A 71,123-nucleotide genomic window follows, 5' to 3' on the forward strand; every position below is an offset into this window, starting at 1 on the left:
GTCTCCGCCACGCTTTCAGACCTCTTCTTGGCACGGTGCGTAGCCAGCTTGGCCCTTGTTTCTTCCAGAGCAGCATGCAGTAATGCTGTTTCGTCGTCGTCACCAACAAACTCTTGAGCAACATTGTAGAAGTGTGCATATAATCCCCTGAATGCAACATGACTCTCATCCGACTGACTGACATCGTGACTACTCTTGACATACGTATGCTTGCGCTTTATGTTCTTGCTCCATCAAGGGAGAACATAACAGGTAGGTACTTTATACACTTTATACGAATGAAAAACTGCAAGACAGTAACAGTACAACACACTTGAACTCTCAAAAAGATTGCACTCACAACGAACCTCCTGTGTGGAACGGTCAAAGTGGACATCGTATGGAACACAGAGAATAGTATCATTGACTAATTTCTTCTCTTCCACCTTCACGCATATCGATGGGCCCTCTTCAGCAACTACAGAGACTCTGCAATCAGCCTTCTTCACGAACTCAGTTTGAACATCCCTAAACATGCTAGTAGTGTACTCCTGCTGAAATTGTCTCTCCATAGGCAAGCTCGTTGCACAAGGGATAACCCCCCTCGAGTCTGCAGCATCATCCTCCAATTCCCTCTACTCCTTGATTCCAAGCACATTGTCATATTCGTGAACAAATTGGACCAAGCTAGTCCTACTGTGTAAGAATCCACCATAGAATGCGTGCATGCTCTCACTCCTTTGCGTACTCCTCATGGTAGCCTAAAATTTACCTTTGAAGTATATGGGGACCCACATGCGTTGGTCATCATAGAGGTCTACAGAAAAAAAATCCAATTTTAGCAAAGAAACCTTACACTGAACTTATTACTACAAATCAGAAAAAGCTAGATACCAAATAATTGTCAATTAAAGCGCGTAAAGTAATTGTACACTAACATACCTGACAGCCATATGTTGTTATGTAAGTTGTACTCATCTATAAATTCAGATCAGTTATCCTCAAATGACTCTTCAGTCTGAGAGTTCCACACAATGTCATTAAGGTCATCATACAACTCTCTGTACCGATGGTAACCTCCAAGCTTGTGCAGTACCTTCTTCATAATGTGCCAGATGCACCACCAGTGGTGTGTATCAGGTAATGCATTTCTGATCGCACGAAAAATAGATCTGCATTGATCGGTGATGATCTGCTATGGAGCATTCCCATGCACTTCACCCATTGGCTGAAAACCCACTCATAACTTGCGATTTTCTCATTCCCCAGCAAAGCACAACTGAGGAGGGTCGACTTACCATGGTGGTTCACACCGACAAACGACACAAACGGTAATCTATGCCTACAAGAAAAATCAACCAGACATAAGAAATCCCAATCACGACCGAAGAAAATAAAAAAAATAAAGAAAAAAACACCAACTTAACTACTTCATACTTGTTTGTGCTGTAGGTGCTATCAACTGACACGACGTCTCCGTAGTATTCATACGACGCCCTACACCTTGCATCCACCCGTACTGCACTCCTAAATTTACACTCCTCATCCAACTTCACCACGTAGAAGAAGTTTGGATTGATGTCCTTCATTCTCATGAAGTAGTTCATCATCTCCCTGACATCCGCATTCACGTTGCTAGTTCGGAGCCTTGCTGTAATATAGTTTCTTAAATCCTTTTCTGAGAATCCTAGGTTAGACGGGCTCCCAGCCTTATTTGCCAAAGCTAGGAATGTCTTGTTTGGTCGAATTCCAGCCTCATCATTTTCCTCGATCACGCACTTCGCATACATGGTCAGCTCCCTATACTCATGGTAGCGCACCGCCTTTCTCGCTGAACATGGGTGCGAGTGCCTCAACTCAACCTTGAACAAAACCACTCTTGGATGTCCTTATCAAACTTCACATATATCCTTGCCTTGCACCTAGCAGCTGAAATCATGTTCTTCCGCGTTGGTGCTTTGACACGAGACCCGCGGAACCCGTCGCGATTATAGTGGATAGCTTGGTTAACTCTTCTTTGTGATCTTGTCACATGTTGTCATCCTTATCTTAGTTGCAAATCCTACTTTCTTTGCGTAAGTAACATAGAATTCATGAGCCATCTGTAACTGCGCAAACCGTATTCCAACTCTTGGTATTTCGTCTTCTTGAAGGCAACCATGATCCGGTAACTACATTCAGATAAATTACAAAAAAATCATTACCATTAATGATCAAATCAAACATGCGGATCATGACTACACAAAATTAAACTACAGTCCAAAACCTCGTAACCAAGATCCATCTCTTCACTTTCAACCTCAGTAACATCCAACAGTTGCATGGCCTACAATTCCAAAATAAACATAGAAACCCAAAGAAAAAAAATAAATCCTTATTAATCATGTAAATAAAACCTCAATAACCAGCACCAAAAACACAACAAAAACTAGAAATCAAGTTAATCATCCTAACAATTCTAGCTTAAAAATAAATGCATGAAAATGACAATGATGGGTAATTGACTTAATTATTTCATTTTACCTATTATATAAGGATTGTAACTACTATGGATTCTCTTTCACAATGTCACTGTACCTCACATAGTTGAACATGCATTAGATACAATTACTATACACATAATTCAATCCTCGATTTCAACGCCTGCATCACCCTAAAGTTGGTTTTTTTATTCATTCAATAACCATCATGTATAATTATATACATAAATTCTTATCTACACATGTAGGAAGCATATAAGCATACCATTCATTATAAAACAATCATATAAGCATACCATTAATTAATTTATGCAAATTCTCCATACATATAAGCATATAAGCATGAAAAATAAGCATATAATATGCAGGAAGCATATAAGCATACCATATAATATGCAGGAAGCATATAAGCATAACATACCATTATAAAACAATTATATAAGCATGCCATGATTAATTAATTTATGCAAATTCTACATACATATAAGCATACCATTCAATATAAAACAATCACAGATTTGGTAGAATCACAAATTCTCCATCACATATGGGTAAGCATTAAACATAAAAATAAACACGCCATTTGCATTGAGATTTAAAATCTAAATCAGTTGAAAAATAACCATATATTATCAATGTTTTGAACGTAAGTTGCTCACCTTATTCGATTGCTCACCGTTGACGACGAAATGGTCGGCTACATTTTCATATGGATTTGATGAATTCTCATTATCAACGGTAGATGGAACACAACCCAGCAGATAAACCATATCGCACTCCATTAAGGAACTCTGGTTGGGTGATTTGCGTGAAAGAGGAAGCACACTTGAAACACCTTCATCTTGCGACGTCCACATCGGGAAGAAGGCACACACCGGCTGTGCACTGTCCTCGCTGGACGTCTGGGTTACTGCATTGCCGTGAATATCGACCAAACAAGAGGAACATCATGCTGGGCGGTAGACTGTGCAAACGACGAGGCCGGTCGGAACAGACTCGGACGGCAGGCGGTGATCGTGGCAGTGCTGCACCGGCAAGATTCTTGGAGAAATGGAGAGAATGGAGGTCACGCCGTATTAAGAGAGGGAGGTTGTTGTTTTGATTCTATAACTGATGGTAATCCTAATTTGTTTCAAATTTCAAATTAGAAACAATTCAAAATTAATTAATTGTCCATAATATATTTTTAATTTCTATTTAACCCCATTGTATGCATTGTACAATACATCTATTGGCTCTTCATACTTTTCCTAATTATAATGTTGGCTTAATCTTTGCAGTAACTAAAGTGAGTAGTGTTTTTGTAAGTATCGTTGGGATTTATTGCAAAAACTGTGATGGGTTATTTCAAAAACGGGTAACATGGAGTTAGAGAACTAATGTGTTTGGGCTTAGCCAAAATACCTTTAGTTTCATTGAAAGGCTATTTGTAGTACATAACTTAAGAGTGGATTGCACGAAAAGAAAAAAAAAGACTAGATTGGGTTGTGACCAAAATAAAGTAAATGAATTTACGCTTATCATGTTAGAAAATTTTTTATTTACTTGAGAAGCCTTAAATGAAGATGTCATTAGAAAAAAGTCTATAAAAATGTGTAATTTAATAATTAAAGTTGTGACAACAATTTTTAGCGAGATGAAAGATAGTAATAATATAATTTTTGGATTAAAAAAGTCACCGTTTCCTAAAAATTAATTGTCAATAGAAATCACCTTTATTTACTCGTAACATAGAGAGTACGGTACTCTCAGTTATTTTATTATTTAGTTTCATTATCATTATATTTATTATTTTTATTTTTTCTAAATTTTTAATAATTTTAATTAACATGAATAAGTGAATAAAAATACAAATAAAAATAAGAAACATGAATATGATAAAAAAAAAGTAGAAATAAAAAGGTTATAAAAATAAATTAAAATAAGAATATGAAGACTATGAAAATAAATAATCATAAAATTAAATAATTTGTGAAAATTATTAATATACATAGTGTGAAAATAACTGAAATAATAATTAAGGATATGTTTTTTTTTTCATGAAAAGATTTGGGTGTGAGTCTTATATATTATAAATATGGGTAAAAATATTTGCTCGTTCTTAATTAGGTTGGTATTAAATGTTTTTGTTTAATAATTTAAGTTTGAAAATGGTCTTTTAGAGTAATGTGTCATAGAAGAGAGTCCCATGTGAGCGTTACGCATGTGAGATGAATAATGTAAATCAAATATTTAAGAGTATAATATTTTATTGTGTTTATGAAAAACAAAAATAAAATAAATGAATAATGATATTCATAGTTATCTTGTTGCGAGGCTGGTTTTTTGCTTTATTCGATTAAGACATCAAAAACCAATTTTTTTTCCAATTTTTTGTGCTAATTTTTTCCTCTCTTATTTTATTTCCTTTTATTTTTCCATCTTCGATCTAAACAAAGTTTTAATTCAATTTGTCAACATTTGTCATAGTTATAAAATATTTTGGTGTGTTGTAGATATTGTAACTGTAACGGAAAAAATTATTAAAGTTGTTAATATCATTATTTTTATTCATGATGGTTATTAATAAAACAATTATTTACTAGTAATGTTGTTTTATTTATCATTTATGTTTGTTACTGTTATTATTATTATTATTATGTTTGGAATGAGTTTTGAAGTGGGTTATAAAATGCCCTCCTTATGTGTTTTACAAATTAGTGTTAGCTGAGAAGGAAGATATTAATGGTGTCAGTTGTTTCTTGTTCCATTGTTCTGTGAAAACAATTTCTCTTGTATGCTTAAGTGGTGATGAGTACCGATGGTGGTCGTTTTTCATTCTACGCCGTGCGAAGGGGTCGTGTTCCTGGCATGTATCGCTCATGGCAAGTGTGAGCAACAAGTCAATGGTTACCGAAACAGCGAACACCGTGGGTTCCATAATTTGGTTGAGGTTGTGGCTTGGTTGCGCAGCGCGGCAACTCCTCCCGCCCGTCAGCCAACACCACCTATTCAAACGGGGAGAATAAGACCTTCGAGGTTGTTAGAGGGGGCCTTCTGTTCAATCTCTTCATCCCAGCAAGTATCTTCCGAAGTAGTTCCATCGAATAGCCAGGAATGTGGTGGTGGCAGCAACCCTGATGAACAGGGAGGTGAGATGCAAAAACTTTACTTTTAAAGCTTTTATCAAAGTTTTCATTTAGCAAGCTTTTAATGCAGAGTGAGTGTGATGTTGTTGACGTGCAGTGGTGGAGCTAGTAAGTGAGAGGGCGTTCATGCATGTAGAACGCATGGAGCTAATGTTGCTGAGAGCGTGTTCGTTCTTTCAAATTGGTCCCCAATTTTGTTCCTCGAGAAATCAACTCGAAGGATGATAATGTGCTTTTTGGTTTCATGGTGGTTCTCCCCCACAATGGCAGAGGACTAGATCTTCCATTGTGCTACGAAGAACGCTTTACTCATCAAGAAGTTTCATTTAAAATGTTGGATAAGATTCTTTCTGCCACCGGTTATACTATTCGTGATTACAACCATCGCATTGTTGTACGTGTCACGATGCAGTTGAATCAGGACAAGAAGGAAGAAATTGACCAATTGAATGAGAAAATTCGTAAACTGGAGCTTGAAAATGAGTAACTTAGGAGACAAGTTGAAATGTTTGGGGAAATGTTAGACGAATAGGTTGCCCATAATGCTGTTCCTGTATGTGGTTCTTTTTTAAAGTTTCCTTTTGTTTTGATAAGATGATGCAGTTGCAGGTATCAGGTTGTAAGGGATGATCTTGCTGGTGTTTTGGTTGGGCTTTTGGTAACAAAGATACTTAATCTGGATCCTAATGAAATACAGTTTGCCGTTGGGTTCCCTCTAGGTTTAATGAAGTAATTGTTAACTTTTATTTATCTGGGATTAACTGGTTGAAGTGGGTATTCTGTGTTAGAAAGAAATATGTTAGTTTGTTAACCTTAACTCGATGAATATTCATGGGTGTATTGAAGACGATCCTCGGGTCCAAGAGGGGGTTTGAAAATTTATATCTTCGAAAACTAGTTTTCCAGAAAAAAGAGATACAAGGAATGCAAGTAGGGAGCTAATATTATCCAATAAATTCATAGAATAATAAGCTAATGCAATTAAGAGCTTATGTTTATAAATTGTATGTTGACATCTCTTTCTTCAAATTTGTTGTAGTAACATGTTGAGATAAATTACTAATGCTATGATTAATAACTAAAAGCAAGAATTAATTGGTGCAACAAAATTATTACTGGCAATTTTTCTAATTATCGTTTAAAGATATAATTGTTATGAAAATAATTTTTTATTTGAAAATCATTTATGAAATTTTTTATAATAAAATTTAAAGGATCAACAAACCTAAATAAACTAATGAGTCATCAATCCTTTTTTTCCTTTTAAATTGCTTTGCATGGAGTAAAATATTTTTATCTAATTTTTAAATTATTAATTATGTAAAAGAATATTGTATTTAAAATTTTCGTACATGAATATTCACTGTTAAATTTAATCTTTTTTTTTACATGGATTTGTATTAGATCATTCTATTTTTATAGATTTGAGTACATGAATATTTACATGTAAATTTAATTTAATATTTTCTTTTTAAACTTCTTTGTATTGGATAATATAATTTTTTTGAAGTTTTTAAATTATTAATATTGTAGACGAGTATTGTATTTGAAATTTCAGTTAAATGTATTTTTTAATAACTTTTTTCGATGAATTTATTTAAGTTATACCACAAAAAATTAAATAGTTAAGACTCATATTTAAAATACAATACTCTTCTACAATGATAATGGAATTTATTCAAACATATTTATTCTTAAGAGAAGATGTGATAGGAGTTATTCGTTATTAGTTCATACAGTCTTTACAAAAGAAAGCTTTTGAAAATTAACTTTGGGTGACGCTGGCGTGTATCATATATGCAGCTCTTAAGCAAAGGTGAGTAGTCCTTTCATCTGTCATGTCGCCGTTACCCTAAGGTCTACAACTGTGCACATGGGGAAACGCATAGCAGGTGAGGGTAAAAGGGTCATTTCAGTTTTCTTGCTTCTTCTATAAGCCTCATTGGTGGTTTCATGAATAATTAAATATATTTCTTTTGTTTAGACATGTGATACAAACTTTTTTTAAATGGAATAATAATATAATTGTGTTTGTTCAGCTGGGCCTAGCTCACTAATGGGCCATGATATTATATGAGCCCATTTCAAGGTTTCATATAACACATGTGAAACTATTCATAACCATAGTCCGTGCAAATTTGAGCAATAGAGACATGTGCTACTGTGCAAGAGATACTTGGAAAAATGAAGGATCAAGTTGATGCACAGAAGGAGAAAAATAACAATGTCTCTCTCGCTTGGTGAGTAAAGCAATCCCAGTGACACCTTTGTGATTCTTGTTGTGTGTTGTGTGTTATCTTTCTCCTGACAAGTCAAAACATGGTTGTGTTTCGAGCAGTGAAGTCGCTAAAGGGACGGATGGTGGTGACGGAACCATCGACGATGACCATAACGTTAGGTTCATCCGGATGTTTCAGGAGGTTAGTTTTTTGCAGAACATGTTGTGGCCATTTTGTATGAAGTGTATAGTTGTTACTAAGTTTAGCTTACGTAGAAGTATGTGGTTGTATGGATATTGTAGATAATAAACCAAAATGAAATTACCAGGGAGGTCATGAAAACCCTGAATGGCCACATTAGGACTATCCCCGGGATGCTGGTGGATCATGGGAAGATTCTCCAGTCTCTGATGCTTGCTGTTGGTCCACTTGCCGACCTGAAGAAGGAAGCCGTGCAAGGCAATGACGGATGGTCGAATGTAGGAAGACGCGAGCTGTAACACCCCAATTACCCTAAGCCTTACCTCTAGCCGTAAAGCAAAGGTTAATCAAGGGTTATGACAATTCTAAGACTTATATATGTTTATATATATATATATATATATATATATATATATATATATATATATATATATATATATATATATATAAGGAAATAATATATTCTAGAAACCCGATGAAGGATTAAAGCTCAAAGTCGCATAATGCGGAATTACATACGTGAAGCACTCGCACACGGTAACTAAATGCATAAGATACAAGGTATAGGTATAAGAGAATAAAACATATATAAATATAAGAATATAATAATCATATAGAACTAGCTGCAACTTGCGGAGTTTAAGCCAACTAGTTACAAATAGAAAGATACAGAGTTTTAGAATTTAAAACAGCTTATACAACCTATCTCTCAAATAAGCCTCTAAGGCCATAAAGATAAATATACAAAAGGTGAGAGATTACTATGACGAAAGTAAAACAGAAATAAGCAAGGAACGAACCATACTCCGCTCTGTCACCATATCCGCAATCTCACCGGAGTAGATTACAACCTACATCTGAAAAATAACAACAAAGTATGGAATGAGAACCGGAGGTTCTCAGTATGGTAACAGTGCCCAATGATGTAAGATGTAAGGCCCCGGGACGCCGAAGGCAATCCTAGAACTTCACATCGCATACCGGTATTCAAGCTTAGAACAAAATAAATAAATACATAAAGAACTTAAACCATAAACCGGGTTATCTAAACTTATGAGAATCCTAACTAGTACTAATCACACCACTGTGTCCCACGGCCTTCGCTAACCTAACCTCCGTGCGATCCCATCGCCACTGCCTACCTAACCTCCTCAGCCCCAGACAATCACAATTAATGCAAGCAAGTAATACATAGGTAATAATCATATATAGCAAGTAATTCAAGAAGCAAGTAGGCATATTATACAAGTAAGCAAACCCAAGTAGTCAAAGCAAGCAAGCATATAAGAGATGCATATGATGAATGCCTATCCTATTGGCTCGTGATATCACTTGTCAGTCTATGGATGCCAACCCGACACATCCTTTCGGATGTCGCCTTTCTGCCACTTCCGAGGATATAGCGCCTAGCCCGCTCGAGGATATAGTGCCTGGCTCCCTATCGTTCCGAGGATATAGTGCCTGGCACACTCTTGTGGCAGAGAAGGAAAACAACAACACATATAACTCATCACAAATCATTCCAAGGATATAGTGCCTGGCTCACTATCCACATCCATAATTCCATCAACCTCAAATCATCATCCTTTCTCATCTCAAATCACTTCCAATTATCAACTCTCAACATTCCAAGGATATAGTGCCTGGCACACTCTCTTTCAATCATTATCATTCCAAGGATAGTGCTTGGCACACTCTCAACATTCATCAAGATCCTCATCCCATCTTGAGTTCTCAACTCTTCACAACCATCATCAATTCATGATTTCTATTCCAAGCTCATTAGTCCATCAGTTTCTCAACTCGTTGTCAGTAATTATCAGGTTCACTATTCTTCCTTCTCTCTCAACCAAACTCATCCTCAATATACCAGAAACCTAAACCTCCGTTTGCTACTTTTCAAAGAAAAACCCAAATCAACTCTCTAGGACCTTTCCCATATTCTCATACTTAAAATTAAGCCCAAAAGCCTTAAAATGGTGTTATAGAAGCTTACAACCTTGTTGGGAAGGTGGAAGAATTGAAAACAAAGTTTAAAATTATGAAATACGGCGTGTGCGTCCGCACAGGGGTGTGTGTGCGCACACCCAGGAAGATTTTGAAAGTGTGTGTACGCACAGGTACAAAAATTCATAAAGTCTGTTCACTCGCACAAGCTGTGCGAGCGCCCCTAACAGACGTCTGATAAACCACTATTTTATGATTCATCTTGTGCTCAATTGAGTGTTTTTACCAATTCTTCACCCACTTATTCATATAATTTGCTTGGTTTTACAATTCCTTCCTTATTATGTGATACATATGAAAACATGTTTCCTAAGCCTTAAAAATGTTAATTTTAATTATCTTTTATTACCATTCGATGCTGTGATCTGTGTGTTAAGTATTTTCAGGCTTTATATGGTAGGAATGGCTTAGAGGACAGAAAGGAAACATGCAAAAATGGAAGGAACGCACAAAATGGAGTTTTAAAGAAAATGGCAGCGACGCGCACGCATGGACGACGCGGACGCGTACGCATGACAAGGAAAATCTCCATATGACGCGCACGCATGACCTACGCATACGCGTGACTGACGCCACGTGCAGAAAGTTGCAGAAGTTGCCCCTAGCGATTTTTGGGCTCCTTTTCAGCCCAAATCCAAGCCCAGAAACACAGAATAGAGGCTGGAGAATGAGGGAATCAAATCATTCATTAATCATTTAGACAATTGGGAGTTTTAGATGTAGTTTTTCTAGAGAGAGAGGCTCTCTCCTCTCTCTTAGATTTTAGGATTAGGATTTCTTCATTTTCTCAATTCCAGGTTCAATGTTCCTTAAATTTAATTTCTCTTCTATTTTTAATTATTCTATTACTTTAGTTTGTTTATTTTCCCCAAATTGGTTTATGGATTCCTATGTTTAATTTGATTTTCTATTTAATACAATTCGAGATATTTCAGATTTATGGTTTCTTTCTTCTATTTATGATATAAATAATTTGGATTTTTCCCCTTTTGGCTTTGGTTAAGTAATTGGTGACACTTGAGTTGTCAAACTCAGCTGTTGATTGAAGATTAGAAATTACTGATTGATTTGGATCCCTCTAAAGCTAGTCTTTCCATAGGAGTTTACTAGGACTTGAGGAATCAAATTGATTAGTCCACTTGACTTTCCTTTATTTAGTAAGGGTTAACTAAGTGGGAGCAATAACAACTCTCATCACACCAGATAAGGATCACTAGGATGGGATTTTCAGTTCTCATACCTTGCCAAGAGTTTTTCTAGTTATTAATTTACTTCCCTGCCAATTTATTTCCTTGTTCCCTATTTCAAAAACCCCAAAAAGATACAATTTCATAACCAATAATAAATCATACTTCCCTGCAATTCCTTGAGAGACAACCCGAGGTTTGAATACTTCGGTTATAAATTTTATTAGGGGTTTGTTACTTGTGACAACCAAAACTTTTGTACGAAAGGATTCTCTGTTAGTTTAGAAGCTATACTTACAACGAGAACCTATTTGTGAAATTCTTTACCGATAGAAAATCCGACCGTCAACGTCCCTTCCCGACTTGTGCGTGCGCACAGGGCTGTGCGTCCGCACAGGTCATAATTCTTCATTGATGTGCGCGTGCACAACCTATGCTAGCGCTGCTACCAGAGCCCTTTCCCCTGCCTGTGCGTATGCACAGGTTTGTGTGTCCGCACAGAATAAAATTCTCGCAAGGTTGTGCGTGCGCACATATCAGAAATCCTGAAATTCTGCAACTTTGCAGAATTTCAGATTTTTAACACCAAATTTGAATGATCATAACTTCCTCTACAAAATTCCAAATTTTACAAACTTCATATCAATTTAAAGGGTTTTCAAAGATCTTTAATTCTAGAAAGTTTCATCAGATTTTGAAAATCGAGGCAAAAGTTATGATCAGACAAAGTTCATCAAAAACCAACTTTTACCCAAAATCTCAAAAACTCAACTTTTAACCAAACCTCAATCCAATACCAATTCAATCACATATCAACCATACCAAAACAGCCCAAAATTCATACAAACACTACCTCAACCATTTTCTCACTCACACAACCTCCTAAACCATTCAACAATTCTAAATCCAACCTAATTCATATTTTCCAAGTTTCCATTAACCTTATTAACATCAACATGACTTCTCACCACTTTCATCATTATTCAACTATACCACATCCAACATTTAATATCTCAAATTATCAACCCCTTCAACAGTCATCAATCCAAACATCAAATATAAAACACTATAATCAATCTTCCACCAACACCTTCACCAATCATCATCCTTTCACTATCAGTCTTCATCAACAACCTCATTCATGCTTTGTACCAATAATTAACAATATACATTCATTAAAATTTCAATATACCTCATACCTCAATGTCATTATTTAACAACATTTACAAAATCAATTCATCAAGCATCATCAACCAACCAACATCAACAAACACTAAAACTCAATCTAACATCACACATATATACCAAAATCAAAACCTAAGATACACAAAACAACTAAACGCAAGGGTTTAGCAGAACCTTACCTTATCCAATGTGAGTAGGGGTAAAATCCAACAATTACTCGCTACTAGAGATCACCTAAACAAGCAAAACCACAAAATCTACTCAAAACTCATAACCAAAATTGCGCAGAAATTAGGGCAGAGAACTGGGGAGAGAGACACAATTTCTTACCAAGTTTGCTTGGATAAAAACGTAGAACTCGGCAAGAGCTTTGCGTGGCCGCAAACGACTCGTCAATCGGAGGTCTGTAGCTCAAGTTATGGCCCCCGAAGGTGGAGGTGAATAGTACCACCACCTCCCCTCTCTCAATCCGCGTGGCTCTCTTCGTGGAGGGTGAGAAATGAGTTCAAAGCTCATTAAATGAGCTTATATATGTTGGACCTTTGGTTCGGTCCAACCCGTTAACGTTTTAGGTCCGCTTGGCCCATTTTGAGCCAAAACCTTTAAGATTAGTGCCCGGTTTTCAATTCAAAAATTGTTTTTCTTCTTTTAAAACAATAAACCAATTTTCCAAAATCTTATTTTTCTAAAAATACAGTACCGGATAGACTTAAACCAGTTCGACCGGTTCGGCTGCCGATTCGCGGCTTTTCTCGGTTTTTCTCAGAAAATATATTTTCTGACTCAGAAAAATTCACTGAAACCAAATTTCACCTTTATATTTTCAAATTAAAATTTCTAAATTTTGAATCCATCCCAGGCACTTAAAATTATTTTTAAAACAGTTTTACGTGAAAACGCAGGTTCTTACACGAGCAAAGGCGTCGGATCCACAAGAGGTGACTGTGGTCAGTAAGAAAGCTGTGGGAGCAAAGCGTGGTGCCATAAAGCTCTCACCTCCGCTGAAGCCAACAACTAGAGGGGACACGGCTCGCCAAAGGAAGACACAAAAGAACGGAAATGGTGACGCCACTGCGTCCGCTAAGCTGAAAGTAAGTGAAGTTATTTTGTTTTGGCAATTTACTTCTAAAAGTATGAACTTAGTTGTTTCATCGTTTACTATTGGTGCAGCGCAAGTTAACATTCGAACACCAGGATTCTGTGTCAACAGAAGATAGTGACGTCTGGCAAACTGAGCATGGGTCGCCGTTCACATATCACACACACCCTGCCTTCCATGTTGCATCTGAGATGCCGCAGGTAATGAGTTTACTGTTTGGGTGTTTAGTAATATTTCTTTCCTTTGTGAAGTTCCCTTGTGTTAGTCCAAATGGAGTTAACTTACATGGAGTTTGTGTAGCTTTGCTTAGGTAGTGTCTCGAATTGGTTTTTGGCCACCAAAGGGAATGCATTTTTAGCGGTCATAGTTTACTATGGACGCTTACATTTTCTTGAAGAATCTGGATGGGTGGTACGTATATATTCGGCTTGGCTTGGTGAATGTGAGTTGTCGCAACAATACACTTGAGCGGTCTTCAGTTATTGGAGCGTGATCATGATTGTTTAATGTTTCTTTTGGTAGGGAGATTCTAGTTGCGGATGAGCACTTACAGGGTGATCGGTGTGCACTGTAGAGCCTGTGATCGGGACACCAAGTTGTTGACGACGTAAATCGTGGTTAACATACGTTCTTGTTATATGTTGGTGTGTGGGAAGCCTTTGTATTACTATTGGATAACCATGTTTCCTTCAACAGGTTATCAACATGGTGGCCTCCATGCTCAGCTTCAACAACATGTATCCTAAGTGGTTCTTGCCATCCACCTTTGCGGTAAAACTATGTTTCCGTGTCAAAAAAAGTGCACTATTCATGAGAAGCTTTAAGTGAATATGTCATTAAAAAAACGCTTAAAAAAAGTGTAAGTTAATAGAGTTGTGACAACATTTTCTTGTCAAGATGAAAGATAGTGATAACATAATTCACGTTTGATAACTGAAATAATAGTTTAATTATTTATGGAATAAGAATAAAAAACCAATAATTTAAGATTCGAAGAAACTATGTTGCGTAGTGATTTTTTATTTCTTATCCATGGTTAATTATATGGTGCTTGTAAATTGGTGTCCAATTATTGTGTAGTTTTTTCTAAGCAAAATTTAATTATTAAAAGTTAATTTATGTTTATAATTTCTAAATTGAATATTAATTTTTCCTTTTTTCTTATGAAAGTAGACACCGTTGCCTAAAAATTATTTGTTAATAGCAATCACCTTTATTCACTCGTAAAATAGTGAGTACAGTACTCTTAGTAAAACCTGAGGCAGTTGATTTTATGTTTGTGTCTCATGTAAAACTGTGTTTCCATGTCCAGCAAATTACGCTAAGTCCTGTCAACCATAGTATTGACACTTTTGAATTTATCCGCACTAATTTCATGGGCTATGTGGATAACTTGCATCCGGTAACAATATATTTTTGCACTTTAATTGACAATGGTCCTCTGCCTTTAGTTTAGTGTTGTCTTAGACAAGTAGATAAACTCGACTTCTCATGTGCTTTGAACAATGTTGGTGTCTCGTAACTTATTTGCTTGATTTGTACAGATATATGTTCCGATGTACAGGGAGCAACACTAGTACCTGATGATTGTGGATCTGGTGTTCCACAGGCTCATTTACCTGGATTTCGCGAAGAATTCATCGAAATATGAGGTCAGGATTGCTCAGATGAAATATGTGGTAAGTACACACCGCATGACCTTTACCAACTCCTCATGCATTTCATGCATTAATAAATGACTTCCACCTTAGTTGTAGGTCATATTTTGCTCTGCTTTTTTGTGATCCTCATTTACTTAGTTTCAATCTTCAATTTAGTAAGCCAATGTATAGGGAGCAAATACTATGATTTGGAGTTATAGTTTTATAATAATATATAGAACTAAGAACTTAATATGTAGTAATGGGCAGGTGCTAAACCAAAGTTACTTACAAGGACAAATATATTAAGTATACAATTTCAAAATTATGGACAATGTATTTTAGAAAAGAAAGAGAAGCCTCTTGTACTAGCAACGTTGAATTGATTTATAGTTTCACTTTTCATCCAAAAATTCAAAGGTAACAATCATAAAGCCAAAAACCATAAAAAAGAAAGTCCAACTAAATTGTCTACTGCTATGAATCTCTACTCCAGTCTTTAAGCTCCTGGGAAATTAGAACAGCTAAATAAAAGCCAGGTTCATCTACAAATTCAGCCAAATCAAAAGAATGAGCATCTGCAACAATTTGTAAACTTGTCCTATCAGGTAGGTCTGAAACTACAACTTCCGGATACTGCTTTCATTGCTGTTCTAACACTAGTCTCCCTTGCGGATGACTAATAATCACCTGTCCACCTACAGGTCAGATCCAAAATTACAGAAAGAATAAGAAGTATCCAGAGCTCTGACCTAAGTTTCAGAAAAGGGAACAACAATTGAACTAAAATATATGTGCAATAAGAAAATCTATCACGTTTGCTACTATGTTTGGTGCACTGTTCTAATACACTTGAAATTTTTAGCTTCTATACCAAAGTAGTACCTAAGGAGTATTAGAAATTTGACATTTTTAATCTATCTTCTTATTCAAACTTCAGTTCAGGCAAATTAAGAGCTAGGCTTTGGTAATAGGTGTAGAAATCTTGGAATGCAAATAGCATTCTCTCTAGAGAAATTTCATTTAATGGGGAAAAACATTATTCAAAGCTTGATGAAAGATAAGATGTGTGAAGAAGTGTAAATGTTACAATTAAAATTGCAAAACATTTTAATTTCTACCTCATAATACATCATTAATAACCAAACTATATCCACACTATCATCCTTCTTTTAACCAATTTTGGCACTATCAAACTTTTCGTCATCCAGATAAATGAATTCTTTTGAATGATTTTTAAGAAATGTGTGTAAAACATGGTGCATAAAAATCAAGTCCATTTTCAAACACACAATTTGTAGAGAAATGCAAAGTAACAAGGAAAAGAACAAACTTCAACCACAAGAGAAAAACTTACCAGGTGAACATTTCTTAGCCAAAGACCCCAAAATCTCATCAAGTTTAAAGGGCAAAGCAGGAAGAAAATAGAGAAAAACAACATCAAGAGGAGTCTATTTCTCTGGAACATACACAATCTCTCCTTGCCAACACTTAACCTTATCATATTTCTCTTTAATAAGAGCCAATATCAGAAGTGAATCATGCACCACAAAAAGAAACTTACACAAACCCACCAATGTATCCACAAACTCTTCAGACCCAGTTGAGACTAAGACCTTTGAACCCTCTTCAACATTCCCAACGGATACAATACGTCAATGCTTCTCTTGAATTCTACATTAGAATTTGACTCAACAAAATCAAGTATAGACCAGTCCTTTTCAACAACTTCTTCAATGTAAACAACAGATGCAGAACCCTCAGGGATTGAAACGTGGGCATCTGTGTCTGACTCAGTGGCTTGCAGCAAAGTTGAAATAGGCTTAATGGGTTTTGATTTTCGGGAATTTGATGAAAATTTGAAAGCACTGCCACAGAGATAAACATGTTGGTGCTTCAATTAAAGGTTTTGGTGGAATTTTCATAGTGGTGGGGTTATGGGGTGGAAGGAACCTACAAAAAAAGAATTCATGGGAAGAAAGAACTGATTTTTACAGGTGGGTTTGCTCTTAAAACCGGATCCTGATGCTCAAATCAATGTCTTGGAAGTAGAGAATAGAGGTTAGAGCTTGGGTTTGAATATTGAGGACTTGCCGAAAGAGGTTTTACTCAAAGAAGACATCAAGACAGGATATAATTCGTGGGAGCTGCTGCAATTTTCATTTATTTAAGAAAAATATCAAATCATTAACAATTTTTTTATATTTATCTTGCATTTAAATTGATTTGATTAATTTTTTATTTTACTTAAAGTATTGTCTCTAGCCTTTTTAATCAAATTACAAAAAATTATAAATCATTCTCAAGAAAAATTTTACATTCGATATTTTGGTTCTAATAAAATTGTAGAAAATTAAGTTGTCTTATGATAATTTTTTATTTAAACTATTTTGTAATAAAATTTATTTAAAATTTATTTACTCTATATACATATTAATTTTTTTTAACTGAAAATAGTAAAAAAATTAATCTGTCTCTGATTTAAAATTTATTGAAGACCAATTTAAATTACTCATTTAATAAAAATTTATAATTTGGTCTTGGATAATTTAAAATTTTTATAACCAAACTTTTTAGAATTATGAAAAAAATTTGGACCATATATTTTTTAAGATAATCACATATTTAAATAAAATGAGATTTAAAAATATCCAAATGTAACAAATGAGAATTGATACATTTGGGTTGGATAACAATTCTATGTAAGTTATAGGGGTGTACATGGCCCGGCATGACCTGAAGATCCTGCCCGAATCCGAATATTTTAAGGGCTAGTTTGGTGTTATTTTATCGGGTCTAGGGTCGGGTATGAGTCTCAAAAATAGACCTGGTCATCGTTTAAGACCGGGTCTGAGTCAAGATGAATCTGGTTTCATCTAACCCATGTGCATTCTAAAGAAATCAAAAAATGTATATATGTTTTAAATTAATTCCAATATTATGTTATATTAATTATAGGCTTATTGTTATATTTTTAATCACACTTGTTGAATTAGAAAATAGATCAAAGAAGCATCAAATTAGAATTTATAAACAAATTCAAATTCAAATATGGATATCCACTATTTTGGAAAAACTACTAAAAGTACCCATGAAGTTTATGAACGTTGACAAAAGTACTTATAAACTAAGAAAATTAACGCTGTACCCATGAAAGATGGATTCTGTATGACAAAAGTATCCAAATCCTAAATTTTTGTTGATTTTTTAATAAAATTCCTAAATTACCCTACACTCAACCTTAACTCACTTTTTCAACCTTTCATAACCCAATCTGCACCAACCCTTACCATGGAGTCCGAAACTACTCCTACAACAAACCAGACCGAAATCAATGGTAGTGGTGGTGGTGGTAGAGGATCGGACCTCAATCGTCACTCATAAGTTTACAATCCACACCCAAACCAAATCAATTAAACACCAAAAAATACTCAACATATAAAAATTTTCAAATCCATTCATCCAATTTCAATTCACTTTAGCAAAACTAGAAGTAGAAATAGCCATCAACCATAAAAAACCAACAAATCCATTCATCAAATTTGAAATTTATTTCAGCAAAAATCAGAAGTAGAAGTAGCCATCAACTGGATCTTCTATAAATCAATCTCAACCTTCATAAAAAATAGAAGCAGATTTAAAAAAATAGAACAGTATCATTTTAGTAGTAACTAAATCAATTTATGAAAAGAAGAAAAATGAAATAAAAATGTTTAAAAAAAAAAGAAATACCTTTTCTTCGCCGGCTGTAACATCGTCAATGGCAGAACCTCCATCCATAGCGCCACCTCCCTTTCTTCTCTGATTTCTCTTTACCGAACCCTCTTCCTGCATGCAAGAGCACCACGACCCCTCTCTCTTCTCAGGCGTGCAACAATGGTATTCTCCTCTGCTGGGTTAGGTGCGCCACGATGATGTTCTCCTCGACTACAACAGGTGCACCACGGCGATATTCTCCTCAGGTTGGGTAACAGGCGCGCGATGAAGGTGTTGTAGTCAGCTTACGAGTGAGAGGGAGAAGCAGTGAAAGGGAAGGAGATTGGCGATAATGGAGTAGGTGGGTGGCAGACGGCAATGAGGAGGTAGGAGGAGAGTTCTGTGACTCTGTGAGGGTTTTTGAGAGAGGGATAAGTGAGGAGAGAGGAAGAAGTGAGGAGAGGGAATGGCGGTAGAATGGGATTAACGTGGGGTAGTTTGGGAATTTTATTAAAAAATTAACAAAAAATTAGGGTTTGGATACTTTTGTCGTACGAAACTCATCTTTCATGGGTACAGCGTTAATTTTCTTAGTTTATGGGTACTTTTGTCAGCGTTCGTAAACTTCATAGGTACTTTTGGTAGTTTTTCCAACTATTTTTCATATCCCTATTATATGTCATATATATAGAAATATAAATAAAGTTTGTCCTTTTTTATTAATATTTCAAGTAAAAATCAAGTATTTAAAACTTAAACTGATATTTATTGTTTTTTAAATATATTCATTTTAGAGTTCACATTTTACAAATAACAAATAAAAAAAATTGAATAGCTAACAAACATATATTTAACTAACATGTAATTTATATTTCTTCATCATTTTTGTACTGATTTTTTAAACATCTAAATGAGTTAAGCTTCAAAGTAGTTATAAATTTTTATTCAAATTTTAATTTAGTGTTTGAATTTTCAATTACCTTTATTTGATTCCTAAATTTTTATTTTAGTCCTTTTAACATTTTTCGTCATATTACAAGTAATTGAACCATATTTTAACACATGTTATTGATTAATATGTCACATTGACATGTCATTAGTAGAAAATATTAAAAGAATTACCGTGAATCATCGAATGAAATTTGATCTGAATTGAAGTAATTAAAAATTTACGAACTCATTTAAAATTTGTGTACAAATTTAAAAATCATTTTGAGACTTAAGTCAATTCCATCTTGTTAAAATTAACTGTTATTAAATTTGGTGAAAATTTCAAAAAACTATTAATTATATTTTTTAATGCTTTTTATGTAATATTTTCCAACAAATTAATAGTGGCGTGTCGCGCAAGCTGGTGTGTGAATGCTATTTCGCGTGTCTCTCGGCAGTTAAGACCTTGCGGTTTTTCAAACGTTTATACCTTTCTTACCTCCTTGTCTTAGTTACTCTCTCTGTCGCATCATTCGTCACAACCAACAACTGTTACTCTCTCATCATGGCCAAGCACCAATTGAATCGCTCCGATCGCCGCAGCACCGCAATCAACACCAAGCTCTGTCATCAGCTCCCTCCAGCTCACGATGACACTGATTATCGAACCTGTTGAGGTCTTCATTCTCGCTACCTTGCCTTCAACAACATGATTAACGGTGAACTCTACCTTTCTTTTCTCAATCTCTGCACCCTTCAGCTCTATTTTACTATTGTTTCATTTTCTATAGATCATTTTTCAAAACAAAAACCAAATGCTTGTAAATTGAAGTTATAGCATCCTTACAAGTTCAAATCTAGAAAAACAAAAATAGTGTTGTTGATGTTACTTGGTTTCATGCTTACTTTTATCTGTTTGCTTACGTTTTTTTTTTTTTTTGTAGATGAAAGGGACAAAATCGCAAGGGATGATTCCAAGAAGTTTGAGTTGATATTTGGCGAAATGGAGAGGTTGCATCAACTAGGTATCTAAGCTCATTTTTTCTGTTATTAGCAACACATTCTTGTGCTGCATTTATATTGTAAGGTTTGGCTTGGCCGCCTTGTTGAACATTTAAGAAATCAATAATAATCAACATTGTACTAGTTGACTGAATGTTAAGGTCGGAAACTAAACAAACAATAGAAAAATTATTAAATCAATCATAATAATTACGATGTTCTTTTCAAAAATTTTGCACATATGTAACGGAATTTATACTGAAAGTTTTTCGTTTGTCATTCATATGCTCAAATTTTGTTGTGCATCCTTGCAACTATATTGTCTCAGTATAGTATATTATTCCTGCATAAAATTTAAAAGATATAATATTTTTTAGTGGTTTTGTTTTTGCAAGGAGTAACTAATTGACATGGTGTGTGATGTTTAATAGTTTTTGCTACTAAAATGAATTTCTCAATTCTAATGGGCTGTTCTATATAATTCCAATTACAAAACCAAGAGAACAATTGGCTGATGCAAAGGCTCTGTTGGACATAACGGAATCCTTGGTAATGTCTGTGAAGGGTCATGCTAACGGTGGAGTCACTCCTTCAAAATTTGTATCGCACATTCTTGAAGAATTTGGAGGACAGGGTGGATCAAGTACTAACACAGAAGGTTGCACCAGAAACCCAATAGCCTAGAATGATGTTGGACTATCAATATCACATGTTTTTAAAGCGGGTTCTGGCTGCTGTACAATGTAACTTCAATGCATTTAGAAGACTTTGTTCTGTAATTTTGATATCCATAGAAGACTTTATTCTATACTCACCTATATGTTTTTCAAATATTTTTTCCCTTTAGGAATGGTCCCATCTCTGCTAAAGCAATACAGAGGAAAGCTGTCAGTCGTAGAAGTAGGAAGCGTGTGAGGCCTAATGAATTAGCTCGGCCAGAAGAGGTAATAAACTGGTTTAATATGTATGAAGTTTTCGATTGACAAAGGTAGAAAAATTCGTGTTAGCAAGAGGTTTTCACTAGATAAAAAATTCTTTGATAGACTTGTATAGCTTCTAATTTTTTACTTTTCATGTCTTAATTTCTAGTAAGTTGCTTTCTATCAGTTTATCACCCATTTATCTATAAGTAGAATGTCAAAATATTGAAGTTAAGAATATTGTGTACTGCTCAAAATGCTAAGCTTATTATGTAGTTATGATACAATTTCCTTTTCCTTCACATTGTTGTTTTTTTTTTCGCAGCTTGGCGGAGGTCCAAGAGAAGTGAAAGCTGATACAGATAAAAATATGTTAACGATGTTTAACATCTTAAGGAAAAATAGCGTTGTTAAGCTTGAGAATTTTATTTTGAATAGGAACTCCTTTGCTCAAATAGTGGAGAATTTATTCGCTTTATCATTCTTAGTCAAAGATGGGCTGGCTAAAATAAAAGTCAACGAGGCTGGATTACAACTAGTAGTGTGTGAGTTACTTCGAATATACTCCTATTAACATTCTCACTCTCTCTCGCTTTCACTGAATTTATTATCCTTTATCTATGCAGCACCAGAAATGTCCCTCATGCAAATGCAATTCGTGCTGGGAATGTTGCTTTCAGTCACTTTGTGTTCAGATTGGATTTTAAGGATTGGAAGGTATATGTATCTATGTTTACTTTGATGTCGTTAATGTTTTGGGTGTATGCGGCTATGTGCTATGGAAGGTTAACTTTCTTTGCTTCCTATTCAATTTATTTATTATTTATTTTGAGGACATTCTAGAGAGCTTTAGCAATCAAGTAGCTATGTAAATAGCTGAAACTTGTCGCGGAGCTATAAAAATAGCTGGTACTTTAAGATTTCATTGAGCCATTTTCACATTGTGCTATAAAAAGGGAGTAGTATTGGAAAATTAACAGTGTTATTTCTTTCATTCTCGAGTCTTAACCTATTGCTAAATGAACTTGTGTGAAATTGCAAGGTAGTATTTTTTTTGTGGGCTAATGTACTAGCTCGTCATGGCATTGAATTTTCAGCTAATAATCGATTTTGTTGGGATTGTGGAGGATCTAATGCCTCATAGGGAATAGTCAATGAGAGGATGTAAATAGTGGCAACATGATTTGGTTAAATAGAAGTAGGTTGGTCAACAGAGACCATTCACTATACAGTAGTGTATTAGTTGATGATCGTAAATTGGTAATTCATACTTGAATTGACGCAGTTTTTAGCCTGCGTATATATGCCTAGTTTCAGGTACAAAGATGCATACTACTGTTCCTGACACTGTCAAGGAACAATTAGGAATATCTATTTGGCTTCTGTCTTCTTCCTTTTTGACGTTCACGTAGAATGATGTCTGGAAATTGATAATGACACCAGTTGTTATTTGCTATTTTGCTTTATTGTGCTTGACAGCTACTATTTTATTAGGTGGATACTCTAATGAAGATTTTATAATTGTCTTCATGTGAACATTTTTCTTTTTGACCCTTAGATGATGAATTGAAGGGTTAGATTTTGATGTGTCATAAAAGTGTTGTTTTTATTTAAAATGTGGCCAAATAAATAAGTCACACTTTTATACAAAACATCTTTATAAAAAGATGTTTTTGCCATCTTTATTTGAGCAGCTCCCATTTTATTATGCTTAACGTCACTTCATTGAGAAATTCTATGTTTCTTAATCACATTTAATTTGTAACTAAAAATATGTACAGTTACTTATTTTAATTCATGATATTTAATTTAAAAATTGTTAGGAAACTAATATTTTTAGTGAAAAAATAGAGTTGTCTAATATTAATTTAATTGTAAAACAAAGATAAAGAAAAATGTTGATTATTTAACCTTTCTCGTAAATTTATATTAAAAATAAAAGTAAAAAGAGTGGGTATCTATATTTTACACTAAGGTAAATGTGTTCCATTTTTTTCTCATTTTAGTAAATTCACGTTAGCTTATTGCATACGATGTTATGTTTTATTTATTCAATTAATTGTTACATATACTTAGTAACTAATTAAAAGAACAAAAAACTATATACACATAAAAAGTCAATCTATGTATATACGTGTGCGCACGCAGGGGCGAGGGTGGGGCATGGTGGGTGTGCGCGTGTACTGCGTACGTGTGTGTTATTTTAATATTATGATAAGATGCGGGGGTGAGAACAAGAACAGTGAGGTAGGTGTTGGTGAGTATGTGTATATGCGTGTCATTTTAATGTTATAATAAGTGTGTGCGTATTATTTTAATGTTATAGTAAGATGCATGGGCGAGGACAAGAAATGAGTGTCGGCGTATGTGCGTGTTATTTTAATGTTTTGGTAAGAGTAAGATGTCGGGGCGAGGGTAAGGACAAGAACAGTGAGGTTAGTATTGATGGATGTGCGTGTATATGTGCTTGTTGTTTTAATGTTATGGTAAGATGCAGAGATGAGGGTGAGGCCATGGCGGTGGGTGTTGGTGGGTGTGCGTGTGTACATGTGTGTTATTTTAATGTTATTATAAGATGCAGGGATGAGAGCAAGGGTAGCGGGGGTAAGTGTTGGTGGGTGTGTGTGTATACGTGCGTGTTATTTTAATGTTCTGCGTGTTATTTTAATGTTATGGTAAGATGCAGGGGTGAGGATAGGAGATAAGTGTCAGTGGGTGTGCTTGTTATTTTAATGTTTTGGTAAGAATAGGATGCAGGGACGAAGGCAAGGGTAAGAGCAGTGAGGTGGGAAGAACAAGATGTCGGGCGAGGGCAAGGGGCAGTGCGGTGAGTGTTGGTGGGTGTGCGTATGTACGTACTTGTTATTTTAATGTTAAGGTAAGACGCAGGAACCAGGGTAAGAGCATGGCTGTAGATGTCGGCGGGTGTGTACATGTGTAGGTGCGTATTATTTTAACGTTATGGTAAGATAATTCATTATTAGAATAACCAAATTTTAGTTTTATTTTATACTTTACAAAATCACATTATTTTAATAATAAAATCTTTTGTTTATATTCACATATTTAAAAAATATTATAAAAAATAATTTGATTTTAATAAAAAAATTTACATATTAATCTAATTAAATTTATATGTTTATATAAATTTTTAATTAATGAATCTAAAAATTAGCTATACAATTAGTTGTTTGTGTAATATATTATTTTACCGTCATTGTATATTAAAATTAAATAAAAAAATGTGATAAATAAATGTTGACATCATTTATTAGATTTTCACTCACGTGATCACTCACCTAAATGAACTGGAGCACGTGAGCCGTGAAATAATGAGAATCCAATCCTCATGCTAATTGGTATTTGACACCTTATAAAATTAGAAATTTTTTTGACCATAATAAATTAATAATTCAAAACTGTACAAATAATTTTCTGGAAACAAAGTGATAGTTTAACATCTTAAATTATAAGGAAAAAAATATAAAAAATTTAAAACACATGAATATATGGTATAATAATAAATAAGTGCCTTTTAAGGTTATTGTTTACCTAATATAAAATATGCTAAGCAATATGATTCTTTCTAATTGATCTTTTCTAAACGAATGTAAGTAAACCTTATTACTGTGCTTACTTCATTTGTTAACTCGCAATGGTTTTAACAAAACTACGTTAAAAACTTAAAATAATCTACATTACCAAATTTGAGGGGAAGAAAATCAATTATTAGATATCATGCCATGTTAATTATTTTGTGATGTATTCACTTATAACCATATCAGATCTGGTTCGACTCGTCAGCTAACTGAAAATTCGGTTATTTGATCGGACCGAATCATTTATTAAACCGGTTGTACAATGGATTCGATCGATCTCGGTTTGACCCTCCGGGATTTTATAAAATTCGGTGGCTCAGCCGGTTAATTTAACCCGATGTGAGTCGTTTATATTTTCCCAAATACCTGAAACGGCATCGTTTCAGCCGCCCCCTCCCCCCTCCCCTTTCCCTTTCGATGAAACCCTAGTGCCCAAATGCCAAACCTGAGACTGACTCTGAGAGTTTGAGTGGAAACCTCCCTAACCCAGCCAGTCTCTGTGCTCTCTCCGTCTCTAGCTCGGCAGTTGGCACTCACCCTCACCTCGTGATTCTCTCGTCTCTCCCTTCACCTCGACAGTCGTCATTCTCAGTCTCTCACGGCCTCACCTCGTCCCCTCACCTCGAGTGGTGGTGGTGGTCATCGTCTTCTTGCTTCTCACGGTCTCTGACTCGCACCTGGTCTCGATCTCTCCCTTCCCTGCGCTCTTCGTCGCCGGTAGCAGAGGCAACAGATCCCGGTGGACTGGTATTCGTTATCGTCTTCTTACTTCGAGCCTTGCCGTCAGCTTCTCCCTCGCCATCAGCTTCTCCTTAGCCGTCAACTTCCTTCGTGCAACCCGATTTGGTGAGTCCCCCTGTGCTTTCTGTTTCAATTTTGTTGCTGCATCACTGCTCTTTGATTTTGTTGCCAAAATAATTTGTTGCTGAAAATGAAATGTGTTGCTGAAATTTGTTACTGATTATCATGAACCTTGAATTTGTTGGTGAGTTCCCCCTGTTCTTTCTGTTTCAATTTTCTTGTTTTTTTTTGTTGCTGCCTGAAAGTTATCATAGTTTAAGTTTTTGTTGCTGCCAGAAAGTTATCATAGTTATCATAGCTGAATTTGTTACTAGAACTCTAGAGGTAGAATTTGTTGTCAGCTGTAAGTTGAATTTGAAGCTAAACATATCATAAATGTGGTTGTTGCTGGAAGTAGAATTTGTTGCTGGATAACTGAGTTGAGTTGAATTTGTTACTGAACCTTGTTGTGTTGATTAAAAGAATGCTAAATCTTTTGTTGCCGTATGTTAAGGGATAAGAGATAAGAGAGTTGGTCAATAACAAAATCAGTTTGCTACAGTTAGTTAGGATTTGTTATTCTGATCTCTGATCTTTCTCTCTTTTCCAACTCTGTTATAAATGAAGCTCTTGCATCCCTCTAAGAGGTGTGTAAAATTGATTCATTGATGGAAGAATAAGATGAAGTTAATTCAATTCACTAGTTTCTTGTACCTCTCTCTTCAAACTCTTCTTTCTCTGTTTCTGATGTTCCGCATAATGCAGTGATTCTTATGGAAGATATAGATGCAAATCAAAATGAGGAAAATGTTGATCAAGTTCCAAATTTATCCCATGAAGATATAGATGTCGATTTTAAGATCACTTGGACTTGATTTATTGCTTGTGTTATCTTTTGCTTGCTCTTGTTTATTTAAATGGAGAAAGTATTTTGTACTAGAAACTAGTTTATTATCTCTTTTTGCATCATTAGTTATGTCTAAAAATTAATATTTGATTATTATGTTTGTAAAGACTTGCATTTTAAGTTTTAATACGTAATTTTAATTTCATTCATATAATTTTATTTTTTTTTAAATTATGACCGGGTCAACCGGGTGAATCTGTGACCCACCGGTTGAACCAGTGACCCGCTGACCCGGTCATATGACCGGATTGATTGCCGATTTGGTTATGATAACTATGCTTATAACGTCACTCCTGTAGTAAATCAATAAAAATCTGAGAAAAAAACTATGGAAAAGAAAGATTTTATAATCTCAGCGTTGCCCTTCTATCGCTCTCTTTTTTGAAGCTACCCTTTCTCAAATTCTATGTGTTCCTCCGTCCTCCAAACACCCCCCCCCCCTTCTTTAAGGGTGACGGCTAGGGTTAGGGTTAGGGTTTTTAGTTTTTACACCACCCTCCGCAATTGCCATTCTCTCCTTGTTCTTCTACTTCCCACTTGGATCCCTCTACTTGAAAATTAAATCCTTATTCTTTCTAGGGTTTCCCCTGTTCGGCCTTCTGATTCAGAACTCGTTAACGGAGGACTCAAGAAAAATTTGTTTTTTAGCATTCTAGTTCTTATGGGTTCCTCTTACTTATGTGCAAACTTCTTCCTTTGTGCCTATAAAATGTAATAATAATGAGTTAAAAATTAAGCTTATCCACACTGTTATGAAACTTTTATGTACGTATGTGTGTGAGAGAGAACAACTATAGATTCAGTCTGCTGTGGAGCTTAATGAGGAGGAGTTTTCTTCTCCCATGCTCACAGACACAAATATACCTACATATGTTTTATGTGGTTGCCCCCATTGCTTTCTTTAAAATGTTTCATAATGAACTCAAAACATCCAAGTGTGAACATAAAAAATTTCTAAACATATTACAACTCAAAAGCAATTTTTATTCTTTAAATTAAAAGCTTGCTATGTTAATTAATTAACTGAAAGTGTATACAGGTAAACTTTCTAAAATCTCTAAAATCTTATTACTCAAGTAAATATGATATTCTTCTTCCTTAAGTTCTTAACAGCTTTAGAACAAAGTGTACTAAATTAATAAGCAAGAGTATGTTAACTGAGAAGAAGTAATAATGTTTTGCAACAGAATTGGACTCCTTATCAACTGGTGTAGGAAGCAAATCGAAGCCATGTACCAAGTTTTTTAGGTTCTAATCTATTCCTGTCTAAATAAGTCTTATCAACTGCATATTTTATATTTTAATATAAATTTAATTGCTAGAAAACTAAATTGTATAATTCCACTAATGAATCGAGCATCCAAAGCTTCTATACAGGTACTTACTGTTCTTTGGTCTAAACAAGTTGTGAGAGAATTTTGGTTTATTTAATGGAGCACGAAATAGATAAGAAGTGGGAAGATGATAATTGGCACTGAGACCACTACACAAATGATAAATTGATCATTTTTGTCTCCATATAACCTTAGAGCCAATTAGCTTGTTTACATTTAATTATGCTCAACAGTAACCTTTTGGCTTTTACTTATTCTATTTCTTATGAACCCACCTTTCAATTGATAAGCTATGAACAAGCTAATATGAATTGAATGTTGATTGGTTGTGTCAGGTATGATGTTAAAATTTTACACGTGAATTTACTAGTTTTGGTCTCCTGTTGAAGCAAATAAACATATTTTTTGCCATCATAACCTTTTAAGAAAGACTCATAATAATATAATTTGAAGTTCTGATATAAAACTTTCAGCCAGAAAGAAGAAGTTAATCTGAATCATGATTTTATCTATAATAGCAAACCACCTTATGGTAGTCTTTAAGTATTACCTTGTCTTTGCTCCTGTAAACCTGTTTGGTCTTCAATACTTGATATAAAAATTTTAAATTATCCAAGACCAAATTATAAATTTTTATTAAATGAGTAATTTAAATTGGTCTTCAATAAATTTTAAATCAGAGACAGATTAATTTTTTTACTGTTTTAAGTAAAAAAAAATTTAATATGTATATAGAGTAAATAAATTTTAAATAAATTTTATTACAAAATAACTTAAATAAAAAATTATTATAAGATAAGTTAATTTTCTACAATTTTGTTAGAACCAAAATATCGAATGTAAAATTTTTCTTGAGAATTATTTATAATTTTCTGTAATTTGATTAAAAAGGCTAGAGACAATACTTTAAGTAAAATAAAAAATTTATCATATCAATTTAAATGGAAGATAAATATAAAAAAATTGTTAATGATCTGATATTTTTCTTAAATAAATGAAAATTGCAGCATCTCCCAGGAATTATATCCTGTCTGGATGTCTTCTCTGAGTAAAACCTCTTTCGGCAAGTCCTCAATATCCAAACCCAAGCTCTAACCTCTATTCTCTACTTCCAAGACACTGATTTAAGCATCAGGATCCGGTTTTAAGAGCAAACCCACCTGTAAAAATCAGTTCTTTCTTCCCATGAATTCTGTTTCTGTAGGTTCCTTCCACCCCATAACCCCACCACTATGCAAATTCCACCAAAACCTTCAATTGAAGCACCAACATGTTTATCTCTGTGGCAGTGCTTTCAAATTTTCATCAAATTCCCTAAAATCAAAACCCATTAAGCCTATTTCGACTTTGCTGCAAGCCACTGAGTCAGACACAGATGCCCAAGTTTCAATCCCTGAGGGTTCTGCATCCGTTGTTTACATTGAAGAAGTTGTTGAAAAGGACTGGTCTATACTTGATTCTGTTGAGTCAAATTCTAATGTAGAATTCAAGAGAAGCATTGAACGAATTGTATCTGCTGGGAATGTTGAAGAGGGTTCAAGGGTCTTAGTCTTAACTGGGTCTGAAGAGTTTGTGGATACATTGGTGGGTTTGTGTAAGTCTCTTTTTGTGGTGCACGATTCACTTCTGATATTGGCTCTTATTAAAGAGAAATATGATAAGGTTAAGTGTTGGCAAGGAGAGATTGTGTATGTTCCAGAGAAATGGGCTCCTCTTGATGTTGTTTTTCTCTATTTTCTTCCTGCTTTGCCCTTCAAACTTGATGAGATTTTGGGGTCTTTGGCTAAGAAATGTTCACCTGGTAAGTTTTTCTCTTGTGATTGAAGTTTGTTCTTTTCCTTGTTACTTTGCATTTCTCTGCAAATTGTGTATTTGAAAATGGACTTGATTTTTATGCACCATGTTTTACACACATTTCTTAAAATTCATTCAAAAGAATCCATTTATCTGGATGACGAAAAGTTTGATAGTGTCAAAATTGGTTAAAAGAAGGATGATAGTGTGGATATAGTTTGGTTATTAATGATGTATTATGAGGTAGAAATTAAAACGGTTTGCAATTTTAATTGTAACATCTACACTTCTTCACACATCTTGTCTTTCATCAAGCTTTTAATAATTTTTGCCCCATTAAACGAAATTGCTCTGGAGAGAATGCTATTTGCATTCCAAGATTTCTACACCTATTACCAAAGCCTAGCTCTTAATTTGCTTGAACTGAAGTTTGAATAAGAGGATAGATTAAAAATGTCAAATTTCTAATACTCCTTAGGTACTACACTTTGGTATAGAAGCTAAAATTTTCAAGTGTATTAGAACAGTGCACCAAACATAGTAGCAAACTTGATAGATTTTCTTATTGCACATATATTTTAGCTCAATTGTTGTTCCCTCTTTTGAAACTTAGGTCAGAGCTCTGGATACTTATTCTTTCTGTAATTTTGCATCTGACCTGTAGGTGGACGGGTGATTATCAGTCATCCGCAAGGGAGACTAGTGTTAGAACAGCAACGAAAGCAGTATCCGGAAGTTGTAGTTTCAGACCTACCTGATAGGACAAGTTTACAAATTGTTGCAGATGCTCATTCTTTTGATTTGGCTGAATTTGTAGATGAACCTGGCTTTTATTTGGCTGTTCTAATTGCCCAGGAGCTTAAAAACTAGAGTAGAGATTCATAGCAGTAGACAATTTAGTTGGACTTTCTTTTTTATGGTTTTTGGCTTTATGATTGTTACCTTTAAATTTTTGGATGAAAAGTGAGACTATAAATCAATTCAATGTTGCTGGTACAAGAGGCTTCTCTTTCTTTTCTAAAATACATTGTCCATAATTTTGGAATTGTATACTTATATATTTGTGCTTGTAAGTAACTTTGGTTTAGCACCTGCCCACTGCTGCATATACTTGTACATTGTCCGCCGGCGCCATTACCACTTCCGTGTCCGTTGCAGTAGAGAGCTTCTGGATCGAGCCACCTATCTTATCAACATGTTTTCAGATCTGTCTCTCTATACTGTCGTTGCTGTCACTGTTGCCACCGCAGTTTCCGCCGCCGTTGTCGCCACAGTTTTTGACGTCGATGCCGCCGTAGTTGAAGTGGTACAACGCATTTTCAAATCTGTTCACTCCCGAGCTTCTTCTTCAACGCCGCTTTCTCTCACTCCAATTTCTTCTTTGAACTGCCGCTGGTACTTTTTCTTTTTCTTCCCTATTAATTTGCTGATATTTCTTCTTTGTTAACAATAAATTTTTTCTCTGACTCTTTCATGAAGTAGCTAGCTCTCTGTGCCTCTCACTCCACGCACTCAAAAATCTAAACACTCTTCAATTCATTCATTCACTAACTCGCATTCCGCACATGAATTCTCTACTTCTTGGTTCTTTTCCTAATAAAGCTTCGCTAGTTACCCCTAGTATGCTATGCTATTTGTAATGTTGTTTTGTAACTAAAAATGACAATGGAATCTGCAAATGTGATGTATTCGAATCTAGTATTTTTTTCTATTCTTCTTCGTTTTTCTTTTCCAGTAATTGGAGGATGAAAAATTGATTGATTTACTGTGAAGTGTGTACATAAATAGTTTTTGCTACTCTTTCTTTAATTTTTTTCTTTCTTTTTAATTAATTTTTCAGGTGGAAGTTGTTGGAGGAGTAAGAATTGGAATTGTTTGACTAGTATGTTCAATATCTCATATTTATTATTTTTTTGTTTCAGTAAACTTGATAAACATGAATGGAAAAAGAAAAATGGAACCATTTATGAATATATAAATCTTCAGTTGTCATGATTTAATGACTATTAGCAGTTTAGCAATGCTCTTTTTAAGTTTACTTGGGGTATGCCGCTCTGGCTATGATAATGATATCAGTTAGTTGAGTAATTGACTCTCTTCACAGGGTCCTAGCTGTTCCCTTTGACAATAATTATGAAATTCTTATTTTAACAATAATTATGTTAAAATTCAATTTTTCTGTATGCATTGTTTTCGGCTTCTCGCCTTAGGGTTTTAACGTTACCTGAGCTGTTTATGCAGACAACAAAGATTGTTGCAAACTTGATTGTGATGGGAGGGAGCATCTTGGCAAGAGCAGTTGTTTAGGCATATCGCCAAGCACTTACTAGTATGTTTTATAAGTTCGTGATTGATAGATTTGTCACTTGTGTGAACAGCATATCTGCATTTAGTTTACCATTCAATTCCTGTAATCCTGTGATTTTGTCATATTCTTTATTTATAAATATTGTTGGTTCCCCTTATATTTACCATATGCTAATATTGCTCAATTATCACCCAGCAGAGAAATTATTTTATCATTCAATTGTTACTCATTCAGTTTCTAACTAGCATTTAAGGGGTACTGATTGGTGTGGGATGATTTATAGCTGTGATACCTCCCCTATGAGCTTTAGTGGCTATATTGGAGCAGATTTCATATGGGAAGACAGCCGCTAATAATAATAGCAGAGGCAGAGCTTTGTACTGAAGTTGGAATTGTTATCAGAGGTATTGTTATCACTATTACCCTTTTTAATGCTCCTTTTCAATCTTAATTTCGATTCATTGTTATGCTTCCATAATGTATTACCCGTTGTTCAATGGATTTGTGGTCAACTCCTGATTTTAATTCTTCTTTTGGCGTCTACTTCACTAATGATATATGATAACTGCTAAGCTGATAACCCTCTTATTTAACTTCATATAACTATTTTCATAAAGCATATGGAGCTGGTTATTCTCTGCCAGCTTTACATACATGCATGTGTACTGTCATCACCAATCATCAATAGTAACATTTTTTGTGATTTTAAAATTCAGGATAATATAAAGAGGCCTAATATTTTCAACAGATTAATACTACTCATTCACATACTTTTTTTTTCTCTTCAGTTGGATAAAAATATCTGGACATTTCAAAATGCATGATAACATTGGTTAACACTTCAGTAGTACAACTACTTAAAATGCATTGGCTAGCTGCTGAGGTTGTTACTAATGATGGGATTCGCAGACGTTTTAGTTGGGCCAGACAATTTTTTATTCACACTAGCATAGTATAAATACTTCTTATGGTAACATGAGTCATTCTTTTTTTAGTTATAATGATGTGGCGATTGTGGTCTATTCTTTTGTAACAGTTACTTGTATACTCAAAACATGAAGTGCCTGTTTGGTTCATGTCTTCAGCTGGAGAAAATGTGAATTCCCACTCAATTTTACACAAAGATCTTCTCACGTAGATTTTCACCTGTGTCCGGGAAATCATGCTTCTCTATGTCAATTGTAAACCAAAAGTATGTGATTCTAACTTCTTGCCTCTTATGCACCATTTCAGGTTGAGACTACTTTAGAAAATACTTAATGTGTCATTTATAAATACTTTTTGACTATTTCTATGCATAAAACCTTATTTTGTATATAAAAATATATATACACAATAATTAGAAACAAATAGTAGAAAATTGACGAGAATTGAATGATCTGCTAACGTAAAATATATACATGTATGTGAATGCAATCCACCAATGCATGGTATTTTATTTAGCTTCTAAATCAGGTATGGACAGGATTTTGGATTTGTATTTACTTTAATTAGCATATATGGAAATCAGTAAAGAATAATCTACATTTGCATTTGCATGTGTTATCAAATATTTATACAGTCTCGTCATATTTCTATTTATTTATGTTCTGCATTTGCATATGTTATCAAATATTTATAGGTATTTTTGTATCTACACAAAATTATTATGTTCTGCTATTTCCCCTCTTTATTAATTATTCTCTTTCATTTCTTTATTTTTATTTTACAAATTAAACTCACTCATGGATTTAATTTCTGTTTTATTAGGCATTTGGTTGGGTTTCTTCTGTTTCTGGGATTGAAGTAGGTATTGATTTTTCTTTCACCAGTTTTTTGCTATTGCTTTTGAACAAGCATTTGTTGAGGTAAGATAATAATTATATCCTATTTTGTTTTAAATATGTTAGAAGTCTATTATAGCTTTGTATTTTATTATGTTAGAAGTCCCATATATATTTTTTTAGTAGTACACATGTCTAGTAATTGTTTTCCCTACTTGAAGTTTAATTAGCAACAATGGATAAATCTTGGATTGCTAAGTCACGAAACTCAGATGAATATATAGTTGGTCTAGAAAATTTCTTGGTCTTAATTGAAGTTATTATATTTATTTTTAGGAGCTTTGCATGAAAAATAAGGAAAATCGAAGCAAGCAAACCATTCCTCACACTTGTGGATCTAAATCCAACTCTCGGAGGCGACATGAGATGGTATATATATACAGACACTTGGTACATGTGTGATTTTACTTGCATTATATATGTTAATTGTTTAACCCTTTATTCCTTCCTTTTTAGTACCTGGAAACAGGAAAGAAGCCTAGTAGAAGAATGATGTACATTGAAACACATAAGAGAAAGGATGGGTCTTTTATAAATAACGAGGCATTAACTATAGTGGTAAGTATTTTGTAAACCTTTGCTATTTTATCTTATTTTATTTGTTTGTGATTATGTGTAAATTAGATAAATGCTTTAGATTCTGTGACATAATATACATAGTAAACATCAATTATGTAATGAAGGTAATGAGGCAAAATAGATTTAGGCCAGGGTCTCATATCTCATATCAATTAGGTGGTGCTAAAATAGATTAGGCTAGGGTCTCATATCTCATATCAATTAGAAAAAAAAAAAAAGAAGGTAATGATGCAAATATTTACCCTTTTCCCAATAGCTTTAGTACCACTGAATGCTGAAAGTGAGTGAAAAAGAAAATTAGTTCATTGACAGTGCAAAATAGAAAATTAAATATTATGGGGCGTGGAATGGAACTGCCTTAAGGTACTTGAATTTCTGTCTACACATTTGTTTTAGATAGATAGATAAATTGAATAGTTTCTGGTTTTACTATTTTTAAATAGGAACAAATTGAGCTGAATATGACACAGTCAAATGCACAATATTGAAAGCGAGCTACTACTCTCTTTGATGCTAGGAGATCAGTTGGTAATAGCAACAGACACCCGAGGACAAATATTTCAGACTTTTATGTAATAGATGATATTGAAATATGGAAGTTGTTGTTTTATTTTACTTTTTAAAGAAAACCAGTAATAGTTATGTGGAACAATACCAAATGCAATTATATTTGGAATTATTGATATTGAGAATTTTTTTTATATAGAGTTATGTCTTATATCGAGGAATTGTGTTATAAAAGATTTAATTTTTAAATTTTGATATTAAAAAATAAATTTCTAATTGGAGAGAATGTAAATGAGATGAGATTAATGAATGTTTTGAAATTAAAAATAGAGGTAACTACCAAATCGGTACCCGGAAGATTCTGGCGCTGACAAAATGGTACCTGACTTTTGTTATTGACAAAATAGTCCCTAAAAGATTTTAAAATTTGACAAGCGTGTCTCCGACCTCGCCGGAGCAAATCTCCGGCAAGCACAATGCTGACATGGCCACCGTATTTTGGTGACCTGGCAAACCACCTCCCAAACCCTAATTCCTCCTTCTCCAACGCAGACTCCCCCTCCATCTCGCTCCCCATCGCCGCACACCCCCTACCCAACGCAAACCTCTCCCCCTCCCTCCCATCGCAACCCCCTTTCCTCTTCCTCCTCATCGCAGCCCCCTAACGCACACTCTCCCTTCCCTTTCCCTCCCATCGCAGCCCCCTTCTCTCTCTCTCTCATCGCAGATTATATAAAGGCACAGATAGAAACACAAACACGCACAACAGAATACAATATCACAATTCAAAAAGAAGAAAAAAATTCAGTTACAAACCCCCCAAATTTCTTTTCCTTTGATCATACATCCAGATTTACAATGACTAACACACCCACAATAACCGCAAAAAACAGCAGAGGAAGAGAAGGATATCAATTGCTTTAATAAGCAAAACCAAGGAAATCACGATGATAAAATTATAGATGAACATCAAAAGCGTGACCCAAAGGTAAGTGATGAACAAACGCTTGAAGACTTTGGAGATTGCGAAGACGGTGGAGGAAAAGGAGACAACTTTATTGGTGTAGAGGGAAGCAACGGTGAAGACGACGGCGGTGGTGGAGAGGAGAGAGAAGGCGAAGAGGAAGAGAAGGTAGCAGAACTGGATTGTGAGGAGAAGAGTCCATTCATGGTTAGCCTGGGAAGAGTCCTGATAAGGGTTCTGAAACTGAGTAAGGAATGGGTGTGTGAAGAGTGAGTGTGCGAGGATTGCGAATGAGAGAGAAAAAATTAGGGTTAGGATTATGAGGTAGAACGTCTCTGGTGCTAGATTCATTATTCTTTCTTCTTCTTCTTCTTCTCAAATTCTCGTTTTGGTTTGTGATTGCTGTGAAGGGATGAGATTTTGAGGTATCAGATTTTTGTTCTTCTTCGTTGCAGAAATGAGATGAGATGAGATGATATGAGAGGGAGGGAGAGGGAAGGGGGCTGCGATGTGAGGGAAAGGGAAGGGGGAGTGTGTATTGGGGGCTGCGATGGGGAGGAAGAGGAAAGGGGGGCTGCGATGGGAGGGAGGGATTAGGGTTTCAGGGGTGATTTGCCAGGTCACCAAAATACGGTGGCCATGTCAGCATTGTGCTTGCCGGAGATTTGCTCCGGCGAGCTCGGAGACACGCTTGTCAAATTTTAAAATCTTTTAGGGACTATTTTGTCAATAACAAAAGTCAGATACCATTTTGTCAGCGCCAGAATCTTCCGAGTACCGATTTGGTAGTTACCTCTTAAAAATAAATAAACAATTACAGGGTTTGTGAAGGTTTGAAAATATCACAAAGTAGTTTATTTTTGCTAAATTAGAAAATCAATTTGTAGGGGTTTTAAACTGTCACAAAAGTGATTTAAAACTGCCACATCCAATATAAAACTCTCACTAAACACACACAAAACTCCCCACTAAATAGATCGTGGAGGTTTTTAAAAATCCCATTAAACATACACAAAGCCCTCCACAGAATAGATCGTGGGGGTTTTTAGAAACCTTCACAAAAGACTTCGTGGCACTTCAAATTTTAGTAGTTTTAAAAACTCCCAAAATTCATTTGGTGGGGGTTATAAACCTTCACAAATAGGAGAAAAAACTTCCACAAATAAACAAAAATCTTGTAGTGTAGAAGGGACACGACCCGCCAGAGAAAGACACAAGAACAGAAATGATGACGCCACTGCGTCTGCTAAGTTGAAAGTAAGTGAAGTTATTTTGTTTTGGCAATTTACTTACAAAAGTATGAATTTAGTTGTTTCATCGTTTACTGTTGGTGTAGTGCAAGTTAACATTCGAAAATCAAGATTCTGCGTCAACAAAAGGTAGTGACGTCCGGCAAACTGAGCATGAGTCGCCGTTCACATATCACACACACCCTGCCTTCCATGTTGTATCTGAGATGCCGTAGGTAATGACTAATGAGTTTACTGTTTGGGTGTTTAGTAATATTTCTTTCCTTTGTGAAGTTCCCTTGTGTTAGTCCAAATGGAGTTAACTTAGATGGAGTTTGTGTTGCTTTGCTTGGGTAGTGTCTCGAATTGGCATTTCGGCCACCAGAGGGAATGCATTTTCAGGGATCAAAGTTTGCTGTGACCGATTACATTTTCTCGAAGAATCCGGATGAACGGTACGTATGTATTCGGCTTGGCTTGGTGAATATGAGTTGTCGCAACAATACACTTGAGTGGTTTTCAGTTATTGGAGCGTGATCATGATTGTTTACCGTTCTTTTGGTAGGGAGATTCTAGTTGCGGATGAGCACGCAACGGGTGATCGGCGTGCACTGTGGAGCCTACGACCGGGACACCAAGTTGTTGACGACGTAAGTAGTAGTTAATATACGTTCTTGTTATATGTTGGTGTGTGGAAAGCCTTTGTATTACTATTGGGTAACCATATTTCCTTCAACAGGCTATCAACATGGTGGCCTCCATGCTCAGCTTCGACAACATGTCTCCTAAGTCGTTCTTGCCAAACCACCTTTGCGGTAAAACTATGTTTCCGTGTCAAAAAAAGTGCGCTAACCGTTTTGTTTTCATGAGAAGCTTTAAGTGAATATGTCATTAGAAAAACGACTTAAAAAACATGTAAGTTAATAATTAGAGACATTTTCTTGTCAAAATGAAAGATAGTGATAACATAATTCACGTTTGATAACTGAAATAATAGTCTGATTATTTATGGAATAAAAATAAAAAACCAATAATTTAAGATTCGAAAAAACTATGTTGTCAAAAAATTATATTATCACTATCTTTCGTCTTATCAAAAAATGTTGTCACAACTTTAATTATTAAATTATACATTTTTATAGGCTCTTTTTTTTAATGACATCTTCATTTAATGCTTCTTAGGAAAACAAAAAATTTTCTAACATGATAAGGGTAAATCCATTTCCTTTATTTTGGTTAACCCAATCCAGTCTTTTTTTTCTTGTCATGCAATCCACTCCTAAGTTACGTACTACAAATAGCCTTTCAATAAAACTAAGTTTTTTGGCTAAGCCCAAACACATTAGTCTTCTAACTCTATGTTACCCGTTTCTGAAATAACCCATCATAATTTTTGCAATAAATTCCTACATACTTACAAAAACACTACTCACTTTAGTTACTGGAAGGATTAAACCAACATTATAATTATAAATAGATGTGTAAGCAACCGACAAATGCTGCTTTTGTGAGACCCATAAACTGCTGCAAAGCAGAGACTCATTATCCCCTTGCTTTCTCACTCACCGCGTGCGTGTCATCCCTGCACCCTGCACCCTGCACATCTGTCCTCAGCACCTACTGAAGGTAGAAGGCTTCAGCATTGTAGAACTCCCCTTTTCTTTTAGGTATCTAACCAAATCATTATCATCACCCATCCCAAACCGAGTTCGATACAAGCCACGTTCTACCACCAACTATCTCATGGCATCACATTTCACCGATGTTGTCACGCCAGATGTTCCAAAAATATTAAAAATCTTTTCTGCGGAGAATTTGGAGGGAAAATTGCTAACAGGATGCAAGTGACAGGCCTAACTTTAGACAGAAGAATTGGGTAACTTAAAAAGGAGAAATACTTAATCCAAGAGACCAAGACAGAGCGCACTTGATATTCTTGCATCACCCATATCCCACATATCATAGAAGCGCATGTATAAACTACAACCATCTAACAAACGTGGTAGAGGTATCTCTGAGAAAGTTCTCTCCTTTAAGTCAAAGGCAAGTAGGCAACGATAACATTTATCTTAGCATTGTAGTTATAAGCCAACCAATGAATAGCTTCATTGAACAGCGTCCCAGCTTTAGGAATGTAGAGGTGACATTTCTGATAAGGAAAGGGGTGCTTACTATTTTCCAAGAATTTGCTCTCAGAGAGAAAAACCCAATTTGGTTATCAGCGAAAAGTTTCTGTTTGTCAAACTACCAGATAATCACCCGTTGAGGGGTCGTGTCCAAAATCATAGAAATCAGATGAGGAAAAAAGTGCTAGTTTTTTGTGGACACCATTCGATGGGTTCCACAAACAAAGATTTTCAACAGGAACATTTCTCTTAAATAGAAGAACCCTCTGCAGGATCAAACCAAGGTTCCAATTCACGGTGGAGAAAATCCATTTCCATTTTGACACTGGCAGAATCATCGTGAAGCGATGGATCTGAGTCAATGGATAGGGCGTGAAGAGCTTCTGGTGCTATGACCATAACTCTATGGGTGCATGCGGCTTCTAGTTCAAAATGCTTTTTTTCAGAGTGGGGATCGGATATACTATAGTTAAGAGAGAGCCATGACTTAGACACACACTTGAAACGTAATAAGGACTTCACCGGCAACCTCAACAGGATTTCAGGTAACAAATCATCAGGAAGGGGCGACATGCTCACCTATAATTGAGATATGAAAAGCATAAGAAGAGTAGTGCGGTGTGATATATGAAGCAAGATTGTGGTTCCTTGGAAGGTGTTTTAAATGGCTATTACTTAGCTCTTATGAATGCTGAAGAGTTAATTATATGTGCTATAGAGATAGAGACAGGTTATTTTTACACAAACACTGGTATGAAAATATGAAATGGTTATCAAAGGGCATCGCCAACTCGTGTTAGATTTTTAATTAAACAGAAACTCAGACATGGTTTTTAGTAATTTTGGCCAGGATTTAACTAACATAAATACCAAATTATTTTCAACAAATAAATTTATTAATTTATGTATATAAATTCTGATAAATATGAATATAAACTAAATTGACACATATACAAACTCTGATAATATAAGTGCAAACTAAGTATTTTTTATGTGTAAACTTCTATAAATGAGTGTAAATTATTGCTCATTAAGTACTAACCCAAAATAATATTTACTGATCTAATATTACTGGTTTAATTTAAAAACTTTAACTACCAAGTGAAATATTGGATAACATATACATGGATTTCCTAGTACACTTGGGTGCGTGCCTCCCCTAGCATATGCACATGGTTACACGTATATATATAAATATTATGGGTATGAGGGTATGCACTGAGTGGTGTGTACACATGTCTGTTACATGCTCGTTTCCAGATAAGTTTACAGAACCTCACCTCAAGAGACCTTAAACGGCTAAAACCAAAGGAAAACTAGTCAATAACAACATATACTTTTGTTGGAGGTTTGTCTTTGCTGTGAAACACAGTGAACTAGTGAAACTAAAAAGATTAGGAGAACATGGATACCCGTATTGAGGTTCGGAGAGAGAGAGAATCTGCTTGGGATTCATACATGCCATGCCATTTCTTGGACCAAGTTGTGAAAACCCTCTCCAGATGCCTTGGTCTTGACCCTACAACTACTCAAAGTGAAGAAGAAGAAGCAGCTTCTCTTGAAAAAGATGGAAAGTGACACCCATAACGTCACAAGTCTTAAGGAGATCACCAAGACCACCCTTAAGTCTAGGACGAGAAAGCCAAATCCACGGCACTTCTTAAATAATAGAAAACTCTCTAGGCTTAGCTGATTCTATGTATGTGTCCATGATTTTAATCAAGTAATATCTCAAATTTCCTTGTCCTACATTTTGGGTTTGGTTTTCCGTTGTACCTGATATAGAGAAAAAATCTGCCTCTTCCAGGTTCAAGGGTTTTTTTTTTTAATTATTACAAAGAAACTCTAATAGAATTATTAAAGTGAGACCAAATGTCAGGATACAACAGTTTCTGAGTATATACTCAGTACTAAACAAAAGAACTCATCAAATACACTTATTCAAGGTTAGAAACAGGGTTTGAGCTTTGATGTTTATTTTCATGCCCCAAAATCAATGTAAATCCTAGTGGCCTTGAATTTGAGATACAGTGTCACTTTTCTTAGAACACAAATCCGATATTTAAATTTAATGATTTTCATTTTGTTATTTCTCCTTGTAAGCTTCTTCACTGGTATTATTGTGTTCTAATACAAGTGCACAACCACATCAATGATCAAATAGCACTTCAACATATCACCAAAAAAGAGATTGCAAAGTCGCTCTTTTTATACTATAGATTCCAGAGCTGAAATGTAAATCTCTAACTAGTTAGGGGAAAAAAAAAAGGGGGATTCAGATCCAAAAGAAAAAGACTGACACAGAAAAACAAAAACAGAAACAGAGCTTACAAGCTTAGGTTGCTCACCATGATGACGTTCATCTTCTATCTATGATTCTTAACATTATCTACGTCCACCTATATAGCTAAGAGCAAACTTTGAGAATCTTGCAAGTGTGAAGAACATTTTCATGCACGACCCTTGACAACGCCCTCTCTCATGTTTCTTGCCGCTCTGGCCACCCCAGGTCCACCTGAGTCAGCCTCTGCTTTGGGACTCACCATTGCCTGCAAGGAAACTATATCCAGTGAACATCAAGTAAAATTCTTCCACCATCTACAATGCAAAATTGCTAACAATCTAATACAGCCATGATTTAAGGTAGGTAACCTGAAGAGGGAGGAGGAGACATGGTTGCCAAGCGGCGAAGCCTCTGCTCCGCCGAGCGAACAGCGCGTGTGGAGCTTCTAACACCTTGAGTAATCCCCTGTTAGTTGATTATTAATCAGCTTGATTAACTGATTAATAATGACGAAGCATGACATGAAATTGGACTATCATTAACCTGATTAATAATGACGAAGCAGCAGTTAATCAGGCTTAATTAACCAAAATCAACTAATTAACCAACTAACAGGGGCTATAATCAACTAACAGCAACTAATCTAACTAAGCTAATTAATCAAAATCAACAAATTAACCAAAATTAATCAAACTTAATAAAAATAAAAAGGAAAATGGACAAAAACCTGAAAGAACTAGAACAGGGGCTACTGCTTGTTCTGGTTCAGTTTCACGAACTTTGTTGTGCTCCTGGGTGGAAAAACAAAATTTGCACTGCAATCAATTGCAAAATCAGACATGACAACCCAAAATTCCTCTAGAAGAAGAACGAGCAGAGGTAATGGTACTAACGCTGTAACCAGTGGCAAGAAGCACGAGCAAAGGCGAATGGAAAGCCCACACCTGTGACGGCAAATCGGCAAGACGGAGACAGTGAAACCAAAGAATGACAACCGCGAACGAGAAAGGAGAAGACTGAAGGAGAAGCGCCGAAGGAGAAGACGCCACAGTTGAAGGAGAAGCGCGACCCCACAGTTGAAGGAGAAGCGCGTTTGTGGGTAGTGTGAACTGTGAACTGGTTCACTGAATTCGGGTTTTTCCAATCCTAATTCGGATTTGGTCTGGATTTAAGTTGGTTAATTGGTTTGAATTAAAAAACCAAACCGTAAAATTGATGCAATCTGGTTTTGATTTTTAAAAAAAAATTTATTTTTTTAAAGTGGTTTGATTTGGATTAGGTTTAAAATCCAAAATTTGAATTTTTTTGCCCAGTCCCACTAAACACAAGTCGCTTTATTTCAACATCAGTTATCCAAAAACAAAAGCACTCTTTTAAATCCTGGCCAGTAGACGTTATGGAGTGCCCTGTGTAAGCACCAATGTTTTGAAAATCGGAGAACCAGCCTGTCGAACTGGTTCGACCGTGAACCGGCAGCTTAAACGGTTCGGTTTATTAACAGAAATTGTTATTTAAAAACTGAATACGAATCGCTGAACCGACCAAAAATCGGCCGATCAGATCGGATCGAAATCCGGCCGGTTTATAAGAAACGGCGCCGTTTCCTTCCTTCATTGAAAAGAAAAGGAATTGCACGCGTTTGTCGCCCCACCCCCTTCCTTTCTCCAACTCTTTCCTTCAGCAAATGCCCTAGCTCCACCAAAGAAAGCAAACCCTAGCCTCCACCAATCTTGTCGCCGTCTGTCGGAGTGAGAAACTGCTGCTGCCGCCTCCGTTGCACTCAAGAACTTCTGTCTTCGTGCTATCGGCGCTCGCTACTTCGATCTCTCCATCCCCTGTTCGCTCTCACGAATCGCCTGGTTGCCGTCGTCCGCGCGCTCAACAGCTCTCCGTCGTCCGTCGAAGGTCAATGCTCACTGCTAGTGGCTTGTTCTTCGTGTTTTTTTTATTGTCTGTTCAGAAATCAGACCCTCTCCGTGCTTGTTCTTCGATGGTCAGTGATAGTCGTTTCTAGTGTTTTTGTTTTCAATGCTTGATGATTATTGATTAAGTGATGCGTTGCTGTTTTCTTTTTTTACTTTGTGCTTGAGATTGGATGCTCTGTCAGTGCTTAGTGCTTGTTCTTAGTTGATTGGCTTTGCTCACTACTCTGGCTTGTTCTGGCCTGCTCTTGATTGATTAACTCTGTTAGTGGCTTATTGATTGATGATAAATTGCTACTGATAAGCTGTTACTGTTTTGTTAGGGATAAATTGTTACTGTTACTGATAAATTGTTAGGGATTACCTGTTACTGTTTTGTTATGTTCGTTGCTTAATGCTAAAATGGAAATCAAATCAAATGCTGTTTGTTGCTGAATGATAATTTTTGTTGCTGAATGCTGTTGGTAGTATTAATTTTGTGCTGCTATTAATTTTCTGGCAGTGCTGCTGCTGTTTTTAATTTTGTGAATGATTTATTAATTTCAGTTATGGATGATAGTATTAACCTGCTGTTTTATGCTATTAATTTCAATGAAAAATTTGCCAGAGATGTTGAGGGACTCTTAAGCTTATATGAAGCTTCACATCTTAGGATTCATGGAGAAGACATATTAGATGAAGCTCTTCGATTCACCGTAAATCCATAACTCTTATGAACGTTATTTTGTTTTATTTTATTTTTCAATTTGATGATATCTTTGATCTTTGTTGCCTATGTTAGTTGGTGTTTGTTGATGGCCTGGAGTTTTGAGCTGTTTGTTAGATGAATTTAGTTGTGATAAATTTTGATAATTGTTATGTTTTGAGAAGGTTTGGTTAGTAATTAAGTTGAGCTTGAGTTTAGATTGTGATAAATTTTGATAATTGTTATGTTTTGAGAAGGTTTGGTTCGGTGATTAGATTGAGCTTAATTGTAGAAGAGGTCTTGCTACTCAATTATAAGATTGTACATTGCATTTTGTTTGAACAGTATTGACCTATTGAATAGTATTCCGTGATTGGAATTGCATTATTATAGATGGTGATTTTCTTATGAAATGACCAAGTTTTTATTAGACTACAAGTATGTGTTAGGCGTTTATTTATATTATTAAACGGTTTTTCCGGTTAGACAACGGTTGAATCAGTGAATCAGTGAACTAGTGATTAAAACGGTTCGATGACCGATCTGGTTTTCATGGTAAGCAAACCTATTTTGGAAGGTGCGCCACAAATGGAACCTCATTTCTTAGTTACATAAACATACTTTCACATGCACTCATCAGCATAGTATCTTAATTTCAAATAATAAACTTATCGCATTTTAGAAAATTTTCAAGCTTAGTAATAGGATTTTAATAGTAATGCTTGACGAAATCTGTTATATAGTTTTACCTCCGGTTCCGGGAAGACCAGAACATGTCGATTTAGAAGGATATGTAAGAATTATTTAAATAAAATTAGCATGACTACAAAATTGGGAATATAATTCAACACTTCATTCACATCAAAACTCCTTCCACATTATTAAGGGCTCTTTTTACCAACTTAAACTTCTGATTTAGATCTTTGTTGGATTTGACAATGTACTCTTTACCGAAGAATTCAATGCCTTGTCGAAGACCCTCGAGTTCAGGGGCCACGGCCACACGTGTGAATACATTCCAGACGGTGCTATCGGGGTACTCGAAGATGGCCTCAAACAGCATGCGGAAATGCATAACTCTTCTGGGGGATAACAGGTTGAGATCACTGAGCTCCACAGTCTTCAACACTGCAAGGGAGAGGGTGAAAGAGGAAACCATTTCAGCCACAAATTTGGCAAGGTGCATTGACCTCATAAGCTGCATTGAATCAAGTTCCTTAAAGTGGTCCCAAATGCAAAACTGCAAAAACAGTAGGGTAAAAATGAGTCATAAATTAATATGAAGTGCTGTTATGATAACATAAATCAAGCAAAATAATGCAATTCACATTCGATATCCAAAGCATTTGAGAATTCCTCAGCACTATTTTGTCACAACTGTGCAAGCACCCACATTGGTGCAACTATTGATCACAGTCCAATAGTTTCTCATAATCACCTACCTCTTGTCATATTTTCCATACACAAAAGCAATATATAGTTCTGTTTCAAATTAGCATTCATACCAGTTTTATAACAAGAGGAACATTACCTGCAGGGTAAACTTGTGATTTTTGTCATGCTCGCACAACTTCGTCGCCAGCACCGTATAATACTTGTTAAAAACTTTCTCTTGCAAGCAACACTCGAGAAGAACCCGCATTATATCTCTGTCCTGTAGCATTAAGAAAATAGATACGTCAACATGATACGTCAACATGGAGGGTCTCATAATTGAAAGAACACAAAGTTTAGTAAACATAAAAAAAAAAGGCTGACCTGCTTCCCAGGTAATTCCAATCGAAGAAGCTTCTCAAATGCATCAATATAGTCCTCACCACTCATTATTATACAGAAGATTGCTCTTCTGGCATCTGTGTTCATCTTTTGTGCAGCAGCAAGCTGAAGCATTCGTTGTGTTTCAAGAACATCTTTGTCTATTCTGTTAGCAACTTCTTCAACATTATCTGTTGCAGAAGCCAAATCCCCAGTTAACCACCACTGACCCTTCTTATCAGGATCAAGTAACTTGCTCCATTTAAGACCTCTAAGTAAAATATCATCCACTCTTAACTGGAAATAACACAAATGAAACAGAAGTCACTGGGAATGAAGAAAAGAATAGTCACCAGGAACACTTTTCTTTTCTTCACATCTTTTAAAAATAAAAGTCTTAAAATAAATTCGTTCACCCCGCGCCAAAAAAGTAATTATCTTTTACAAGTAATATCTACAGAGAAAGGTGATTGAATAATAAACAATGCCACATAAGAATGCAACCTTCTGCAACCACTTCTTAATCCGAGTGTGGTGTGCAGGGTCCTCCTTTTGTCTTTTCTTGTTGTTCTTGATGTCACATATGGTTTCAAGCATGAACTCCATCTACAAGTGTTACCAAGTAATCAGTGCCGAACTATGTGCAGAAAAACCAGAGAACTTCTCTGATAATAAAATATAGCATGCTCACTCTTTTACTATTTCTCTTTTCATGATTATCTCTGGAGGAAGCCTTCAGGTCATTTGTCGTCTTCTGAACACTAACAATAAAATTTTTCATGGAAATCGGATCATCAGCCCTAATTTTCATTCCACAACCTATTAAGACAAATGGAATAAAGATAAAAGTCAGATATGCTTCATCCATTGGGAATTTCTTATAAAAATATCTAGAGAAGTACATTAGTAACAATTATAAATTCACATAAGCAAAGGAGATAAAAGGATTAAAATAAGGAAATATAAGACCAACCCCAAAGACCGAAGAGAATAAACAGACAAGGGTAAATTACATTAGGTTATCAAAATTACACATACCATCCCTCTATTTGACCAGTATACACTCACCTCTCCTCTATTATGTCATTAAACTGAATTTGTGTTAAAACTAGGTGAAAAAAGGTCAGTTTTAACACCCCCCACAATCTCATTATGCATAGAGAACACATAAAGATAGAATAATAATTATAAAGATTCTTGTTCTTTTAACATTGTTATTTAAGGGTATTTTTCTTATTAGTACACAGGTGACACACACATGTATAAGGATCTGTTAATTACATTAACACCAGAGGATCTAAGTGTATTGTTTAGACGTGCAGTTGGCATAATACAAGGGAGGAGAATGTATACTGGTCAAATAGAAGAATGGTCAAGTAGTTTTGATAAATCTTAAAGGATGTGAGCGCAATTTACCAAAGATACAACAAGTCAACCACCACAAACAAATTAAAACAAATACAAGAGAGAGAAATTAGATAAGAAAACTCCAAGTGCTCAATACACCTATGGAATATTTCATAAGATGCATTTATGGCTTGTACAATAAAAAGTTGGTCAAATGTGTCAAAAATGCTTCTGAAGAGTGCAAAAGCTTAAATTTTGACTTTAAAATCTGAAAATTTATAGCATTCAGTCCCTTAGGCTGCGTTTTTTTACTAGGGCAGAACACAGAGACACAAAATCGTATTTGACAGATGAGACATGGACAAAGACATTGGGTCCAGAGACACTGAATTAATGTATTTTGTGTCCATCCTGACAGAAACACTAACAAGAGACAACTTATTTTTATTTTTTCTTTCATTATTATTGTTAATTTTTCATAATTATATTTTTTATTATTTTATTTTTCTTCTCAAATTTTTTGGATGAAAAAAATGAAAATAAATTGGATTTTCATAATTTGTTCTAATTTATCACCAAACAGAATACAAGAACACAAAATTGTGTCTCTATCCTTTGTGTCTTATTCTCAGTGTTTTGTCTTGTCCTGTTCTCAGAAACAAACGCAACCTTAATGTCAAATTGTCCCACCTCCCCACGAAACAACAAACAAACTGCAGAGGGGGAACATTACAAACTAGAAAAACACCCAAGGGAAAAACAGAAATCTTACACTGTAGGACTGCCAATATGATAGAGACATCTATCTCGGTCAAACGCTTGCTCAACATGACTAGAAAGTCATATATTAAATCACTAAAGCATTAAAGAAGATATCTGTCAGGGTACAGTTAAAAATCACTTAATACTTCAAAATGCTTGGTGCAGTATACCCACCTAGAACAGACCCCAAATATGCATAAATAGGATAAGAGAAGTGTAAGATTCCGCAGAGAGAGATTATCCTCTTTAAGGTACTCATCCTGGAATGAAATATGTGAAGATTATAAACTACAGTCGGTCTGCACAATACAATGAGAGCAACAAGGGTGATCTGATGAAGAAACTAAAACTAAAAAAGAATATATATATATATATATATATATATATATATATATATATATATATATATAATCAGCATGTTGGACTTCTTTTTCAAGCATTACCTCAAAGCATTTGGCAAAGGATGCCATAAACTTTGCACTGAAGTCAACACCAACTAAACAGGCCATCCCTGCAACAAATGCAGCAAAAACAGCAGCATACCTTCACCAAAAGAGGAAGAAGGGGAGAGGGATGTCAGTTAAACTAAAAGCAACATTGTGCAGTATTCAATGTAAGATCAAAGAGGAGGGATCTGACATACTCAAGGACTGAACACGACATTATGAACTAGTATTATAATATTTAAAATAGAAAAATATATGATTCTAAACTCAAAATATGAAAATAATTTGTCCTAAACCAACACCGATTTGTACACAACCTTTTCCTTTCAATCATATATTTCTTCTAAGCTCTACAAAAAACATTATCTGCCTTTTTCCCACTTCTGTGCTGGGTACTCTAGCAGTAGGGCTATAACTAAATTTGAGTAATTGACTGAAGCCCTGTACAATGAATTTTAACGGCTTAATAATATTTATCTCTTCATTTAAGGCTAAAACTGAATTTGGTTCAGGATCTTCATTTATTATTATTATCATCATTTTGAAAATTTTTCATTGATAATACAATGCTTCCCAATCAAATTATTTTAAATACAGAAACAACAAATCCACCAAATAGCAATTCAACAGGGAAGGTAACTAAAATAGAAAGGCTCAAATGCTTAACTGTTCATTGCCCCGTGGCCCACCTGAGCATGATGCCAAAGCCTCCTCAATCATAATGTGTGAAGCTACACTACGTGCAACAGACTGGAAGAGAATTGCATCAAAACTTTATAGAATAGTACAACTTCTTATGTGGTTATATTTCATAGAAACAACTTGTCAAGCAAACAAAAACTAAATAAACAAGTTAAATGATTGGGGTAGCAACTACACTGTGCATTAGTACAATATGGTGTAATTTGAAGCATACACAAGGGACAAAGGAGCAGTTCAGATGCTTTGACAGTGGACATCCATTCTTTACATAGAGAAAATCACCAAGACCTTTTGAAAAAAAAAAAAAAAAAAGCCAACAGACGCAGCAACAACATATTCTACTTATAAGAAATATTTTTTACCAGAATTTCAACCTTCATACTAGAGTTAGCAGAAGGTCATTTGACCCTTTACCTTTAAATATTCCAAATTTTGAAAAGAACAAGTACATTGTATTGCTCTTCGAGATTAATCATTGAATCTTCATTATAAAAAATGCAGTAAGATTTTTTTTTCTTTTTTAAAAAAGAGACAATTGGTAAGATTTACTAGTGTCTACCCAAGTTCCCTCTCTTTGCAACTCTTTGTTTTCCCATTTCAAAATGACATAACAAAGTTTCTTTCGATAACGCACCACAAAGAGACAGTTAAGCATTCATTTTCAATACAACTAGTGGTGCAGCGAACCTGAAAGATTGTTGACAATTCTCCGGTAATTGATTCAACATTAGATTCAGAAAGCCTATTAAGAAGTCCTACAAAAGAGCTCAATTTAGAAGAAAATCAATACATGGTACACAGTTAGACATGTGAAGCCAAAACTAAAGCCTGTCCTCCATACCTCGTATACGTCTTCGTATCTGAGTATGCTCTTCAGGTTCATTTCCAGCACGAGCTCTCAAGTGAGGTGCAATATATTTTCCCTTTTCTTTCTTTGCTGGAACTTCAGCAGAAACATTCTCTGATGCCACCTCCATTGCCACGGATTCTACAGTATTCGATATGCACAAATCATCATCCACCACATTATCTTCTTGCTCTTGTCTCAACAACTTTCTCTTCTTATGCTTCTTCCTCACAGTTCCACAATCAGCAACATCTCCTAATGCTCCATCTTGATCAGATGTTCTCATGAGCTCAAACACTCCATCTATTGTCTCTGCTTCCATCCCTTCATTTGGCAATATTTCCTCCTTATGCTTCTTACTCAACAAGCTCTTCAACCTTTTCTTCGGCAATTCACTAGCACCATGAGTATCCTCTTCTCCAAATAAATCCATAGCAGGCAACATTCCTTCGAGCAATATGTTCAGCCCATCATCCAAACCCCTCAATTTCCCTTCCTTCACCTTAAGCTTCTTGGAAAGCTTCCTTTCCAACTCAAGATCCTTCTCCGCAGCTATATCAGCATCCAGCCCAAAAAACTCTTTGCCACTCTTCTTCCTGGAACTTCCTTTAGAACCCTTCTTCAACTTCTTCATTTTCTTAGTATCAGAGCCACAAATTGCCACTGATACAACACTCTCTTCAGCTGTCACATGTTTCTCAGAATCCGAATCAAACCCTAAACCCTCTTTTTCCTCCAAACTAGTACTAACTGGTTGCTCCAAGTTTGTCTTAGTTTTCCTATCCAAATCATCTTTACTTCTTTTGATAGCTCGAGATTTCTATACACAAACAATAATCGTAAAAAAAAAAAAGGTTACATTGTTCAAGTGAGAAACAAGGCATAAATATTGATTTATTTTTCAGAAAAGAAAAAAGAAGGAAGAGTAGAGGAATGAGAATAGAAAGGTACCTGGTGGTGAAGCCATGATTGGTGTTTGGATGCATTCTTTGCCAAACGGGATTCTTTCCTCCGTTCTCGCCGCGATTTCTCAGCCTCTGTTTGAGGCATTGCAACTCGATATGAGAGAGTGAATAGAATTTTTTTTTTTCCTTTTTCTCCTTCTGTTTGAAAAAGTGGTGATTGATTAATAATTAGCAGCAGGTGATTGTGGCCATAATTATCAGAACCGAACTGATAATTGAACCGGTCAGACTACTGAATTACTAATTAAACCGGTTTACCCAGTCTCACTTAAATAATCAATTGTCCAGAGATTAATCAAGAAAAAGAAAACACCCTGAAAATTAAAGTTATAATGCAAAGGCTGAAATTATGACTTTTTTTTTTTCAAGGAAATATATTCCGTTGGAAAATAAACTAATATAGCAGCATTCCAAATTTTTTTTATAAAGATTATTACTCTAGAAAAGCCTAAGTCACATCCATAAACCCAAAGAGGGTGGTCAGGAGCAGAACAACTACAAAAACCAGCAGCAACAAGATGAAAAGATACAACCAAAACACGAATACAAAGTGCAGATCAATCAACACAAAACAAAGTAACTAGTAATCACTCCTAACACAAAAAAAAATCCACTGGCTACTGGCACAAAACAAAACAGCTTGATGATCAATTATCCTGTCTTCCCTTCCTCGTTTCCAAGACTCCATATAAAACCAAATCAACCTTTTCATCTCCTCCACATTCACATATTAATTGTTGAATATTTTCTTGTTTCTAGTTTTCCATACAGTCACTCTCTTTTTTGCACTTTTTAGCAACTTTGTTCTAAACATGCAAAGGAAAACAGAAGGGCCAAATAACAGAACATAGAAGACCCCTTCCTGAATGCAAAACAAGAAAAATATAACAAAAAAACTTCAACTCAAATGAAAATTCCATCTTGAAACTTAAACGGCTAGAACCTTCCCATTTTCTCTTTTTTAAAATAAACTCTTATTTATTACCACTGACCTCCAAATCAAACCACTGAGGAAATTAAAGAATGCTACACAACACCAGAAGAAAGACTCTTTTATTGAATCTTCATCATTTGATTATCAAGCTAGGAGACAAATTTTGTAGTGTTAATGAAAATGTCTTCTACTCTATTATCTCTCTCAGTTTCTCCAACTTTAGTATACAAGCCTCAAAAAGGAAAAGGAACAAAGAGAATAACAAATTAAATCAATTAGTTTTACATACAAATACAATTCATCTAACCCTAATACAAATTAAATCAATCAGTTTTACATTCAAATACAATTAGCATCAATAAATTAAAACATAAAAATCCAGTATAAAAAATTAATAATAACAACTTAAAAAAAAGACTCACCTACACTACACAGCAGAAGCAGAAAGTCAGAAACAGAGTCAGGAACGGTTTTCCAACTTGGGACCGTTGCAGAGCAGGCCGCCGGCGAGAGATAGCAGAGCTTCGAAGAGGAGCAGAGCAGAGCCTGCAGAGGAGCCAACACGATGACGACGGAGGAAGCAGAGGCAGACGAGGCACGAGGTGGAAGCGGAGGCAGAGACAGGCAAGGCACGGCGGAGACAAGGCGGCTGGGAAAACACAGACGGAGAAGGAAGAGGCGCAGACACTGGCGGCTCGGGGACGAGGCAGAGTAGCCGGCGAGAGGATCGACGAGTGACCGTGCGGAACTGCGGCGAGTGAGATGGAGGCGCGAGAGTGAGTGAATCTGTGCTTCTTGGGAGAGACCGAGAGAGTGAGCTTCGGGATGCTTGGGGCCTTCGGTTTGCTGTTAGCAAAATAGCAAGTTAGGGTTTTTGTTTTTTTTAAAACTAAAACGCAAGGTACTGAGAACCGGATCGGTCATCAAACCGCTCTAGTTACTAGTTTACTAATTCATTAGTCTAGTCGGTCTAACCGGTGGTTTAATCAAAAAAACCGTTTTAGAATAAAATAATAAATAAATTATAAATAAACATCCTAAAATATAATTATAGTCTAATATAATCTTAAAATATCTTCGAAATTTAAAACACTACATAAAATATCATCAACCAAATCTATATGATCTTATCAAAATACAAATTCGACAAAAAAACATATCTAAATATTAAATCCCAACATCATGATTTATCAATCATCAAAATCAGCAAGAACTTATTATCAGCAATTGCTTCTTGATTAATACTACTATCCATAATTGAAATTAATAAAACAGATACGAAATTAAAAACAGCCACAACACAATGAAAAATCAAAAAACCATCAACAAGACCATATCTGAATTAACCCTACAGCATTCAGCAACAATCACAAAACCCTAGACCTTCACCAAGCAATTAGCAGAATACAAAACACCGGAACAAAAATAATTAGGAGCATACAAAACACTAAAAGTCATTAGCAGAATACAGCATATAGAAAACAAAGCCATTAGCAGAATACAGTAAACCTTTACCCAGCAAAACCAGCATCTACAAAACAAAGCCATTAGCAGAATACAAACACCAGCAAATTTGAACAAAATAATTAGGAGCCATCAGCAGAATACAAACACCAGAACAAAAAATTCAGCAGAAATAATGAACTTCATTGGCACAATACAAACAAATTGCTTTAAAATAAAATAAAATTCTTGAACCCAACTAATACAACAGCACGTCGTAACTCAAGTTGCACAAAGTAACCAAAGGTGCTTGAACTCAGATATACGCACAAAGAGCAAAATTCTTGGCACAGTGTGCTAACTAACTAAGCCAGCTATAACAAATGTAAACAAAGCCAAATTTTTTATTGAATCCTAAATCCTAAATAAAAAAAATATTGCGGATTCCCAATTCTTGGCACCGTTTCTGGAGGTAATCTAACTGCCATGGTGTTTAATCACATCAGTAAAGAACCAATAATCAGTAGAGAACCTGAGCTAATCACAAAATATTCATTAATCAATAAAATCGCAACACATAAAACCAGAGCTAATCACAAAAACAGAGCATAAAAAAGTAGGAAAAAAAACGAACAACAACTGAACAATTGAAGAACAAGCAAGCAAGACATTCACTCACCTTCGAAAAAGACGCCAACAGACCCTTGATTGATGGACGACGCCGACCAGACGACGGCAAGAAGATGAAGCCGACGGCAAAAAGATGCAAAGAGTAGGGGATGGGGCGAGCTCGCGGAAGAAGAGAGCAGGGGAGTTGGAGACTTGGGGGCAGTGGCTCGATGGAGAGGCGACAGTGGGTCGAAAAGAGTAGCTAGGGTTGGATAAGGGAGAGTGAATGATTCGGGCAAGCAGAGCATAGGCTGAAAGGAGTGAGAACTGAGAAGTGAAGTGGTTCAGTTCAGTAACCAGTAGGCCAAAGTTGCAAACGACGCCGTTTCCTTCAAACCGGCCAGTTCTCAGTCCGGTCCAATCGACCAGTTCTCGTTCGGTTCACTGGTTTTTTATCGGTTTTTGTTTCAGCGGTTTTACATATCTGACTGGACTGTTTATATCGTCAATTTGCGGTTGGACCGATTCGACCGATCGGTCCGGTCCGATTTTCAGAACATTGCTAAAATGACGTAATATTGGCATGTTTTTTTAAAAAATAATTTTTTTTATCTGGTCCGGTTTTCAAAAACCGAATAGGTCACCGGCTTTCACCAAACCCAAACGGGCCATACCAATTTTTAAAAACTAGTGTATTAGAAAGACTCACATAATTATCAATCTAATTTTCTATAAATATGTATAAATATGATATTAATTAAAGTGATAACTATTTTAACTTTTAATTACAAAGTATTAGATTCAAATCTTAAAAATAATAAAATAGTTTATATAAATTATATTGAATGAATTATACATAGTAGATAATAAGTAACTACTCAATATGATTTTTCTCTTTCCTAAATTTACAACTACATAGAAATTGAAATTACAATAATAACCTCCTGAAAAAAAATAGTTTGTTCTTCCATATCCTATTATTCAACTTTTTTTAATTTCAATGATGGTGATAAAAGTTTAATTTAAAATTTTTCATCACAAACATATTACTATTTAATATTTATTGAATATAATTCTTTTAATTGAGTTTTTTTTCATTTGAGTTTATTTTTGATAAGCAAATATCAAAAATATTATACATCAACTAATTTTTTAATAACTAAGTCCAATCAAAATAAGTCAATAATTTATTGGCCGAAAGTCATACCTAAACCAAGGTGAGTTATATGTTGCACCTGCCAACACGAGAAGAATGATGCTCTTCGTCTTTTCTACAGTGCTGTCACACCTGATGGAGTACCACGTGTAGAAGATGAGCGATGAGGAGGTCAGGGCCTCTTCTAATCGGTGAATGGGGGGAGTGGTTTGTGGGTTAATTATAATTTAGCTCCCATTGAGGGATGATTTGAAAATGTTAAAAATTCATGGGTAGGGGCTGAAACCCGATTTTTGGTGGGCTGCCGAATTTGTTTGGTCCACTTTTGGGGCCTATAGTACGTTAAAATTTGTGGGCTTAATTTTTTTGAATCCGAAAACATAAAATTACAGAGGTTAATAGGAAAAAATTTTTTAAAATGGAAAATGACTTGTAAGAACCCAAACTTAAGAGAATATGTTGAAACCCTTAAAAAGCATGCATCTAATTTCGAATGGACAATAAATGTTATATATAGGGGCATTCAGTTCATATTGTAAGAGTGGTAAGAGTTTAGTCTGAAGGATAAGAGAGATGGAGGAGAACATGTAACGATTCTTATTTTTTGCTGTTACAAAGGGTCATAAGCTTGGTGTATATACGAGAGGATGCGAACCAGCAAGTTGTAGACTTTACCTCCGGCGACGGCGGGAAGAAATTAGCTACCTCTGGCGGAGACAATCCTTGTCGACCAATCGTATTATGTAAGTTTTGTGAAATTATTTTCATTTTTTATTAAGTAGTATATTTATGAAATTATTCAATGTAGTAATGAAATGTGATGTTGTTCAATTTGGAGATTCGTAAGCATTGTTTATTTTGGACATTTTAAGGTCTATTATTATTCTTTTTAAGATTGAAAATTAATTGATTTTTGGGTTTTTTTTTGTGCCATGAATTTGCTAAAGGGCTTCCTGTAATTCTGGCTGAGGAGCTTAATGCGGATTTTGCAATTGTGAGCAGCATGGAGGAGTGGTTGCTGAAAGTTTGCTTGGATGCAGAGATTCCATGCCCCTATTTTTTCAAGGTGAAACGATTTGTCAGAGACCAAGGGCCGTTCTTTGGCTTCACGGTTGTTATTTCTAGTCATCCATTTGAGATAGAGCTATTCGTAACTGGTCGTTTCTCGATGGTTGAAAAAGCTGCAAGAGAATATGCTTCTTATGAGATGCTATGCGTCGTGCTTGAGGTAATTGGAAAAGAGATTCGGGATTATAACTACACAAAGGCGAAACTTTTTGGCGACTCAAATAATGCGCATCGGGCCAAGGTAAGTCAACTAGAAGAATCTTATGAGAAGCTGAAGGCCAGTTACAAATCACTTGTACGACGCCATGTGGAAGGAGAAAGAATGTGATATGTGTGTTGTTTATGTGTTGTTGGTTATTGGTTATGTTGTAATTGTTAAGTTATGGTATCTGTCTTTTATGTTGGTGATTAAAGTGCAAAAGAACTCTGTTTAAACTTTATTTTGTTATTGAATGGCATGGTTTAGTAGATAATCCCTGAATTGCGTGGTAATTGCTGATGATGGCATGATTAAGGAGCTTAGTTTATAATTGAATGAAGTACCGTTGTTGTCGAAACGAATTTGTTTTCCCCCGCATTTTTTGTCGTTATTTATAGAGGACAGTGGTTGTCTTAAATGTTGGTAGAGATATGCCCCTCATCAGAAGAAGATCACGTTGGCTGTGATTTTGTCTTTTTCCTTCCACTACTCTGGACCTGTTGTTACACAACCTTGTGGTTACACATTGTACAGATGAAATTTTTCGTTGGCTTACTTTTGCAATGCATGTTTCGTTGTGGTCATGTGTCATAAATAGAGGATGAGGACCAGTTTGACCTCACCCCCACCGTTTATGATGATGAAAAAAGGCTTAACGACAGAAAGAACTAAAATGACTTTTAAATAATTATATAATACTGAGATTATGACATTTAAGCTGGAATAACTATCTGATATTATGCATAATCTGAAGATTACATAAATTGATACAAGATATGGTTAAAAACTTAAGAGCCTACTTCCTAACCAGAGCTAAGTAAAGGACCAAAATGGTAATGAAGAAAATTAGAATGCACGGGTAGGAAATTTGTTGCCGCTGTATTTGGTTGGGTCGGTTAGTTTGACGGAGAATTGGCTAGTTGTCCGCATGTTCATTCGGATGATCACCCTGTATGTCTTCATCCAAGGGGTATTCGGTCAACAAGCAGCAGTGGATTCTGCTGAATGGTTGGTGGTTGATTTTGATGCAGTAGAATACCATTGTCATTGAGTTGATTTTGATGATGATGTAATCGTCCAGCACCGAGAAATTATTCTCAAGGCATAGAAGCTTCCTTGAACGTGTCGTAAGACTTATGGAGGTTCTCGCTAAATGCATTAACTTGGTTATGGCAGGCTAGCCATGTAGTATAAATACCAGGGACCCTCCCACGAAAAATAACATAGTGTTTCTTGTTGGTCCAGAGCATTGTAAGATTCCAAAGAAAAGGTGTGTTGTGTTTGGGCAAGTTGAGAGGTTAGGATTGGAGGTTTTTATGCCAAAGACAATGGGTGTTATGATTCGAATAAGAAATTTGTTTTGTGTTTAATTTCCAACGGTTGAAAAGTATTTGAATGTAGGATTGACAGTGATAGCAAGTTAGGTGGAACTAATTTGCACGTGTGGGTTGTATTTATTAAGTTGGAACGAAGCCTTGAGGGTTTTTATATCTTAGTTTTGATGTGACATAAGGGTCTAGGGTTAGGGCTTGTGTGACATGAGGGTTTAGGTGTAGTTGATAATAGTATGTGGTTTAGGACCTATATAATGATATAGGTTAAGTTTTATGGTTTAAGGTTTAGGGGTAAGGGTTTAGGACGTATATGAAAGTAGGGTGTAGTGCTTTAGGGTTAATGTTTTAGGTTGAGGGTGGTGGGTTAGTTATTAGGGTAAATAATGTGTTGGAGATGAGGGTTTGTGGTTTATGGGTTATGTAAGGCAGTATGATAGTTTAGGGTTTAGGGTTTAGGGATGGTTGATAATGGTATGTGGTTTAGGATTTAGGGTTTAAAGTTTAGGTTATGTGTGAAATTAGGGTTTAGGGTTAAGGGTAAATGATATGTTGGAGATGAGGGTTTGTAGTTTAGGGGTTATGTAAGGCAATGTGATGTTTTAGGGTTTAGGATTTATGGGTAGTTGATAATGGTATGGGGTTTACTATTTAGGTTTTAGAGTTTAGGGTTTAGGGATAGTTGATAATGGTATGAGTTTTAGGGTTTAGGGTTTATATAATGTTATAGGTTTAGGTTTAGTTTTTAGCGTGTAGGGTTTAGGGTATGTGTGAAATTAGGGTTTATGGTAAATGATGTGTTGGAGACGCGGGTTTGTGGTTATGGGTTATGTAAGGCAATGTGATATTTTAGGGTTTAGGATTTAGAGTTTACGGTTTAGGATTTAGGCCTTATGGCTTAGACTTAAGGGTTTAGGGTTTATCCTTTAGAGTTTAGGATGTAGGGTTGACGGTTGATGGTTAAGGATTTAGGGTTGAGGATTTAGTGTTTATAGTTGAGGGTTGAGGGTTTAGGGTTCAAGATTTAGAGTTTAGGATTTAGTGCTTAGTACTTAAGGTTTAGGGTTTAGGATTTAAGGTTGAGGGTTTATGGTTTAGGGTTGAGGGTTTAGGATTTAAGGTTGATGGTTCTGGGTTTAGGGTATGTGTAAAATTAAGATTTTGGATTAAGGGTAAAGGATGTGGTTGAGTTAAGGGTTTGTAGTTTAGGAGTTATATAAGGTAATGTGATGTTTTAGGGTTTAAGGTTTAGGGTTTAGGGGTAGTTGATAATAGTATGGGGTTTAGGGTTTAAGGTTTAGGGTTTATTGTTTATTGTTTATTGTTTATTGTTTAGGGTTTTTAGGGTTTAGGGTATATGTGAAATTAGGGTTTGGGGTTAAGGGTAAAGGATGTGGTTGAGATGAGAGTTTGTGATTTAAGGGTTATGTAAGGTAATGTGATGCGGGTTGATGGTTTATGGTCATTGTTAATGTTTTGGTATCAGTGTTTATGGTTAGCGTTTACGGTAGTGACGGATGCATAAAATTTTGGTAGTGGTAGGGCCAAAAATAACAATATATTCACGGATTTAAAATTTAAAATTTAGTAATCATTTTTCTTCTATATCTCATGATATTTTATTTTGTCAAACATTTTATACCCAAACGTCCTCACTCCCCCTCACACGTGGCTTCTTTAGCAAGTATCAAGCATGTCTCCTTTTAAACTCACCGGTTTTATTTTTTTGGTGTGAAAACTCTTCGTAGTAATTTAATATTATGTATATATATGTAAAAATAAATAATTTAAAATGTGATGTCTAATTTAATATTAACCTAATACGTTATGACAATACTTGAACCTCATACGTATAAAATAACATAATTTTTTTGTTAACTTTGGTCATAACTTTGACGTTTTTTATAATATTTTTTAAATTTTAAATTTGCATTTTATGCTTTTCATCCATATTTTTCATTTGGTCGTTTTAGTTTTCTAGTTTTTGTTATTTTTGTGCTGTTGTATGCAATCAATATAAGTATAAATTTAAACAAAACGTAGTTGGCTTTTTTTTGTTTTGTATAGTTGGGATTTGGTTGTTTTCAGAGATATTTATGTGAAATAGGTTAGATAATATGGCAAAAAAAAAAAAACATTCATGCTACGATAAACAAGAAAACATTAATGATATGCTAACCCATAAACTCCAAGTCCTAAACCCTAAAGAACAAAACATTATACTGATTTGCGAACCGAGCTCACAGGAGGTTGACAAATACTATCAACTCGTAGTCGGTGTGACAGTAGATGCAGGGGATATAAGTAGCCCCTCCGAAACCGTGGATGGAGTTCTGCTCTACTACCCATCGGCGATAGTCATATAGAAGACCCATGTGACCTTGGATCAAGCACCTTGGTGAGTCATACACCAAATGTTGTTCTTTTATTTTGGGCATTTGGACTTCACGCTGCCACGAAATTGTCAAAACCCCAAAGCACCTCGCTTTACACACGGTGAGTAAACCAGCCGCATCAGGCACGCAAAATAATTCGATCCCATTCCTTTTTCCCTCGTTATCGTCCCTACGAAAGTGCAACATCATTGATAGTGCGTACTTGGTAACATCACGTCCATTGCTTGCGGCATTATACAGCATTTCCAACCCAATGTCGTGGTTATATCGCATGCAGAGCTCCCTAGCGTCTCCCGAAACAGAAGCTCCGAATGGCTACTATCCATGCATCGGTCAAAGAATCTTATTGCGTCTGGGTCGTGGTGCCACCACCACGGCGTGGCATGCGGTGGTGGTATAGAAATATTGGTGTGAACAATATCCTCCTCTCCTGTCTCACGCGCAGTATTACAGGTCATTCTGAGACTGCACACGTCCTGAATGAAGTTTGACGCGACTTTAATGATTATGACAACCTAAATGTTGTGGGAAAGGTTGAGGGTCTCTTAGAAACACTCCATTATCACTTTCTATTGGAATAATTGTTTTGAAGGGAATATTTATATACTAATCTGGATATGGAGTGTAGCAAATAAGTGTGCCACTATATTTATAAGTCCACTGAGCCCTTTGGAATCTTTTTTCCTCGGCTTAAACATTAAAATATTCGATTAGTATTAACTAATTAAATCGTAAACCTAAACATATATTAAAATATAACCCTAAACACTAGAATTGATTAATATTAATTAATTAAAATTATTTTTTATAATTTTTTCGAAACTTATATAATACAATAATTTTTATCATTACGTTAATATTTAATAGTGTTTTTTTTCCACATATAGTTAAAAAACTTTTTTACTAATTAAAATTAATAGTATAATATTTAATTAGTTTTGAAATTTACATATTCAGCTAATTGAACTTATTTTTAACCTCGATCCATATCAAATTGAAGCAAATAGAGACTGTGACGCTTAAAATTTAATAACACATAAGTTTGTAATATAAATGTGGTAGTCAAAAAGGTTGTAAGTGTTTGTGGAAGAAAGAAAAAACAGATAAGTGAGATTAATGCATTTATTATAGAATTTAAAGTCCTGGTGAAGCGGTGTGACTATCCAATGAGCCCGGTTGAAGGGACGTGACTATCCAGTGTCAACTGGATTCAAGAAGGTGAGGAGACATGTTTTACATATAAGTCTATTGGGTGAGATAAATAGCCTGAACATTGGGAAAAAAAAGAATCAAAGTGATTACATCTTTCACGGAGTAAATCTCAGTTATATGGTTGAACAACGTCGACTCCCAGCATTGGTGATGGTAGCAGTGGTTCCAGAAGAAATGCCCTGGACGTCCTTCCCGGTGAGTTAAGTACATCGTTGAAAAGTATGTTTTTTTCCAGTCATGCTTGTGGTGTGGGTGATCATTTTCTTTTTTCACTTGTGAACATTTAGATGTTGTCTCCACGATGGATCATGATGAGTTTGTCATCATGGAGGACTTGGAGCATATGCTGGCCAAGGCCTGTGATCTGCTTTAGGTAGGACCTACAGTGTTTTTGCCTTGTGATTGCGTACATGTCCAAGGAGAGCACTATTATGGCTATATGGTGCATGTGAAAAGCACGACTGACGGAGTCAATTTTTGTGTATTCGGGAGGTACTCAACCGACGATCGTCTGGCCAGGCAAGATGGCACTTTTATATCTCTAGATGCGCTTTTTGACTTCAATTACTACGTGGCGCTTCGTTACAGGAAACAGTTGCTAGAGTTGCAACGAGTCTCAAGGTTGTTCGTCGAGGCCCGTGTTGCTAAACTGGAGAAGGAGAACGTTGCGTTGAAGCAAAAGCTATCCTCTTACGAAGCCTTGCACGGCTGTTGCTGAAGTTAAATTTGTTGTGGTTTGTCTTAATTTATTTTGTTATATTTATTTCAGCTGTATTGACCTTTTTGAACTCAACACTGCTAAGTCAGTACGTTATGGTTAATTTAATTTGCTTGCTTGATGACGTTTAATCTATTTATTTGTATCTATATAATTTTGACATTGTTTCCTACAATGGTCATGTTATACTAGTAGTTCATTGTTTGGGGAATGGTGTACTGTTAAAGGTTTAGGTGTTGAATTAAAAGTTCAGATGAATTGACGTTCGTGTTGGTGTTGAGGGATGGGGATAAATGGTTTACACTTTACAATTTAATTAAGTTAGAATCTTTATCGGTATACACGAAAATGTTCTCAAATAAGAACTAAATAGACAAAAACAAAACAATAACCTTGTTTTTTATCTAGTAATTATTTTGTTCGCAATCTGAATACTAACGTTTTTAGGCTATTTAGTTATTTATTTAATCCTATTTTACTTATTTTATATGTTTAATTATATTTAGTAAATGACTACTCAAGTGCATATATTTTTAGATAAAGAAATGTTGTTTAGAAAAAGGTATATAATTTTTATTCAATTTTTTAATATATTTATACAATTAATTTACTATTGTTTTATTCTTTATAATTACGCTTTATTAGTTTTTCTTTGTTTTACTACCTTTAATTTTATACATTTTTTAATGAAAAGTAATTGATTTTCACAAACATACCCTTTAGAAAAAATTTAATTTTTTCTGATATTCATTTTGTGTACCACCCTTTAACAAATTATGTTCGTATTGATAAAATTGTGTTTTTCTCAAAACATTTTTTAAAAATATATTTATTTACTAAAAATATTTTTTCATAAGATATCTGTAAATAATTTTATCATTATTAAGGAATGAGATGTTAATTTTTAAATTTTGGACATGTATAAGTTTTGAGATGTAGGGTTTAGGGTTTAAGGTTAGGGTTTAGAGAATAAGGTCGAATAACATTTATATTGAAATTAACTACAGAAGACGACAAAAAGTAATGTCTAAAAAACACTTATAGTTACTACACTCGAAATGCAATTTGTTTATGATGCAATGCTACGGAAAAAGACAAAATCTTATTAGTGTAGTTAGAGGAATCTTGCTATAGGTCAGAGGCACCATTTTGTAACGTTTGACAAAAATTATAGCGCCAAAAATTTCACTCTGGTTTGCTATAAATCATGGTAAGCAACAAAGACTAATCAACGCATGTTTCAGGACCACTTAACAAATCTTGAATACCCTCGTTGCATAGTGATGAAATTGACGAACCTGTTCAATGTTTCCGGTGCGGGTCAGCATCCTTCAAGTCTCTAGTAAGGAACTCTGTATGGCAAAAAATTCAATTGAATACACGATTCGATATTTATGTTACATGTGTAGATACTTAATCGATGTTGTCACCATTTATAGGGCGGAAGGTGTGAGCGGTGCTACATTCGTGGTGCAAGCAACAGCTGACTCGGTTGAGATTTTGTCCCAGGAAAGTGTTGAAGCGTGCGATCCAGTGTTTGCCGTTACACCGTTGGGTGTTCCTGTCGGAGGTCATGCGAGGATATCGATCATAGACCCGGACATGGACGACGGTCGTCCCAAAAAAAGTCGATGGTGCCAGCCATGAAGGGAAAGAGGCTTTTTCGTTCTCCTTCTGATAGAGACAATCGATCAACATCGGCTAAGCATAGCAAAGCCAGCTTGTCCACCGCAAACTCACAGGTATGATAAATTCAAATCAATAATTAATTGCTCCATGTTTGCATAGTTGGTTCTATTGCCTGTAACCCTGTCAATTTAATGTAGAAATTTAAGGCAACCTACGCCATGGACTTTAATCGATCAGACACCCTGCTGTTCAACTTCCTTTTCTTGGATAGTCATTCGATGGAGTATGTTCTAATCCCTGATTCTGTTGGCGGGTTGTTGACAAATGTACATCCTTAATCACTATCGTAACCATGTGGTATGTCCATGTGTTGCAGAGATACTATTGTCCAGATGCTCCAGTACAGACTAATAAGGCGGCAAATTTAGTTCCTCATACCTGGGTGTCCCACTGATGGAGCGGTTGTAGAAATGATGGCCACATGAAACACTTGTTTTATACATCACCTTAAGCATTCTTTTTTTGGTGTCTCCCGCCCAGCTTCGCTGTGCGTGGTTAACGTAACAAATTTCATATTACTCTGTTGCAATGATGAATACCGTGTCTATAGATGTTAGTGGAATATTAACTAAATTTGTTTATATTTTTAGGAAGACATTAGTAAGGGATTGTCTACTAGAAAACTCATTGAGATATACGTGCCTTTCTAGTTGAGACCAAGTGATGCGTGACCATCTTTTCCTTATTGTCTGTTTATTTTAAGTTAGAATTTAATGAGTTTTAATCTTATTTTAGTGTTTGAAACCTCTTTGGATGCTACTTTGAGTTGCTTTAGTGTTTTAATTATTTCAAGTGAAGTTCGAATCAGTTTGGCAGAGTTTGTGTACAAGAAAAGAGAAGAATTGGAAGTTGTTAAGCTGGCGCTAAATGTGGACCTGGGCGTTTAGCGCTAGTAGCTCAAAAGCGCGAGAAAGCTCTCTGCCCACTAGGGCGTTAAACGCCAAGGCTAGCATTTAGCGCTAGCAAGCCAGAGATGAATGGGAGCTTTCTACTCACAAGGGCGCTAAACGCTGGATTTGGCATTTAGCGCCAATGATTCGGATCACATTCCCACTAATGAAGCGTCTTTAGTTGGATTTAGTTTTTAATTATTCTATTTTATTTTATGTTGGTTATTTTTAATTACAAACAAAATCTTTTAGGTTTAGAATTTATTAATTTATTTTAGTTTCAAATCAAATGAGGTTAGATATAAAAGGGAAAAGATTCAGCTTTTCGGGGGATCTTTTCTCTTTTGCACTTTCACATTTTCTGAACTCTAATTTTCTCTCGAAGTCATGAGCCACTAAACCTCCTCAGTTAATGTTAAGAGCTCTATTTATTTCTATGGATTAAGACTATTATTATTCTATTTTAATTAATATATTGATTCAGTTTCAAAGTGTTACGGCCTGGCCCAAACCCTCTGCTGGTTTGGGCCGACCCGAGCTCCACCCGACCCGGACACGCGTCCGTGGCAGCTCACCCATGGCTGTGAAGGAAACGTCTCGGGAATAGTGGGCCTGCCTTCACAGGGCCCACCTCTGACAATATATAAAGGGAAGATTGGCTCTTCCCCCAAGGTACGTCACATATCACATCACCATTTCCGCCTGCACATTTACTGACAAGGGTGTCGGAGTGTCTTCGCAGGTGGCACCCCCCTTTTTCCACACGAAGTACTCGGGACCTCGTACACCTCTGACCGGCGGCAGTTCACGACCTGACGAGCCCCTATCATCACCCAGGATCTTCACTCGAACCGATCGGTAACCAACTTACCGAACATTGGCGCCGTCTGTGGGGACTCGTCCATGGACTTCGTGTTAGTCGAAACAGAGACAGGCCGCGAGGCAGTACCCGGAGGCGTCACCGCCGGGACGGGAACCCGACAACATCCAAGGTCACCCCCGAGGGACGCAACCCAACCACATGAGGGATGCCCCTTTGGGGGGACCGGAGACAACCACGCTCGAATAATGCAAGAGCTACGCCACAGGATGTAAGACTTGGAGCGCCGACTAGCAGATAGGGAACACGACCAATGCACCCCAGAGCAGAGTCACTCCCGCTCTCGCTCCAGACGCACGCCTAGCCCCCAAGCGGAATCCGAAAGCACCGGGGGGAGAGGACGCGCGAGAAGACGTCGTGACCCCGTCATTTACGCCAGACGTGAGGGGCGGCGTACCGGGAACCGCAGAGACGATGACACTCGTCGGGAAAGCGACGAGGGAAGAACGACGGGAACACGGGGACCCGTAATAATGGGAGCGACCCCATTCCACCGTTCCATACTCGAAGTCCGGCTGCCAAAACACTTTGACAACCCAACGGACATGAGGTACGATGGAACGCAAGACCTGCTGGAACACCTCACGGCCTTTGAGGCCAGGATGAACCTAGAAGGAGTGGGAGACGAGGTAAAGTGCCGTGCTTTCCCGGTCACCCTAGCGGGACCTGCAATACGGTGGTTTAATAACCTCCCGCAGGGCTCGGTGACCCAATTCTCTGACATCAGCCACGCCTTCCTGGCTCAGTTCACGACCAGGATCGCCAAAGCCAAGCATCCGATCAATTTGCTGGGAGTAACCCAGAGAGCCGGGGAGCCGACCAGGAAATACCTAGATCGTTTCAACGACGAATGCTTGGAAATTGACGGGCTGACGGACTCGGTGGCGAGTTTGTGTTTAACAAATGGGCTCCTGAATGAAGACTTCAGAAAGCACCTTACCACGAGGCCAGTATGGACCATGCAGGAGATCCAGTGCGTGGCTAAGGAGTACATTAACGACGAAGAAGTTAGCAGGGTCGTGGCTGCCAATAAACGGCAACCCCCCTACAACCAAGCCCGACACTACGAGGGTGGAGAAAAACAGAAGGAACACGCCAGGGACGGCGGTCCGAGCAAGGCGCCAAAGCCATTTCCCCGAGTAGGGAAATTCACCAACTATACCCCCCTCACGGCTCTGATCACGGAAGTTTACCAACAGATAGCCGAAAAAGGGATACTATCGAGATCCCGACCTCTGAAGGACAGGACGGGGGAAACAAGAGCCTTTACTGCGAATATCACAAGGGATACGGGCACAAGACCCAAGACTGCTTCGATCTAAAGGATGCCCTGGAGCAAGCAATCAGTGATGGAAAGCTCGCCGACTTCTCCCACCTCATAAGGGAACCGAGGAGACGAAATCGGGATCAAGATGGCGAGGACAGGTCCCGGACGACAAGACAACGTCCAGAACCCGAGGGGGACGACCACGGTCTCACGGTGGTGAATGTAGTAACAGCGAGGAACTCCGCCCCGAGGTCGAAATTGGCGTAGAAAAAAGACGCCAAGATCCTGGCGGTCTCCTCCTCATCTGTTAGAAGTTCCTGGGGACTCCCATTAATCTCTTTCGGCCCCGAGGACCAATGGTTCGACGAGGTACCGGAAAGTCCCCCCATGGTTATCACGGCCAGAGTCGGAACCAGACTCGTCAAACGGATCCTGGTAGACACGGGAGCGGACTCAAACATCATGTTTCGCAACGTTTTTGATGCCTTGGGGCTGCGTGACGCCGACCTGGCGACCCACCATCACGACGTGGTAGGGCTGGGAGACCACTTCATCAAGCTGGATGGAATCATCTCACTCCCGACCTCCCTGGGACAAGGACATAGGCGAAGGACGATAATGGCCAATTTTGTTGTCTTACAAGACTCCACAGCTTACAACATCATCCTGGGGAGGAAAACCATCAACGACCTTGGGGCGGAGATCAGTACGAAGCTGCTCGTAATGAAGTTTGTTACTGATGACGGATCCGTGGGATCCATCAGAGGAGACTTAGAAACGGCAGTCGCTTGCGACCACGCCAGCCTCTCTCGCAGGAAAAAGTCCAAAGAAGCAACGGGAATTTTCCTTGCCGACCTGGACGCCAGGATAGATGACAGGCCCAGACCTGAGCCAGAAGGGGACTTGGAAAAAATTAGGGTCGGTGACGGAGACGAGAAGTTCACATTCATAAACAGAAACCTCTCCCACGGATTAAAAGAACATTTGATGGAGATGATCAGAGCTAATGCCGACCTCTTCGCCTGGACACCAGCCGACATGCCAGAAATAGATCCCCAGCTCATGTCACACCATCTGGCCGTCAAGCCGGAGGCCAAGCCAGTGGCCCAGAGGAGGAGGAAGATGTCACAGGAAAGGGCAGAGGAGGTGGCCAGGCAGACGGCCAACCTACTTGAAGCAGGGTTCATCCGAAAACTGGACTACTTGACTTGGCTGTCGAACGTGGTTTTGGTGAAAAAACACAGTGGGAGGTGGAAAATGTGTGTAGACTATTCCGACCTCAACAAGGCATGTCCTAAAGACTGCTATCCCCTGCCCAACATTGACGCACTCGTCGACGCAGCGGCGGGATACCGGTATCTGAGCTTCATGGACGCCTACTCTGGGTACAATCAGATACCGATGCACCGACCCGACGAGGACAAAATGGCGTTCATAACGCCAGGAGGGATCTATTGTTACAAGGTGATGCCATTTGGGCTGAAAAACGCCGGCGCCACATACCAGAGACTGATGAACAAGATATTCAATGAGCTCATAGGCAAGACAGTAGAGGTCTACGTGGACGACATCCTTGCGAAAACTGCACAGCCCGACGATCTCCTGAGCGACTTGGGGAGCGTGTTCGCCTCCCTCTGACAACACGGCATGAGGCTCAACCCGCTCAAATGCGCCTTCGCTATGGAGGCCGGGAAGTTCCTGGGATTCATGATCACCCAAAGAGGAGTAGAGGCCAATCCTGAAAAATGTCAAGCGATCCTCCAGATGAAGAGCCCGAGTTGTATCAAAGACGTCCAACGGTTGGCGGGAAGGCTGACAGCGTTATCCCGCTTCCTAGGCGCATCGGCAGCAAAAGCCCTACCCTTCTTTAATCTGATGAAAAAGGGGATAGCATTCGAATGGACCCCAGCATGTGAGAAAGCATTTAACCACTTCAAGGAGATCCTAGCAACGCCTCCGGTGCTCGGAAAGCCCAAGGACGGAGAGTCACTCTACCTCTACCTAGCAGTAACAGAGGAAGCACTTGCAGCAGTGCTCGTAAGAGAAGAAGGGAAAGCTCAGCAACCGATTTACTTCGTGAGCAAGGCACTACAAGGAGCAGAGCTGAGGTACATCAAACTGAAAAAATTGGCGCTGACACTCCTAACCTCCTCCCGAAGGTTGAGGCAATACTTCCAGGGTCACCGTATAGTCGTGAGGACGGACCAAGCAATTCATCAAGTACTCCAAAAACCCGATTTGGCCGGCAGGATGATGACCTGGGCCATCGAGCTCTCCCAATATGACTTGCAGTATGAGCTCCGGCATGCAATTAAGGCACAGGCAATGGCAGATTTCTTGATAGAGGTGACCGGTGATCCCCCCTAGGAAACGGGCACACGGTGGAGGCTCCACGTAGATGGGGCCTCCAACCAGACGTCCGGGGGAGCCGGGGTCATCTTAGAAAGCCCGGCGGGAGTCATATACGAGCAATCAACCGAGTTCGAGTTCCCTGTGTCGAACAATCAAGCAGAATATGAAGCCCTCTTAGGAGGACTGACGTTAGCTCGGGAGGTCGGGGCAACAAGACTGGAGGTATACAGCGACTCACAAGTTGTCACCTCACAGGTAAACGGAAGCTATCAAGCAAGGGACCCCCTTCTACAAAAATATTTGGAAAAGGTAAGAGAATTGACAAGAGAGTTCCAAGAGGTCACGGTCCAACACGTTCCAAGAGAAAGGAACACACGGGCAGACCTCCTGTCCAAACTAGCAAGCACGAAGCCAGGAGCGGGCAACCGATCTCTCATCCAGGGCATGGTGAAGGAACCGACCGTCGCCCTACATTTGGCAGTGTCAAGCCCCTCCTGGTTGGACCCGATCACAAACTTCCTGGAACTTGGCAAGTTACCTGACGACGAGAAGGCGGCCAAAACATTGAGAAGGGAGGCAGCCAGATACGCAATCATACAAGGCCAACTGTTCAGAAAAGGGCTCAGCCAACCCTTGTTGAAGTGCTTACACCCCGACCAGACGGACTATGTACTTAGAGAAGTCCACGAGGGATGTTGCGGCCACCACATCGGGGGCAAGGCCCTAGCGAGGAAGCTCATCCGAGCTGGATACTACTGGCCATCAATGATGAAAGACTCCAGGGAATTTGTCAGAAAGTGCGTAAAGTGTCAACAAAACGCTAACTTCCACAAAGCGCCGGCTTCCGAGCTGAGCCTGCTAACGTCTACACGACCTTTCGCTCAATGGGGAGTTGACCTTTTAGGACCTTTCCCGGTAGGCCCGGGACAAGTCAAATATCTCATAGTCGCCATCGACTACTACACCAAATGGATAGAGGCTGAGCCATTAGCGAACATATCTTCCTCCAATTGCAGGAAGTTCATGTGGAGACAGGTGATAACCCGTTTCGGCATCCCGGAAGTCGTCATTTCGGACAATAGGACGCAATTCACTGACAAGAAGTTCACGGAGTTCCTCACCGGCCTAGGGATAAAACAGAAGTTTTCCTCGGTGGAACATCCCCAGACAAACGGGCAAGTGGAGGCCACAAACAAAGTCGTCCTGCTCGGCCTCAAGAAGCGCTTAGACAATAAAAAAGGCGCATGGGCCGACGAACTCGCGTTGGTCCTCTGGTCCTACCGAACAACCGAACAAAGCTCTACGGGGGAAACCCCTTTCTGCCTAACATACGGGGTCGACGCAGTGATACCCGTGAAAATCGGTGAACCGAGCCCACGACTACTACTCGCAGGTGTAGACGAGGCGGTGGAAAAGGACCTGGTGGAAGAGACCAGAGAGATGGCCCACTTGTCAAAAACGGCATTAAAACAAAGAATAGCTCTGCGCTACAACACTAAAGTCCTCAGGAGGGATTTCGAGGAAAGAGACCTCGTCCTACGACGCAACGACGTCGGTGTACCGACCCCAGGAGAAGGAAAACTGGCGGCAAATTGGGAAGGTCCCTACAGAATCAAAGAAGCACTCAGCAAAGGTGCCTAC

General features: G+C 36.9%; 5 protein-coding genes, 1 long non-coding RNA gene and 2 pseudogenes across 11 annotated transcripts; 4 read left to right on the forward strand and 4 right to left on the reverse strand.

Moving 5' to 3' along the window:
- Window positions 1-15,602: 15,602 nt before the first annotated feature.
- Window positions 15,603-18,905, reverse strand: LOC107647251 (uncharacterized; annotated as a pseudogene).
- A 96-nt stretch (window positions 18,906-19,001) lies between these two features.
- LOC148562598 (non-structural maintenance of chromosomes element 4 homolog A-like) lies at window positions 19,002-22,824 on the forward strand (annotated as a pseudogene).
- A 2,836-nt stretch (window positions 22,825-25,660) lies between these two features.
- Window positions 25,661-31,086, forward strand: LOC148562599 (uncharacterized). Of its 2 annotated transcripts, XM_088491531.1 has the most exons (4): window positions 25,661-26,118; window positions 28,147-28,207; window positions 29,301-30,094; window positions 30,752-31,086. In XM_088491531.1, the coding sequence occupies exons 3-4, from the start codon at window positions 29,479-29,481 to the stop codon at window positions 30,955-30,957; spliced, it is 822 nt and encodes a 273-aa protein (XP_088347657.1). In that variant the 5' UTR covers window positions 25,661-26,118; window positions 28,147-28,207; window positions 29,301-29,478; the 3' UTR covers window positions 30,958-31,086. The 2 variants fall into 2 exon arrangements, with proteins under 2 accessions (XP_088347657.1, XP_088347658.1); XM_088491532.1 differs by lacking the exon at window positions 28,147-28,207 and having other exon boundaries at window positions 25,702-26,118.
- Window positions 31,087-31,344: 258 nt separating this feature from the next.
- Window positions 31,345-35,518, forward strand: LOC107604819 (uncharacterized). 4 transcript variants are annotated; one of them, XM_088491533.1, is made up of 8 exons: window positions 31,345-31,482; window positions 31,928-31,969; window positions 32,329-32,416; window positions 32,679-32,799; window positions 33,432-33,587; window positions 34,495-34,587; window positions 34,675-34,776; window positions 35,241-35,518. In XM_088491533.1, exons 5-8 carry the CDS (start codon window positions 33,558-33,560, stop codon window positions 35,283-35,285), a joined length of 270 nt encoding a protein of 89 aa, XP_088347659.1. In that variant the 5' UTR covers window positions 31,345-31,482; window positions 31,928-31,969; window positions 32,329-32,416; window positions 32,679-32,799; window positions 33,432-33,557; the 3' UTR covers window positions 35,286-35,518. The 4 variants fall into 4 exon arrangements, with proteins under 4 accessions (XP_088347659.1, XP_088347662.1, XP_088347660.1 ...); XM_088491536.1 differs by having other exon boundaries at window positions 33,481-33,587; XM_088491534.1 differs by lacking the exon at window positions 31,928-31,969 and having other exon boundaries at window positions 31,357-31,482.
- Window positions 35,519-40,843: 5,325 nt separating this feature from the next.
- Window positions 40,844-43,521, reverse strand: LOC107604818 (uncharacterized). Its single transcript, XM_088490930.1, has 5 exons — window positions 43,427-43,521; window positions 42,801-43,023; window positions 42,635-42,722; window positions 42,276-42,450; window positions 40,844-42,172 (listed from the first exon to the last, which is right to left on the reverse strand). Exons 1-4 carry the CDS (start codon window positions 43,519-43,521, stop codon window positions 42,446-42,448), a joined length of 411 nt encoding a protein of 136 aa, XP_088347056.1. The 3' UTR covers window positions 40,844-42,172; window positions 42,276-42,445.
- Window positions 43,522-43,623: 102 nt separating this feature from the next.
- On the forward strand, window positions 43,624-44,927 carry LOC110263469 (uncharacterized). The gene is made up of 2 exons (XR_015885800.1): window positions 43,624-43,900; window positions 44,437-44,927. It is a non-coding gene; the product is annotated as an uncharacterized LOC110263469 (long non-coding RNA).
- A 327-nt stretch (window positions 44,928-45,254) lies between these two features.
- LOC107647250 (uncharacterized) lies at window positions 45,255-53,134 on the reverse strand. 2 transcript variants are annotated; one of them, XM_088489766.1, is made up of 13 exons: window positions 52,695-53,134; window positions 51,325-51,476; window positions 50,368-51,193; window positions 50,214-50,281; window positions 49,492-49,574; window positions 48,822-48,921; window positions 48,553-48,638; window positions 48,389-48,471; window positions 46,961-47,088; window positions 46,774-46,875; window positions 46,273-46,566; window positions 46,046-46,168; window positions 45,255-45,754 (listed from the first exon to the last, which is right to left on the reverse strand). In XM_088489766.1, exons 2-13 carry the CDS (start codon window positions 51,421-51,423, stop codon window positions 45,371-45,373), a joined length of 2,376 nt encoding a protein of 791 aa, XP_088345892.1. In that variant the 5' UTR covers window positions 51,424-51,476; window positions 52,695-53,134; the 3' UTR covers window positions 45,255-45,370. The 2 variants fall into 2 exon arrangements, with proteins under 2 accessions (XP_088345892.1, XP_088345893.1); XM_088489767.1 differs by having other exon boundaries at window positions 51,325-51,410; window positions 52,695-53,114.
- A 7,184-nt stretch (window positions 53,135-60,318) lies between these two features.
- Window positions 60,319-60,747, reverse strand: LOC148562600 (uncharacterized). Its single transcript, XM_088490931.1, has one exon. The coding sequence runs from the start codon at window positions 60,745-60,747 to the stop codon at window positions 60,319-60,321; it is 429 nt and encodes a 142-aa protein (XP_088347057.1).
- Window positions 60,748-71,123: the final 10,376 nt, after the last annotated feature.

Source organism: Arachis ipaensis, chromosome B6 (assembly GCF_059453495.1).
Source record: "Arachis ipaensis isolate K30076 ecotype BB chromosome B6, ASM5945349v1, whole genome shotgun sequence".
Taxonomy (NCBI): Eukaryota; Viridiplantae; Streptophyta; class Magnoliopsida; order Fabales; family Fabaceae; genus Arachis; species Arachis ipaensis.

Coding starts and splice junctions, on each gene's coding strand:
- LOC107604819 (XM_088491533.1), top strand. CDS start 33,558: ATGCTTCTCTATGTCAATTGTAAACCAAAA. Junction 33,588..34,494: donor ATGTCAATTGTAAACCAAAA/GTATGTGATTCT, acceptor ATTTATTTTTAG/GAGCTTTGCATGAAAAATAA. Junction 34,777..35,240: donor ACGAGGCATTAACTATAGTG/GTAAGTATTTTG, acceptor ATTTTTAAATAG/GAACAAATTGAGCTGAATAT.
- LOC107604818 (XM_088490930.1), bottom strand. CDS start 43,521: ATGAAGGAAGGAAACGGCGCCGTTTCTTATAAACCGGCCGGATTTCGA. Junction 43,024..43,426: donor GGTTCAGCGATTCGTATTCA/GTTTTTAAATAA, acceptor TCAGTGAACCAG/TTCACAGTTCACACTACCCA. Junction 42,723..42,800: donor TTCTTGCCACTGGTTACAGC/GTTAGTACCATT, acceptor AATTGATTGCAG/TGCAAATTTTGTTTTTCCAC.
- LOC148562599 (XM_088491531.1), top strand. CDS start 29,479: ATGAATTCTGTTTCTGTAGGTTCCTTCCACCCCATAACCCCACCACTA. Junction 30,095..30,751: donor GGCTAAGAAATGTTCACCTG/GTAAGTTTTTCT, acceptor TCTGACCTGTAG/GTGGACGGGTGATTATCAGT.
- LOC148562600 (XM_088490931.1), bottom strand. CDS start 60,747: ATGCGATATAACCACGACATTGGGTTGGAAATGCTGTATAATGCCGCA.
- LOC107647250 (XM_088489766.1), bottom strand. CDS start 51,423: ATGCCTCAAACAGAGGCTGAGAAATCGCGGCGAGAACGGAGGAAAGAA. Junction 51,194..51,324: donor AATCATGGCTTCACCACCAG/GTACCTTTCTAT, acceptor GTTTGTGTATAG/AAATCTCGAGCTATCAAAAG. Junction 50,282..50,367: donor GATACGAAGACGTATACGAG/GTATGGAGGACA, acceptor GCTCTTTTGTAG/GACTTCTTAATAGGCTTTCT.